We start from the raw sequence: 72,089 nt of genomic DNA on the forward strand, positions 1-72,089 counted from the left end.
AGATGACCTGGGAGAAGGGGGAAATTGGCTAGGGCTCTCTTGAAAGACTTAGTGGCCGAAAATCCTTGGTAGAGGGTTCCTTATATAGCTATGCTTGTTAGGGTTTTCAGGTGGAAACCCTAACACCTGACTTAGGCAACAAGCAGTCTATGAACTCCTTTCCTCAGAGCCTATGGACGAATTCTATATGGCTTCCTTATAGAAATTCGTCCACTCCACTCTCTGGAGTCCATCAGCCCATTTAAGCAACTATAAATGATTTGCATAACAGTCCCTCAATTATTTAATTAGTCTCTTTTGATCACCAAATTAATTCCAAACTAATTTCTGATCAATACTAATTAAATAATATGATTTCCAAATATTATATTAATAAAACCATTTAGAGTACCAATTTATTATTCACATAATAAATTCTACTTTCTCTCCTTTTGTCATCCTATCAAGTTGCATGAGTGAAGGCAACCCAAAAGGACCATGCTCATAATCAAATCAAGCACATACCAAAAATAGTTATGGGCTTAGATACCTAATCCAACAGTCTCCCACTTGGATAATTTTAATAACTATTATTACATATGACTTCAGAATCTGATTAGCAATCGTAGCTTTCAAAATTCGTTGTCGAACTCTAACCTTATCAGCAACGTGTCCTTTAGATAAGGGATCATATATTCCTCCATTCTAGATATCATATGAACTGAGACATGGATTATAATCATTCTATTTGTTCATGTGTTGTTTCCCAATTTTTGATTTATGACAACTGACAACAGACTACAATTAAACACATCAACTTAGTCCAAGCTTGGCCAAGTGCTTAGGGTGTCATCACTAAATCATCGAGGGGCCCACATATATCACTTTTATCCCACATTGGGTAAAAGTAAGGGATAAACTTCGACTCATATTCTTGTAATATTTATTCATCAAATCACACACAACAATACGTTTTATAACATCAAGTTACTAATGTGTTTACATATTATCAATGTGCAACCGACTCGCAAACAACAACTCATATCTCTCCGTTTCAAGAATATAAGATAATATGATATTATCGTCTCACAATCACTCGTGATAAAATCCATGAAGTGATTGAAGTGAGCGTGGGTTTAATCCAATACTCAAATCTTATTTCAGGAGCACTCGTGAATACTGCAGCAAACTTGTGCTATGTCTAAACACTTAGACAATGTACAGTCAGATTCACGACAGTCTTTCCTCATTACCTACTTCCAAAGTATGACTGTCTGTGGATGTTTGACTAACCTAGTTATTCTAGAATTCAAAACATGTGAAGTGAAACACAAGAATAATTGAATCTAATATGGCCTCAACACTTTGAGTATAAATAAAACACCTTTTATTTAATCACCATATCGATTATACATTAATCATTGTATAATGTTTCGGATAATCAAATTAATACTTGAATTGAAAAACAATAGTTATCCTATGCTCCAAGCATTCACACTATGTTTACCTATGTTCCTTACTTTTTGAAGTAGATCAATTGAACACATTTCCAATGATGTTCATTTCACAATTCCTAATCCTTATTACTAGTGTAAGAATACCTAATTCTTGCAACTAGTAGAATGTGTTAGATTCTAAACTATCATGCAATGATCCTTTTGTAATCTCGAGGCACTAAAGTCACAAAAACTTGTTCAAAGATAGTACAAATCCCATTATGGAAACATTTCCATAATTGCCATATGACAACTCATTCTTAATAGAATCCTCTCTATTCATAATAATGTCAATATGGTCCATCCATTACTATACTTGCAACTGGCCACAAGCGAAAAATTCTCAGCAACCTTAGATTGTCCTTGACAATTGTTTAACTTAATTTAGTCATATCCCGTTCTAGTCCTTTTCCCTCTCAATGCCTTAGGCATTTGGAATAGACATAACGTTCGAATATTACAACATATGTGATCGATCCTATACCCAAAGTGTATGGGATACAATACATAATGTCTTACATAAAGACATGATACTTTACCAGTCTCTTGCTATAATATATAGAATTTCCTTATGTTGAACCTTTTCAACATAACATTAATATATGTCCATTAACTAAATTTGATTAAAATTTCTCGATCTAAGCTTTTAGATTTGAAATGATGTATAAATTTCTCTCCCTTAATTATAGCAAAACAACTTTTCAACCTCTGCAACTTTGCAAATTGAAACATTTGTTTTCTATAATTAATATTGCTAACTTGCAACACTTAACATAATAATCATTCTCCTACTTGTGTCACACCCCCAAACCGGAATGGCGGAAATGTTCGGGGGCGGAGGACGACATGCTCAGTATCACAACACATGCATCATAGTAATCAAAGTAACAACAACCATTGCATTAAATATTAAAGTGTTTACATTGTATTTGATTCACAAAAGATTGACTCCAAAAGTAATTAACAAAACAAAGACATGAAGCTACTATGCTCCATCTTCTGAATCCCTGAGTGCGTATCTGTCTACTAGTTTCCTGAGAATACAAGTTATTTTGAAAGAGTAGATCAACATTTAAGCTGGTGAATTCATAAGTATTTTTGTTATAAAAAGGTATACTCTAAGTTCTTTAGAAAAGTTCGCCTGTTCTTCCAATAAATACTATAGTTCCTTATGTGATGAATGATAAGTAAAAATGACTCTTTCAATTCCTTCTATGAGTACTTAATGGATACAAGTTATATACAATCTAGATCAAACAGACAATCGATTGTGTGAATCTGCCCTAAGCCTACAACCAAACAAAGAACAGGAAATGAGACGGAAGTCACACATCCCATTGTTTGTTAGATCTTCATTGTATATAACCCTGGCGTATTCATCAGGTGCTTACGGAGTTAGCTGTAATAGTTCTTTGGTATTTGATGAAAATATTCCTTAAGAAAATCATATATTTTCTTTAGTAAACTGGTGACCACCATAGTTCCTTCTATAATCACTTAGTTTATACTAGCTATATATAACCTAATATCGAGCAGACATTTAAATGTATGAATCTACCCTAAGTCCACAACCAAACAAGGAACAGGAAGTAAGGCGGAAGTCACACATTCCACTGCCTATCGGATATTAATTATATATAACTCTGATGTATAAACTAAGGAATTATAGAATTAACCACTTAAGGTCCTTTATGTTATACTAGTTTAATAATACGTATTAAACCTTTTATATATAAGTTTCTAGTTTCACTAACTCTATTGTGAAATATTGTTTTCGGTAATAAATGTTATTGTTTTCAGATAGTTCTATCGGAAACTGTTTATCTTAAAAGAATGATGTTTACCATAGAAAATCCTATATTTTCTATAAAAACCGATTGGTTGTCTATGTTGTTCCAAGATTGAAAACCACAAGTATAATCAATATACTTACTTCAATGATATCTAGTTTTGTTGATATGTTAAACTGAATAAATACTTGTTTACCCTGAAAACCTGATACGGCGATACTAACCTCCTATGATCACTTAATACATACGAGTTGTATATAACCAAGATCAAACAGACAGTTGAATAGGTGAATCTGCCCTAAGCCCACAACCAAACAAGGAACAGGAAATGAGGCGGAAGTCACACATTCCACTATCTATCGGATTTCAGTTTTATCTAACCCTATGGTATATACTGAGTAATCACATAGTTAATCTCCCTTGAGACTGTTTAAGGAAAGTATATTACTAAGTAAATATATCGTTGGTATCTATTGTGAGTATTACTACCATACTAATTTGACTAGTGTAAAACACGACGTATTGTAGGCGTCGAAAAGAATATGACATTTGTCACCCGTAGACCTGTCGGTCCTACTGTAGCTAATAGCAAGGTGCGGGATTGTCAATCCCGTATAGATCTATACACAAACTCATGCTCTCCCTCCAGGAGACTCTAGTCATAAGAGTAGACTTTCACCGGTACTTATGTAAGTACACGAAGACGTGTCTCACAAACTAGATTAACGACTTTACAAGTAATAATGCGAAAACCCTTTTTATAATTAACATATAAGTTTATAAAAGATCGTTTTGTTCCTTAAGCTATACTTATTAAAGTTTATAAGTTTATTTCCATGTTCCAAAAAGTTTCATGTTTTAAATACAGTTTATTGGTAAAAAGACATGATAAGCAATTTATATTTTAAAACACAACACTCCTTGTGTTTTTACTTGCATTCTCCCCCTAAAACAATTAAAAGTTTGGAAAGATATGGGGGTATGAACTCACCTTATGTGAGTGATTCGATTGAAGACTGGAATAAGGATGTTATACTCACGAACGAAGTCCAGGAGCACAAAAGAGTCCTAAATAGCATATTGTGACATATATATATATATATATATATATATATATATATATATATGTATGTATGTATGTATGTATGTATATAGTTAGTGAATATAACTACAAAGGGGTTTAGGAAACAACCTAGGATGCAAGAATAACTCACCAAAAGGGTGCTAGAAGCAAGTTAGGAGACTAAAATGGAGTTTACGGCCCTATGGAGTGATCATGGCCCAAGAACACTTGAGTGTTCACAGCCCAAACATGAAGGGTTCACGCCCCATGATGGGTTCACGGCCCATAAGAGTGGTTCACAACCCAACTTCAGGGAAGAACACTTGAAGATCTTGTTGTTTGGAAAGTGTTTGAAGATCGTGCATTGTATTCTAAAGGAGATACAAGGGAAAAAGGATGAAAAGAAATGAAAATTGTGTTCTTGGTTTATGATACTTGAGAGAGAATGGGTTGTTTGCGGCCAAGAGAAGAAGAAGTGAAGGAAAAATGAACCAAAGTCATATATATACATAGAGTTCACGACCTAAGGAGGGTTCACGGCTGTGAACATGGTTTGCGGCCGTGAACCTCATTTTTTGAGGTTTATGGCTCGAATGAAGTTCTTGGCTCTCGTTTCTTACGTGGTTCACTTCCTAACACACAACCCTTACGTATACTAGGTCTAGAAACCTATTTAGTTGATGTGTTTGACCTCACAAGATAGAATATTTCGGGTTGTGACAACTTAGATTTTATGGTACATTTGTTCCTATCCATGTGAATTTGTCATAACCATAATCAGAAGACAAGGTTGTGACAAATCCAAACTCATATAGACTGAACTTGTTCAATCTTAATTTCTTGCCACTTGGCAGCACAATGGCCTACCATGTCTTCCAAGTTGTGAAGCAGCTCACCTATATAGATCAATGAACTTTCAACAATCAAGGTGTTTTGCATTATGCAATCAATTAAGAACTCTTAGGACTCACATGCATAGTTGACTTAACTGGAATGGCACAGAAAACAAGAATATGTCTACACGATAGGTTATAAGCCTCAAGTCGTGTGTTAGTGATAAACAATAGGTTTACTCTTCATAAGTTCTTGAAATATCTTTTTAAGATCTTTAAGACTCCCACTGACCACTTGACATATAAGATTCCATTGGCAAGCAACATTTCTTGACAACCAAATATTCAAGAGTTAGTGCGGGTTCTTATCAAGACAAAACACTTCACACAATTGGTCTTAGTTGGTCTTTGTCTTATCCAAGACATCATAACTTACCAATTTTAAATGTATAAGAGTAAGAAACTTTTCTACTCCACATTTGATGAGTGTTATAAACCTTCATAAGATGATGTCACTCAAGTCACAATCTTGGAGTACGACTCTAAGACTCGATTTTGGAACGAAGTATGATTCACCTTTTGATTTAACCATTTCAACAATTCACAATTCCTCTTCTTAGCCATACTAATGCACTAAGGTGTCCTTAGAGGATCAATTATGACACGGTTTCATAATCACTAAGTTACTCATAAAATATACTGAAGTACTCTCCCTTCTTTTCAGATTGGAGAAACTTTTATCTTTCTGCCTAATTGATTCTTCTTATTCGTTCTGTTATACATTGAAATTTTTTCAATGATTCAAAATTACACTTAATCTTGTAAGTATAACCATATTTACTAAACTTTTAGCAAATCATGACGAATATTGTTATCGTTCTTTGTGATGGACTTGACCTAGTGCACAACAATGCGTACTAGATCTCCTAGTCCTTCACTTAACTCACATACTTATGTGAACAAGGAATTAGCCTTAATTTCCAAATACGAAGGTTCTCATTCATCACACAATTCAAGTCGCATGATTCCAAGTTTCTGTCCAATTGAACCTTGGATGATGAGAATCGTTCCTTATTTGGTAAAATTTTTACACTACCACAAATAACATAACTAAGAATCACATCATTTTCAACATTGCTAACAATAGAAACATACAAACATCAATTTTCACAAAAGTCATTGCAAGGATATATATATATATATATAAGACAAAAATCAAAATATATTTTATTTATAAAAACGTGGAAAAACTTGTCCTTACAACGCAAGTACAAATGAAAACTATGTTACTAAATATTTCTAAACAATCTATCCTAACTCTTAAACAATAGCTCAAAAATCCAATCTTCGAACCATGCGATCGAAATCCATTTCTTCGTGATTAGACTCAGCTCACTCTTCCTTTAAGCTTCCTTTCTTTTCTTCGATCCAAAAAACATCAAAATGCAATCTTATCACATCATGTATTAAGAATCTACAAATAGGAACTTAACATAGTTAGATAGTGAATTTTACCTAAAGCAGAGTCATACATCTTGACTCTCCCATCCTCGCGATCTTTCAGGTAAGTATGGCAGCTTCGTAACTAATGCCCCTTCTCTTGGCAGTAGAAACAAATGGACTCTTTTGGAACAGAACATGGGACAATCTCAGATTCAGCCTTTCTCTTTACCATTCGGTCAAACGGTTTGACTTTGGCCGATCCCTTTCCATTGAGAAGAGAAGACTTTTCTTGACTGTAACGCTCGTAGATCCGGGCTAGTCAATTTAGAGGCAATAAGTGTCGAAAACGACTTTTCGGCAAAATATTAATTATAATAAATAGTCTTAACCAAGTTGTAGAATATCTCTCAAGGTTTCCATACATATAAAGAACGCCAAAATCCGAGTTATAACGAAGGAGTTATGGCCCGTCGAAGTTTTACGGCAAAACCGGTACGACACCGGAAAGCGTAAATACTGAATTTACGATAGAGCGAGATTTAGCCTTAGCGACCTAAACAAAATTCGTAGAATATGTTAAACCGAGAAAATCCATAAAAAGAATGCCCAAATCTGACTTCGTATGAAGAAGTTATGATTTTTCTAAGATTCGGCTTAGCAGTGCACGGCCCGAAACTCGAATTTTAGTTTGAGCGGTTTTTGGCTTACGCGACCTAAATGAGAGTTTAAGATCTCATTAATAGGAACTCAACGGTAAGACTCTGAGCCCCAATGAGCCCCTGCAACTAACATGGGCAAAATTTCTGGTGCAGTTCAAACGTAGGTACTGCTCAGCCCAAAATCTGCTCGAGCTAGAAAACCAATTCCTTACCTTGAAGAAAGGAAGCATGTTTGTTGATGAATACACCAATAACTTCACAAAGAAGATGGAGTTCGCCTTACGTCTTGTTCCGGATGAGCTGACGAAAGTCGACAAGTATACAAAAGGACTTCCATGGGAGTACGCGGTGCCAGTGCGTCAGGCACCTACTTTGGAGGCAGCTATCTGGGCTGCCAAGTCAGTTGAGGAGATGATCAAGGGAAGAGCCGCCAACAAGACCGAGGTTGGCGTAAAGAGGAAGTTTGAGGGGTCTGCGAAGCCCAATGAGAGAAGCAAGTCCAATACAAGGAAGTTTAGAGGAGGAGGGAGTGAAGAAAGATGGTGCGAGAAGTGCAAAAAGAAACACTCTGGAAAATGCGGTGAGGAGGTGACTTGTTTCAAGTGTGGGAAGCATGGGCATTATGCCAACGAGTGTAAATTCAACAAAAGGGTGTGTTACGAATGTAATGAGGAAGGGCACTTCAAGTAAGACTGCCCAAAGAAAGAGGGGGCTACAAAGCCAAATGTGCCGCCAAAGCCAAAGGCGAGAGCATTTCAAATGATCCTTGACGAAGCAGATGACAATGCAAGGATTCAGGAGTGAAGGCTTGACATCCGAAGATCGAGTTATGAAGTAGCCATAGAATCATATGATGTAGCATGTTAGAGGCATAGTCTAGGGTGAACTTGAACACCTATGTAATAGTTTCAAGGAATAATAAAAACCTTCGTTTTAATGTTTGATGTGTTAAGCTATTATGTGATTTTCTTGTGTGGTGACTTGGAAAACTACCGGACAATACTTGGGACGAGTATGAGTAGGTGTGAATGGTAGTAGAGGCCTATGCTACCGGAAGCACAGGACTCACACTTGGATCAGGGAAAGTCACAAGGTTACCAAGAAGCTAGTAATTGATTTTGTTTTATTCAAGTATGTCGTTATCATTGTTTCGGTAATAACTAAGAAGATTGTTGTTATCCCGACCCTAGTGGTCATGTCACATTGAGTCCGACTACGATGAGTAGGTTACGTGGTTCAGAGAACCAAGTTTGATGTAGCGTCCGACTTAACCCAAACGATTGAAATCAAAGCGATCAATAGAAGTATTGCGCTCGTTATTAAAGAAGTTGGTAGCTAGAAATGCTACATGTGATTACATCACATTAGACCATGAAGGAAGGCATATTCCATTCCGGAATTTGACGCTAAGAGACCTGAGTCTAAGCGTTGCTACATACGATGATAGGTCATTAGAATATGACACATCGGTCAATTGTAGTAATCAAATTAACTTGTCCTAAGTTTGTTAAGAAGAAGAAGGAGTCTCTAATAAAGAATGAGGTTGTGACATGAAGGTCATGATTGGAAGTCTAACATGAGATAGAGAGCGGGTCCTAGATCGGGCACCGCCTGTGGTCAGGAAGTCTTAGAGTTAGATACTCATTTGAAGAAACATTAAAGTTACGGTTATTAATTAGGATGAAGAGATAACGTATGGGGTCATCATATGAGCCATGTTTCGTTGATGATTCCGAGACGTAATCATCCTAAGGGGGAGATAATTGTAATGCCCGTAGATCCGGGCTAGTCAATTTAGAGGCAATAAGTGTCGAAAACGACTTTTCGGAAAAAGATTATTTATAATAAATAATCTTAACCAAGTTGTAGAATATCTCTCAAGGTTTCCGTACATATAAAGAACGCCGAAATCCGAGTTATAACGAAGGAGTTATGGCCCGTCGAAGTTTTACGGCAAAACCTGTACGACACCGGGAAGCGTAAATAGTGAATTTACGATAGAGAGAGATTTAGCCTTAGCGACCTAAACAAAAGTCGTAGAATATGTTAAACCGAGAAAATCCATAAAAAGAATGCCCAAATCTGACTTTGTATGAAGAAGTTATGATTTTTCTAAGATTCGGCTTAGCAGTGCACGACCCGAAACTCGAATTTTAGTTCGAGCGGTTTTTGGCTTACGCGACCTAAATGAGAGTTTAAGATCTCATTAATAGGAACTCAACAGTAAAAAGATGGACGAAAACGGAGTTCGTATGAAGGAGTTACGAATTCTTCGCGGTCATTTAACAGTCTAAACGCCTCCTACTGTTAAATTTGAGATCGGTCGAGAATTAGCTGACGGAGTCTAAATGAAAGTTGCAGATCTTGTTTTTACCTACGCGTTGAAAAAAAGAACGTCAAAAACGGAGCTCGTATGCGAAAGTTACGGGGTTTAGAAGTCAGCAGAGTGCTGCTGCAAAAAGGATGACGTGGCCGAATATGGGCCAAGGCTTTCTCCCCAAGGAAAGCCATCAGGTGATGACACGTGGCACTGACTCGGCGAGTCCGTCAGGATTTCACACTATAAATAGAGGTGTCGGGTTCCATTCATTCTCACACCTTTCCAAACCATTCTTTCTCTCTCTAGACTCTCTCTTTAGCCCCTTAACCCTCCCTAAAGCCTAGGTAAACCCCCTAGCACCCGAAGGAAGCCCCGAGGCTCCTAAAGTCCCGAGAAAAAGGTTCTTTCGGCTCGGAAACGCTGCTCCAGCGAAGCCCGGTTTTCGAGAAAAACCCGCTGTAAGTGAGTTATGCCTACCCTATCTTTAGTATAGCTTATGTTTTAATATAGTAACATTATTAGGAACTTATAATGAGTATTTGGGCTATTATTATGAGTTATATTGAGTGTTATTTAACACTTATATAATAATAATAATAGTCAGACTATTAGTTTGTCGCGGTTATCGTTAGACTAAACCCTAATGGTATTGATACTAGGTTTTATCGAAGGAAATTGTTTTGAGAGTATCGAAGCGCTGTCCGAGTGCTGAGTCACCACCTTTCAGGTGAGTGCATGGTCCCTTTCATCTTACACATAGATATGAAATATTTTATTATAAATTATGTGTTATGTGTGCATATTGTCTGAATACTTGCTGTCTATGCTGATGAAAGATTTTTATACATGTTTTAAATGATGTAAACTGTGTAAAGTATTTTATATCTACAAAATATGTTGGGTAAAACATGGGTAGATGAATGATGAGGGATAAAAGCTGAAATAGAGGAACATTAGTAGCATGGACCTAGTGCCCTATAGGTATACATTGGCAGCAGTGGACCTAGTACCCTATAGATGAGCACTGGCAGCTGCGCCACAACCCGTAGATGTTTTAGATCTACGGTAAACGTCCTAGCAGTTGCGCTCTAAGGACAGTATCGGCAGCTGCGCCTAATAGGGGGCCTTATGACCATGACAGTAGCGTTTAAAGGTCAATACCGGCAGAAGCGCCTCATATGAAATGTCCCAATTCTGGCAGTTGCGCCTAAGTGACAAGATTAGCAGCTGCGCTTAACCAATGTGTCATTGGCAACAATGGACTTCATGTTGTTTCCTTAGGATGATCCTTAGGAATGAATGAATGAGAAATAGCTGATTCTTAGGGTAGATCCTTAAGAATAAAGAAGATAATGGGGATGGAGAATTGGGTTGATTGTTTAAACATAATAATTATATTATTGTGGGTTGAAAACCCTATGTACTCACCAGGTTTCCCAACCTGACCCACTCAGTTTATTTATATCACAGGTGTTGATGTGAAGTCACATTACACTAAGAGATTTAAAAGAGATGTAGATCACTAGAGTAAATGAATGTAAGTTCTGTTTATGCTTATGTTTCTGTATTGACGATGACATCCCAAATGTTTTAAAAGTGAATAAAAATATATTTCTTTAGAAATGCTTTGATAACGCGATTATCATGTTTTTCTCGGAACAAATTCCGCAACATTTTTATTAAAAGAGATACTCTGATTAGTGTTTCGGTTAACCACACACACTCCACTAACGACCAACAAGGTGCAATGTGTAATTTCATGGATTAGCACCAAATTCACATTTTTCCAAAAGTAACTAAGATTTGGGGATTTATAAAAGTGTTTAGTTACTTCATATTTCATTATACTTATAATGGAAGGATGTGTCTTATCCTACCCGTTCGGCTAACGACCCTCCACTAGTCAAGGGTGCGGTGTGTAAGAGTGGATACCCAATGGCGGTCATTTTACAGGTCGCTTCCTTAAACACCCCTTATAAACTAGCTTCGTGAATGAGACCTACTAACGGTAAGACCGACATTTACTTATACGTATATAATATTAAACTTTTAATTCTATATAGTATAAGAGTGTATTTTATACATTTAAAATACTAAGTGGTTTAATCTATTAATAAATTAAACTTTTAATTTGATTAATCTTAAACCATATTATTATGGATTTATTAATTCTCTCTTTTAATTAAACTCTCAATTAATTTAACAAAATCCATAAGGGTGTAATTTGAACTTTTCAAAACACTAGGTTTTAGAATTTAATATTTCAAAATTAATACCTTTAAATTAAATTTTAAATTCCAAAACTTGAGAACAAATTTTGAAACCTTTCAAAATATTAGGGTTTAACTATTTAAATTTCAAAAACTAAAACTTTTAAGTTTAAATTTAAACTATAAAACTTAAAGGGTGTAATTTGAAACTTTTCAAACTTACTAGGTTAAATATTTGAATCAAAATAATCCTATATTATCCATATTTAACCAAATCCACCAATTTTGATAAGGATATCCATACCTCATAAAAGATCGAATTTAGGCAAGAAAAACAAGTTTTGGTAAATATCCTAATCAAAATCTGGCCAGAAAATCGAAAATCCCAGCACCAGGACACTCAACTCGTTGAGTCCACTATGGAACTCGCCGAGTTCATGCAACTCGTCGAGTCCATACATGGACTCGACGAGTCATCCTGTCAGACAACAAAAAATTTGATTTTCTGATCTTTGGCAATTCACTTTTGCATTTGTTCAATAGAAAAACAACATAGGCTCTGATACCACTGTTGGCTTATGAGCATAACATAATTCCTATGGTGTACATGCAACCCCAATTGCTTTGATCTAGGTTTTTCTAATTTGAACATACAACTATGAATACCAAAGCAATAAACCCTAATCTAGCATACTTATTTCGAAATTGACAAAATAAACAAGTTAGAATGATTACCTCAACTTGTTATGTAGTAATAACAAGAACTCCATGAAATTTGAAAGTTTAGTACCCCAAGTGTTGCACCTCTAATGGAGTCACAAACACTCTTGCAACAAGATGACTTAGGAGAGGGGGGGAAATCAGCTAGGGCTCTTTTGAAAGACTTAGTGGCTGAAAATCCTTTGTAGAGGGTTCCTTATATAGCTATGGCTGCTAGGGTTTTCAAGTGGAAACCCTAATACCTGACTTAGGCAACAAGCAGCCCATAAACTCCTTTCCTTAGAGCCCACGGACGAATTATATAAGGCTTCCTTATAGAAATTTGTCCACTCCACTCTATGGAGTCCATCAGCCCATTTATGTAACTATCAATGATTTGCATAACTCTCCCTCAATTATTTAATTAGTCTCTTTTGATCACCAAATTAATTCCAAACTAATTTATGATCTATACTAATTAAATAATATGATTTCCCAATAATATATTAATCTTGTAATATATTAATAAAACCATTGAGAGTACCAATTTATTATTCACATAATAAATTCTACTCTCTCCTCTTGTCATCCTATCAAGTTGCATGATTGAAGGCAACCCAAAAGGACCATGCTCATAATCATATCAAGCACATATCAAAAATAGTAATGGGCTTAGACACATAATCCAACAGTTGCTGGGTTGACTTTGTTGTATCTGATAGCACGTGGATTTTAGTGGATCTATAGTTAGAGATTATTCATGGGATCAGCTGTTGATGGGGTGTTGTCTTGATGTTAGCGGTTCGGGGATCTGTCAGCCAACAGCCATGGATCGTCTATATGATTCGGCATTGCGAGGTGAGTTTTCCTCACTATACTTACGGGTCGAAGGCACCAAGTTCGACCCTCTAGATTCGACATCCTGTTATGCATGCTATTGTTCAGTAGTGATCTGTTAAATTGGTATCCTGGTTTATAGGATGATGCTATGTTCAGTGATATGTAGATCTACCTGTCTTCCTGTAGACTGTTTATATGATTATCTGTTATGTGTCAACATTTTGTGTTGGGTTGAGGTTGTACTGCTCCGTGTTGTAGCCAACAAACCAAAGAGCATTCCAGATATGAGCTGAGGACCGGATGATATGTCAGACTCGTACGGAGGGCTTGAGGGTATTCCATCCCGAGGATGATTGGACCCATTGTGTATTTTCATTCAAACCCGAGGATTGATTGGGCCTGGGATATTCCAACCTGATGGGTGATTGGACCCAATATGATAATATGGATTGTGGTGACACTGGACCGCTTTATGCATCAGTCAATAGGTCTGGGGTATTCCAACCTGATGGTTGAATGGACCCAAAACGTTTGGTATTCCAACCCGATGGTTGATTGGACCAAACCGCTTGTGATACGAGGGTATTCCATCATAGGGATGATTGGGACCATCGTAGACATGCTTGGTATTCCAGCCCGATGTTGATTGGACCATGTATAAGTATTCAAGCATGCTTGTTGTATATGTTGTCTGTTTGTTTGGTGGTATTTTGGGGGAACTCACTAATCTGTGTGCTTATAGTTTTGTTTATAGTTTCAGGTTCTTCAGATGATTCGTGGCAAGGTGAAGGTGTGATCGTACACATCCTTGGTTTTACAACGGATCGGATCTTGGGAGACTTTGATTTTAAATCATGTTTTGGAGATCATGCTTTTGTAAACACTTATGTAAATAAATTGGTTGTTTTGAAAAGTTTAAAATTTGTTGAAATTTTAGGAATGCTACAGACTTGTATATATATCCTAAATGAATGACAAATGTGGCAAGCAAATTATCAAACTATTTATATAGATTATTCGAATAGGTCAATGCAAAAATTTCATGTTTGCAAATTAGCTACTAAATTAGTAGAGTTTTTTATACACCATTGATAGTTTATTTTATTTACTTCTTTTATGTAGTTTATTTTAACATTTTTAGATTTTTTGTTGTTTTTTTGTTGCTATAACATCTCAAAAATCACAACAAATTTAAACTTTTCAAAACAACTCATTTACTAAAAAGAAGTGTTTACAAAATCATTGTTTCCAAAACAGTATTTAAAATCAGAGTCCCCCAAGATCAACAACACCAAACCAAGGATGTGTACGGACATGCCTTCGCCTTGCTAAGGTCCTCTGAAGTACCTGAAACAAAACTAAAACTGTAAGCCAACGCTTAGTGAGTTCCCCCAAAGTACCACTACATCAACATAACAAACAACAACATGCGTATAGAGCCTTCAACATGAATCTACCGCCTCACCAGGCCTTCAACATATCTAGACCGTTCTCTGGGCCTTCGGCCTGACTGGTCCGCCTCGCAGGCCTTCAGTCTATCCGAACTACCCTAGGTATCTTGGCCTTCAGCACAAAGCAGGACCGCCTCAACCCAATATACCATCACATATTAACATATACAACATACACCATAACAATCAATAGCTAGCATATACATGTAGTCATACAGATCTAACATATCACTACAACATAGCAACATACGGTAAACCATGATATCAATCCAATGGGTCGGCATTGGTGCCTTCGACGCGTAAGTACAGTGAGGAAAAGTCACCTCACAATCTGAATGTAGTCTGAATAACTCCCAGCTCCGACAACCGACTCAACCCAAATCCTAAATATCCAAACATTTCCCATTCTAAATTAATAACATTTTCCCAAAATACCCTTTGTTAAACTTGGTCAACGGTCAACGGTCAAAAGTCAAGTTAACACTCAGCCGAGTCAACCCAACCGAACCAACTCATCCGAGTCGACCCAGCCAAGTATGTTGTGTATACTCTTCTGTACGTGGGGCATACTCGATGGTTGGCCAGATTACGGGGTTCTGACCACGTACACACAACGTACAACTTAGTACACCCAGCGTATGCACCTGTTCATCCCTTTCCCCATTAAGAGCTTAATACTCCAAAGTTCCACGTCTAAAGTCGGATCCAAGTCTCAAATAACGTTTTTAACCATAAATTTTCCAACTTTATGGTATTGCATGTCTAATAAGGTCTTAACATCAAAAACCTCAACCACCTAACCCATTAAGACCTCAAAACACATGCATGGAAATAAAGATATGACAAAGACTACATTTTTATGCTTCTAGACACCTCGAAGTGACTGAAAGGACAACTTAAATGGATTGGGATAGCTTATACTCAAAATACCCAAATGATGGGACCAAAAGGACACAAATTCCATGGCTAACTTAGATTTATGCATAGAATCATCAAGTTCATAACTTTATACCTCAAAATGGATCTTAAAGGTGAGGTGTTCCTAGATCTAGAAGGTCTTGATCTTCCAAGATGATGCTTCTTTCTTCACCCAGCTTCAAAGGCACCAAAAACACACACTTTTGAGCTCAAAGGATTATAAACAAGGGTTTAGGGTTGCAAATGACAAAATGAAGGTTATAGGTTGGATTTGGAATGAGTAAGGAGAGATAATGATGCTTATATATGGATAAAACCCTAAAATTTAGGGATTGAAGTTTCCCCACGTACGCTATGTGTACGTAGTGTACGTCCAGCATACTAGGGTCCACCCCAGTACACCTAGTATACACAACATACGCTCAGCATACTAACTTCCTTGCCAAAATTACCAAAATGCCACTATGGTCCATTCTTGCAACCTTCCTCAAAACCAAGGGTCAAAATGCAATATTCTTTCATACTTAGGGTTGAAATTGAAAATATCTCATCATCGGGATGTTACAGTTGCATATTTTATCTTTTCTTTATCTTGGATCGTATTGGGTGTTTTCTCTTTTGCGTAAGGTATTTTGTAGGTTTGTGGAGCCTCGTTGCGGTTATAGATTATCGTATTGTTGAGTTGCTAGGCTTTGTGGACTTTTAAGGAGCTATTGGGCTTTATCATATCCATTTTTAGTGTTTGGGCTTGATATGTTGAAGACTTTGATGGGTCATGGATTCTTGAAGATGGCTTTGGACTATCTATTTGGGTGCTAGAAGATGATTGGTCCATATTCGAATCATGTGAGGTGTGAAGGGGACAAAGGGAATCTAATGTAGTGGAGTGGATTAGTGAATGAATCAACCAAAAATAAGTCAACATCATATGTGTGGGTGAGGTCTCCACCCGCGTAGTTGTGCATAGGTACTCGTGCAACTGCCTTCTCGGGGGCATTTTGGTCATTTTGCCCATCATTTACCTTGGGTTTAGGTCTTACATCCCCCAAATTTAAAAATAGCACCATTGGAGTAGCTTCAGATGATTTTGGAGAGTAAAAAGCATTTACCATCTCATTCTTCTAGTATTTATTAAATCATTGATGTTAAAACACATTGTTGATCATTGTCTTGTTGCCATGGGTGGCTAGGTACTTTATTTTGGTTGACTTGGGCTAAAATACCCTTGAATATTTGTTAGTTTTGTAGGATTCAAGTTTGTTTGTTATTTAGGTCATGTTTATGATTCACGGTTCTTCATTCTGATGTTTATTCAATACTTTTGATTGTGCGCTTGGTATTTGTTGAGTAATTGATAGTCTTTTTATTTCATTAAGTAAATGATCATTGAATTAATATAGAACAAGAGTTTTATGATGGTAGAAGTCATATCGAGATTATGGGTCATGACTCATTTATGGTTGTGTAAGCATTGACATCCTTTTGGAATTGAGAATTCCTTTATTCTTAAGGATAGTCAATTTTTTGGATTCAATTGCTTCAATTGGATCCTTGACCTTGATTAAAGAGTGTTGTGGGTTTCCCCAAACTCCATACTACCTTTGAGGAATTTTGGTATATCATGTTTCATGATTGCTAGAACAAATTTTGGTTGAATGATAAACTTACATATTGAATCCAAATGATAAACACACAAATATTCATGGACATGAATTATCTTAGTTGACCAATTCTTTTTCATATTTGAGCATCTCACCATCTTGCCTAATTATAAGCATTTAGTGTTTTCAAGTCTTTTAGTTTTCAAAAAAATCACAACAACCCCCCCCCCCCCCCCCTTTTTTTTTTGAGTTTAAATTAGTTTTATTTCAGATGTTAATGTGGACTGCATTGGTAATTAAATACAATCATTTGCCCATGAACTCGATCTCCTTTTATAATTATATTACATTTTAATTGCAAGCAAAATGGTGTAATTTGTTTGGTGGCTTGACATCCCACTAATCATCATACATAGCCACCTTCTACGCCAATATCCAAAGTCAAAACCCTAGTCAAATAGCCACCTTTCTACGCCAATGAGGGTTTGTGTATTGAATTGCAGCAAATCCCAATAATAACACAACAAATGTCGAACTAAAACTTGCATAGAAGGATGTCACATCAATTTTGTTTCCTAAATTACTTACAAGAACACTTCAAATTAGCAGAATTTATTATACATCATCATACATACATCAAAAAAGAAGTATATACAAATATAGTTTCATTTATTCTATCACACGTTCTCAAGGATGTCTTGTTTATGGAAGAGCATGGACATTATGAATCATATATAAATAAAGTAATAACATGACATACAATCTTCAACCCAATCTAGCCACCTTCTAGGCCAATGAGGATTGATATACAGAAACAAATCCCAATGATAATACAACAAATGTCAAACTAGAACTTGCATAAAAGGATGTCACATCAACTTTTTTTCCTAAATAACTTATGAAAACACTTAAAATTAGTAGAGTTTTTTATACATCATCATACATACATTAAAAAAGAAGTACATAAGTACATACAAAATCTAGTTTCATTAATTCTATCACACATTCTTAAGGAGGTGTTGTTTATGGAAGAGCGTGGACAACTTTCTTATGAATCATAAATGAAGTAATAACATGCAAACATACAATCTTCAACTCGATCTAGCCACCTTCTACGCCATTGAGGATTGGTGTATAGAACTGCAGCAAATCCCAATAACAAAACAAAAAATGTCGAACTAGAACTTGCATAGAAGGATGTCATATCGATGTTATACCATTTCTCAGTGTCTTCTTCAACCAATGGATTGGTAAACAGTGAATTAGTCTTGCATCTATTCGCAAGTGGCGGTCCACAAAGAAGTGGGTTCTCTTCATAGCTCGTCTCTGTGAAAGTACCAAATTGAGATTTCATTTCTGGGAGTCTTCCTGATAAATTGTTGCGAGAAACATTAAAAATAGATAAAGAAGTCAACTTAATCAGTTCTGATGGAACTTTTCCAGTCAAACCATTTGAAGAAAGATCTAAGCTTTCAATATTTGCAAGATTTGAAAAAGTCACCGGAATGGGTCCAGTCAGATGATTGTGAGACAGGTTCAGAGCACGAATCTGGATCAAAAACCCTAGTTCTTCTGGGATTTCACCTGTTAATTTGTTAGACGATAGATCCAATCCTGACATGATATCTAGAACATCGCCCTTGTAGGGGAGAGAGAGGCCTTTTGTTGTAAACTGAACTTCATCTTGTATTTCAAACATTTCACTGCGGTCGTTACTAGTAAATTGTCTATCTAGAACACCCTTATAATAGTAATATGAACTTATAGGGTATGCTGAAACAGTTTCTTTCATGAAAGCAAGGTATTTTGGACCCGTGATATTTCGTAGGCAACTAGGTATCGAACCAGAGAGGGTGTTACCCGATAAATCTATCAAACTCGCATCACTTAACTGACACAAATGATTCGGCAAAGAACCAGTAAACTTATTTTTTCTCAAAAGAAGAATCCTTAGTGTAGATAAGTCACCAAGAAATTCAGGAATGATTCCCGACAAGTTGTTGTTGCCGATGTCCAAAGTCAAAACCCTAGTCAAATTACGGAAGAAGCTCGGTATTGGTCCGATGAATCTATTAGAACCCAAATGAAGATGCTCGACATCTCGCAGGTTTAAGCAAGAAGGTATCGAACCAGAGAAAGAATTATGTGAGATATCAAAAAACGAGAATGAAGCTGTTCCACATGGAAACCGACCTTTAAAACTGTTGTTTCTTATCACAAGTTGAGAAAAGTCACCGATTGTACCCATGTTGCTTATCCAAGAAGGGATGACACCTGTAAAAAAGTTATTGCTAATATCGAGAACAGTCATGAATTCAAACTTGTTCTTACTCTTGATTCCAATCTTCCCTGTGAAATTATTGCTATCTAAATGAACCCTTTCGATGTTACCCAAGCTCAAGTTTCCTGAGAGTATCTCGCCGTGAAATTTGTTGTTTGATAGTTTTAATATACTTAAAAGAGCTCTATTTGTAAGCAGCCCCTTTGGTACTTCTCCTGATAACTCATTATCGGATAAATCCAGTATCTGTAATTCACTCAAATCACCTATAGAAGATGGGATAACACCATTGAAAGCATTTCTTGAAAAATTTAAGTGTGTTATATTGGGAAGAAACTCTGGTATATCGCTAGGAATAGAGTTTATTATGTGATTTCCCGATATATCCAACCACCGCATGTAAGAATTTCTATGAAAAGGCATAGAAATAATACCACCAAATGAGTTGTTCCTTAGATTGAGAACTTCCAGATTTGTGTTATTTTCAATCAACCAAGTTGGAAAATTTCCCTCCAATGAGTTGTGAGGTATGTGTAGTTCTTGTAACTTGTGCTGGTGAAGTAGAAAGGTAGGAACGACACTTCCTTTATGTCTATTTATATTGCAGCTTGAGAGCACAAGAACTTTCAATTGGAACATTGGAATCCAACCTATAGGATCTTCTGTTTCCATCTCGAATTTGTCATCTGCACTTATGAATTGAACTGCCTGAAGGTTTGTAAGATTGGAGAATGAGCTAAACGGGAATGAACCTTGGAATTTGTTATAACTAAAATCAATGTACTCGAGAGATGTGAGATTAGCAATCAGTGATGGTGGAAGTTTTCCCGTGAATCGATTGGAAGAAATGTCGAGCAGTTTAAGAGATGATAGATTGTTGAAACATTGAGGCAGGATTCCATCGAGCATGTTGTGACTAAGATCCATTTCTTGGAGGTTCTTCAACTCACATAATCCTGCCAGATGACAAATTAAGTGGTTGGGCTATTACAAGTAGTTACAAAACGGTTGACTTCAACTCACATAATCCCTTTTAAATTCATAAAAGTTTACATGCATGATTGAGGTAACTTAATTACGTACCATGATCAGATAATGAGCCATTAAGCTCATTGTTAGTGAATGAGACAACTCGAAGAGAAGATAATGCTTGTATTGATGACGGGATGCTCCCAGCAAAGTTGTTGTCACTCAAATCTAAGACCTCCAGATAGTGGAAAGATGACAAAGCTAGATGACAAGAGATGATTACATGTATAGGTTACAGAATATAAACTATGAAACCAATTATATATGTACTAATCATTTACCCTTCATTGGTAGTGTGCCATTGAAACCATTATTTGTCATGAGGAGGACTTCCAAATCGTGCAAATTAGGGAGTTCTGAAGCAGATAAAGCAATTTAATAAAATGATTAGCCAAAAATATATAATATGAAGATGATATTTAATTAGTATTTTTAGTTTATTTAATGATGACTCTTTTAAGATAAAACATGCCTTGGTCAGGAAAGGATTCTCCCAATGAAACGGAATATGAAAGATCGAGAATCTTGAGGGATGGGAGGGAACTTAAGCATGATATGATGCTCTTGTTGAAATTATTATTTGAAATAACTATACTCTCTAGCTTTTTCAATCTTGATAACCTCTTACAAACTGTATAAAAAAAATAAATAAATAAAAATTGTTACTAAAAACCATGGACTTTTAGCTATGAAAGAGATTAGGATTTATTAGTGTTCAAGAACTTTATGTATTCTGAACTATTTACAATTAAGTAAATCACCATGAATAGCTAGGAGAAGCTAATTATTCATTTACCTTGGATATTTGGTGTACCATCAAGCCCAGTATAACTTAAATCCAACTTCTCCATGTTCATTAACTTAGCTAATCCTGTCACACGAAAAAAAAAAACATATATTATTTATTATGTATGTTATTTTTAGATGTACATTTACAAATATTTTAATGGCTTTATAAAAACAATATATAAGTATAAGGAAAGATGTTCTAGGTAAACTGTAGTCATAGCCCGTACCTTGAGCTGGAAATAATCCAGATAATGGATTGTTGCTAAGATCCAAGTTTCTAAGCGATGAAAGGTTATTTAAAAATGTCATAACACTTGCATTAAATTCGTTGGATCCAAGATTTAAAGTTTTCAACTTGCTCAATATGGGAACCCTCTCAAAACCTATATATATTTAAGAATAGAAACAGTCATCATTCATATAACAGTACGCTCAAGTCTGATATATTGATAAAGTAATTTAGAAGAAGGTATACTTATATCAGTTTTTAATATGATTATCCATTAATTTAAAAAATTTAAGTTTATAGCTAACTAAATGACTCGATTGTACATCTCTACAACAAAAAATTAGTCTTTACTACCAATATTTCGAATTTCAACACATGAAATAGTGGTTCTTGAAAGAAGGAATATTAATTTTTGCATGAATCCAAAATGACTATATATATTGGCATGATGGTTATAATTAAGATGATATTGACTACCTTGAATCTCAACGGTACCATTAAATTCACATTGGGTTAGATCCAACATCTCCAAGTTTTCTAAAGCTGCGAATTCTGCAATTCATATAACAAGGGTATAACTATCTTATGCATTTATTGCAAACAAAATTCTGTCCATTTCTTTTTTCTATGGATCAACAATAGAAAGAAATATTGTAGCCGGCTGAATTGGTAAGATTAATGTTGTAAAGGTAATCTTAAATGAGCCTACATCTCACTCACATAGTAGTGGACCCCACATACACATAATTAAATATCCCGTCCATGGGGTCCATTTAGCACCACACATGTTGTAATTATATATGTACCGTAACCTTTGTAATCTCTATATTCTCGCTATCTTTTACTTAAATGTTTTCTTTTGTTGAAAAAGAAGAAATGAAAAGACAAAAACCTACCATTGCTAGGGAAGTATCCATTCAATCCAGTGTAGCTAAGATCCAAAACTATGAGTGAAGTGAGTGCTGTCAATGATGGAAGTATGTCATTGTCAAGATCAAAATTCTTACTAAGGTCGAGTGTCTCTAACTTATTCAAACTCGATAGCCTTCCAAGTCCTGAAATAACGAAAAGGTTTTAACTTTGAAAAATGTCACTCGGTTATATTATTCAAGAATATGATCTCATTATATGCCAAAGGAAATAGTACCAAGTAACACTTAAGGCAATTAAGCATAAGGTTACCTGTCTTCATAATCATCTCTTTATCAAGAAAATCATATGACAGATTGAGACTTTTCAACTCTTTAAAATGAAGAAACAAGGAAACATTCAATGGCCATAACTTGTTCCCTTGGTATTTGGATTGAAGCTCCATATCAACATCATTCATCCCTCTCAAATTGTACAAGAAAAGATCTGTCACATGTCCACTGATTATGTTGCAGTTGACCCTCTCCCAATCACAACAGTCGCCACCATGATCAACCCAAGTGGGCAGAAAATGGTCCATTTTAGAATCGTATGTGGATGCTTTGATTTCGAGCAGTGCATTTCTCTCCTCTTCTATACAATCTCCTTGTGTTTGCCAGACCACAAGAATATGTATCATCAACGACCAATATAACCATGATTCACACTTACTCAAACCCCAACACTCCATTTTTTAACTTCCGGTTTGCTTTGTGTGTGTGTGAATATATATATATATATATATATATATATATATATATATATATATATATATATATATGTGAGAGAGAGAGAGAGAGATAAGAAGAGACGTGATTATAATATATCATAATTCATCAGTCAATAATGGTACATTTTCAAACCAACCACCTTCGACGTACGTGTCCCTTTCGGATTATGACACTCCTAAAGTTTTGTATGACACCGACATTGATTGACTTTTCAACAAACTTTCATGGTTTTTTTTTTATTGCATTAAATATCATTCATTGTATTTTTAAATTCTTTTTGGTTGTTTATATAAACAAAATACTATTTATTAATTTACTAGTATATAAAGTTTAAGCAACCGCACATGTAACAAACCATCCTGTTCACTGTATTTAAATTTTCAATACTCAACCAAAACTACCTTCCGTCGACAACATTTTTATAAACAAATAAAGAGTTTGATATATATAAGAAAGGTAGGTCGCATTTGGAAGAATCCTAGACGATGATGACTTGACTTTAGCCGCCTGCAATGTCCCACTTTGACTTGACTTTGGCTTAACGATAAACAAACAAGTCTAGTATATGCAGTGCTGTTAAAAATATATAAATTAAGTAAATACGTACAGTAGTAACATATTTTATATATTTATGTAAGCAAATATTACATAAAAGTTTTCACCAATTAAAAACTTCCATGTTGTAATGAGCATTAATGAGGTAAAGTCTGATTCAGTAAGTAGATTCAGACTCTTTGATTCATGTTTTTGTTGCCTCTAATTCGGTAAGTTATGTATGATTCGGTCAAAACATGTTGCTGGATAACAAAATTCCCACATTTGCTCTGACACCCCCCACCCCTTTTTCATGTCCTTTTTCCACATATCATAACTTCCTCAATCGCAAGCACTTGCACTAGCCGTTGCTTTAACTCCCACCGCCATCCCTCCAGCTCTTCCTCCTCCGGCACCGGTCAGGTTTTTTCTGTTCTGACAAAGTTGATGGGTTTGATCATTCATGTCTCTCTATAAAAATCGATTTTTCCTATGCTTCAAATCGATTCTTCAATGTTCACCGGACCTTAATTCTTAACATGTGTTGGTTTATATACTACAGTTGCTTTTGATAATGTTGATGAAAGTTCAATTTTATCATGGGTTTGTTGTGATTGTTGCACATAGACCCTTGTGATTTTAACCCAACATGTATGAAATTTGATGTTTGTGTACATTTGTGTGTTCTAAACAATGAATTGTTCAAAATGACATGTTTCGACTTTTAAACTCAAATTGGTTTTTGTGAAATTGTAGATTAGTGAAAGATGAAATTGAGTTCCTGATCCCTATGATGACAAAGTTTTTTTGACCAAGCTTTTTCACCCAAATCCTAAGAGCATTAGGTATGGGTCACATTATAACACCAAGTTCATATGCCACTTCATCTATAACACCAAGGGAGAAATGGTGTTCCCCATGTTATAACATGTTAAGAAGTAGAGAGAGAAATAAAGAAAATGATTTGATTGGTTGATAAAGGCCACAACCAATTAAACTTCCCGTTGCATCTTGTGCTCCTCACAACAAGATATGCCATAACATCCTCTTAACAAGGAGGGGTGGTGTTCATCTTGTTATGACTAGGTTATAAGGTGCCACATCAGTAAAAATAACACTTCTCGTTGCCCATACCGTATGCTCTAAGTTGTTGATAATCATCAAAAGTCCTAATGGCTACAGATACTACACCAAGGTTATTTTTGTCAGTTTAACTTGATTTTCCACAAATGTTTGATGGTGTTAAGGTGAATTGTGTTGATACAATGGGTTGTGCAGGTGATTCACTTTTATAGGACGAGTCCACAAAACTTCAAGATTCTTCATTCGATGTTATAATAGTAACCTGTTTTGGTAGTGCGTTTAGTAGTGCAAAATAGATAAAGGATGGTAGCTTGTTTTGATGGTTTTTTGGTATATATTATTATCATTTTAAGCAGAATAATAAAATGGACATTTTCATCATATGGTTTCATTCATAAGCATAGTCATTCAGATATGAATGATCAGCAACTATCAAACACCCCCAACTTAAAGCCATTAGACAAGACAAAACAGACCAACTTATCAAATCAATGATTTCATAAATAACATCTTTAATAAAATTGTAGGCATTAAAATACATTTAAGGGTTTGCCATAATTTAGGAAGGAAGTGAATCATCTTTTTGTTAATTTCAATGTTTGAAATGGTAGCCAACAACCAAAGCTTTTCAAAATGTATACTTATAACAGGTGTGATTTGGTTTGTTGTGTCTCCACATGATGGGATCGATGTGGCAATCCTATTCAATAAATAATTATGTTGTATGTGACGAAGAGGAACTCAACAGAACTGTGGGTTTAGGCATGTTCTTCATCCCTTCAAGAAATAATGCATGCATGCTGAAGGGGGCCCGGCCTATGGTTGCTCCATTTTTATTAGTTTATAGATCTAAATATTATTAATGATCCTTGATTAGATTTAAACATAAAGAAAGCAACATTCAATGCACTTAACTTAGTTAGCTTTGTTTCTTATGTGGCTGGGGTTTTAATTTTAATTATCAGGGTTTAGTATAATAAGATATACAGTACCTGCTTCTCCCAAACCATTGCAACATTGTCTACCTGCAAAACCAAAACAACCAAAAGCAAAAATTTAATACCGGACTTAAATACATTGCTTCAATCAAAGATTTATGCAACCTAAAAGATTGATCAAACATATATAAATTTGTACCCAATCCAATTATAGCAATGTCATCCAAACATAAAAGCAACTTTCATTGCAATAATTGGATAGATGCTTCAAAGTAGAATATCTTCATAAGAATAGAGAAAAAAAATACTGAAAGTACAATGTTATAATTGGGTAGCTTTCTCAATAAGGAAAAAGAGTAAATTACACGAATGGTCCCTATGGTTTAGGGTAATTTACGCGTTTGGTCCCTAACTTATTTTTTTAACTCGGAAGGTCCCTATTGTTTGTTTTTGTTACACGCTTGGTCCCTATCTTACCTAAAAAAACTATTTTGCCCTTGATTTTTTTAAAATATTTAAATAAACACACCCCAACCCCAACCCCCCTCACCTTACCTTACTTATCCCAAAAAAAAATTCTATTTAAATAATAGTATTTTTAGGTAAGACATTGACCAATCGCATAACAAAAACAAACAATAGGGACTTTCCGAGTTAAAAAAAATTAGTTAGGGACCAAACGCGCAAATCACCCCAAACCATAGGGACCATTCATGTAATTTACTCAAGAAAAAAAAGAAATGAAAGTAGTGCTATAAGGAAAAAAAAAATAAAGGAAAGTCTTGCATTTAGCCCTTAAAGTCGCTACTAAAGGGTTATATGAGGAGCCTAGGTGAAGAAGGGGCAGAAAGTAACCAAATTTTATGCAGTAAAGGAATTGTTTTAACAAATAAAATTATCAACTGACACAATATTCTATAGCAGAAGACGATAAAAGTCAACCTAATGAAAGCATGTACTCTTCACACTAAGCAAAACAATGTTGATTGTAAGAGCTCCCCTACTCTGTTTTATAAGAACAAAGGCCAAAGACATAGCTATCTATTCTATAGGAAAAATATATGTAGCACTCCCTAATAAACTAAAAGCTGTTTAACAAAGGAAACCTCCAAATTCCAATAGGATTAGGACATGGAGAACTTGATCCTTTGACTTAAATGAAATCATATTCAAAGTTATTGCTTTCAAATGAAAAACCATAGCACATGTTTGGTTCGTGGATTTTGCAATTGCAGGGATTCAATTCCATCAGATTCCTTCAAATTCCATCTTTGATTGATTTCACCATTCCTAGGGCTGGGTGGAAGGAGTTCAAATTCATTTATTCTTCCTTTTTTATTAAAAGACGGAAATTCCCCTACATATTCCGTAACTATTAAGCCTAATTATAAATAAAAATCTATTTTTATTACTATTAAGTTTCACTCCATTTCCTACCAACTGACCACTTGAAATATTACAATTCCTTCAGATTCCAATTCCCTTCCTTCCAAAACCAAACACCCTCTTAAATCTTAGAAGCTAACCTTGCAACTCATACAGATTACCTTTGGCTGTATAACCAGAAGTGTTTTCATTATTTCCTCCAGTGGCGATTGGAGATAAGCTGACCACATCCAAAAGCAACAACCTTACTCCATCTCTCATGTGCTTTAAACTTGTCAGAATGTTATCCAAACATCAGAATCATTTGTGTCATCTAATATAATATCACAAGTGAAGTGATGAAGCATCACACTTCCAGATAATATAGGGACCTAATGTAGAAACCATGACATTGTCCAAGTGTATCTAAAAGGCCAAATCTTTGCCAGATAACTCCACTGGCATGAGCAAATTAGGCATATTATTTCATTTTCAAAAAAACCACCAAACTGCAGCAACAAGGTAATCAACAGGTGGGGTGGGGGGTTGATGATGGGAACTCTAGTAAGATCGGAAAGACGATTTTCTTGTAATGTGATAGAAAATAAAGCATATAAAAATTAGCAACCTAATCAGCTCTAAAAGATTCTAAAGATGCATATAAAATTAACAACCCAATCAACCCTAAGAGATTTAAAATGAGCGCATACCTAACAGAGCAAATCATCCAAATAAACAAATAATATATAAATAGGGTAGCTAAAAAATTATGTACACATAAATGAGAACCTATTTTACCCACAAAACTGAGACAGAGTACTTGCCTATATGAGAACTCACCCCATGTGAGATGCCCAGTCCACCTCCCTTCCTCCAGATGTGCATGCTGATGAGAAGAAGATCCCCTGAGCTCTGAAGCATTACATTCAGGTGAAATAAGAACCAAAACAAGATACACAAGATTCTTCAATGTTCACTCCCTTCTGCTTCAGAGTGTTTTCCAAAGTCTCTTCAAATTGCTTCACTTCACATGATTTATAACTCAAGAAACCAACCAACCTCAACATGCCAATAAACAAATTTTGGAGACATATACACCAACAATCCTCCTCTCCTAGTTTCAAACACTTGACATACACAGTGGAAACCTAAAAGTGACTCGTTGCACCATACTTCTACAAAGCTTCTCCACTAACTTGAAAAACACTGATGCCATTCAGCACCTAATGAGTAATGACACACCTCACAATACCACTCATATGGCCTCTCAATGTTCATGGGATGTCAAATCACTATTAACAGAACATGAATCCAATTAATTTACTAAAAAAGATCAAAACAGCCAAACTATCAAGTCCCTTATTACCACACTCATCATCCTTAAATGGATATCACCACATCTGTCTCAAAAAGATGCGCGTATAGGTCAAATCATGCATTATGAAACTACATCTTACCTCTACAGTGATGTCCTAAAGAGCTATCTTAAAGAAGGTAGACTGTAAAGTGGCAGTCTTCCAGACTTCTACCACCTCAAAAAAATACAAAACTCGTAATGCCTTCAAGTTGCTATGCATTGCTTCGATACTTAGACCTCTATCTTCTAAGGTATATGATATTAAATGTTTATATTCCAATTTCCAACTCAACACAAAGCTTTTGTCTAGTCAGTATGCAGAGATGATAACTTTCATCCAATACAAGTAATTCTCTTCTTCTGCACCACCAAACTGATACTTACTACACTCAGAGCTGAAACAGTTAACTTTGGATATGTAACAACGATGAACCATTCAGTCCAGTTAGCTTTAACTATGTGGTGATGCAATTTAAAATAAGAGGATCACAAATGGAAGGGAGAAATTTTGAATATAAATAAAAACAGACACAGCTTAATAATTTCTAAATTATAATACTTTACTATGAGTCTATGATGTAAATGATAGCCACAAGAGAGACCCATTGTTGCATTTTGTGGTTAAATTAAGCAACTCAAGATTCCTATTTCACATAACAAAGATGGCTAATGAGATCAAACAAAGGATTACCGATGTAAACACAAACTGAGAAGAACCATACACTTCTACCCTCTCCATAACAGATAGCCATGATAACTGAGGGCAGATGGGACATTTGTCACATTTCAACTTGTAAAATAAACCATTTGCATTTCAGCGACGTGTCATTCGGGATTTTTCCACCTCTGCCCATGGTGTAGAGCTTGAGCCATACAATGGAACATTGTCACCAGCACCCTGAGGGCATTGAGTAAACTTAATCAAGCAAATGAAAGTTGAAATTTGAAATTACATGTGTGGTGATCAGATGGATATGTAAGACTTTGAATGATGTAGCAAACCTACCATTGGACGCCCATATCCATCACCATAAGCACGAGAATAATTGCCTTCAGAATTGCCATAATTCATCCTGTATGATCCACCTAAACAACCAAGTATCAGATAATAGTGAGAAACACTATAAGAAAGTAGAGATAACTAAGTATATACCAGCACCCCATGATCTAGAATCAGAATTTGTAAGTTCTGCCCGAAGCTTTTCAACCTCACGAGCCATGGAAACCAAATTCTTTTCCATTGATTGTTTTTGATCCATCAACTCAGCACTTGCCTTCTTCTCATAATCAATAGCAACTCTACAGGAGGGATCACAATAGTTAAAAAGATCCCATCTTTTAATACATACAAGACATTTACAACAATAACAGGGATGTCAATTGTCAATTGTCAATTGCCAAACCTAGCATGCATAAGCTCCTTGTGTAGTCCCTCAACCTCTGCTCTTAAAGCTGGAAGTTGCTTGTTTTCAGCTTGCAGTTTTGCAAGGTCTTTTGAGAGAGTCTGAACTTGACCAGATAGATCATGCCTAATGGAATTAAGTCTCTCTACTTCACCACGGAGTTGTGCAGCTTCTTTTTTCAGAGGTTCAGTGGCACGAAGATCAGCTTCAAGCTTCAGCCCCCTCTCAATTAGCTGTCTTGAATGCATTTCATTTTCTGCTTGAATGTCAGAAATTGCAATGTTCATTCGCCTAAGTTCTTCTCTTGCAGCACCTAACTCTTGTTGCAGAGCAATGCGATCATCAACTAATCTTCGATTTTCACCCAAAAGTCTACGGATTTCATGGTGTTGTATTTCAAGTTCTTCTTCCAACATAATGGGATGAGGTGGCATGGGTCGAGACATAGGAACACGAGAAGGAGGCCCTTCTGGGGGATACCCACGATGATTCTCACGAGGATATCGGTTTCTCCCAGCCATTTATGCTGACCATGATGGAGGGAAAAAACGCATAACTCAATACAAGTCGTGAAGTATAAAAGGTATTGATAGAATATACACCAACTAAGAGATATAAATGCAACGATGTAAATGATTCAAGAATATCAGCTGGTGGATGTTCTAGCAGTCAATGTTAATAAGGAACTTCTTTCCAGAATCAGCAACAAGTAATCAGTTTAAGGGGAAAACTTATCTATACTGTGTTACAAAACGAAAATGCATCTCAAATTCAATTTATATATCCACTGCATAACGAAAACACGGCTATGATATTTCCCAATTAAAACCAATGAATAAATCAGATGATGAACCAAACTATTATAAAATCCAACACAGCTACAACTACATAATAGATCTGTTTATGTCCTCCAGAACAGAGGTAAATCGACATTTACCGCAAAGAAAACCAATAAATACAGTTACTTTGCCCAAGCTAGCACGAAAATCGATCGTTTACAGATATCGAATGTAAAACCCTAGTACGAATGAAAAGAACATGTGATACGTAGCAAGATGAATTATCTATGGGACAAAATCTGAAAACAGTAATAAGACTGTGAATCAAACCTTCTTGAAGGTGATGGAAGCGCCGATCGGCGTTTAGATATTTACTGAGATATTTGCGTTGCGGTTTCTAGCTTCTGCTTGCGAAGAAGGCTCGTAAGTCGTAGGTTCCAAAAGGCCGTGATGCGAGTTCGACAAAAAAAATATCTATTTTTCTCAAAAAAAGAAAAGAAAAATATGTTGGACTTACCTACAAAGATTTTCTTTAAGAAAAAAAGATGATGACAAAGAGGGCACAATTGTTATTGTTAACTAAATAATAAAATAAAAGAGCAAATTATATTTTACTGTTATGTAATTTTTTTAACCAAACGTTTGTAGCGGAGTCAGTAGAAATGTGTCATTCAGCCATAAAGCTATACGAATGCATAGTAATATCATTTACGTAAAGGTGTGTTAACATTTTCCAAAAAATCAAGTCACTAGCTTCTTATAAGACATAGAAAATGGTGTTCAATGGTAATTTGCTTGTGAGTTTGGGAAGAAAAAGAGAGATAGAAGGGAGAAGAAAAGTGAGAAATAGAGATGAAGAAAAGTGAGAGATTGTGAGTGTCCATAGTTGGAGTTACAAGCATTTAAATCTTACTAAAAACAAAATATGTAATTTAATAGTAAAATATAGTGTATGTTTACCGTTGAAAAAAAAATAATTATATCCAAATTTTTTTCAATTTTAACATTGATCAAAAATATTGTTTTCACTCATTTCATCATTAAGTCATCTAAATGATTAATTTGTCATTTTTATATTTTTATTCTCTTACTTCTTTGAGATAATATTAACTGAAATTGGTCCTTCTACTCTATCCACCACCTCCACCCAAATCTCTAACGATGTTATTTAGTTCTTAAGGATCAAAAATCATTATATAAGCATTATTTTACAAAGACGGAATATGACTAAATATTGTCAATCAATTACACATAGTTACATACTATTAATGATGTTATTATCATTATTTTGTGTCATATCAAACACGTTGCTAGACTTAGCACTATACATGCATTATACACTTATATGACATACAATTATTATATATGACATATTAATATTACATATGACTTATTCCACTACATTATTGTTTTTGACATACAGTGGTAATACACATGTGGTGAATGTTTCCCCACTTCCACTCAAATGTCTGACACGAAACGTCTCTTTAATAGGGGCAACACATATTCCGCTTGAAAACCACAAACAAGATAATAATATATAGAGATACACAAACATTTACCTTTTTCTATAGTTTTACAACTTTCTCTTACTCTTTTATTGCAAAGTTGCACACAATCATCGAGCTCCTATCATGGAGATAGTTTCAAATTGTGAACCATAACCAATGGCGAATCCACCATGGAGCCTGGGTATTCCAGGAGTCCGCTAAAAAAAATTTAGTACTATTTATTTTTCAGAAATTTTTTTTTATATTGACGTTAAACCCCAAAAAATAATTTAGGTTACCCTAAATTTTTTCATGTTTTTTCTAAATGGTAAATCCATATACAAACTAGTCCATGAAGTATTGCCAAGTGTCCACGTAAAATTAGTTTAATTATCAATTAACACAAATTTTAGCCCAATACACAATTAAACTCGGAAATAAGAAATCTATCGACACTGACGCGCGACTTCGCTTCTCCCCTGCGACGCATGTTCTCGGTGTTGCTGCCCTTCCTTCTTCTGCCGGCGATTGGTCATCGGCGATGGGTGTTTTCCGGCGAAATCCCACGGTGTCCGGTGGTGAGTGATTATTGATCAAAGTAGTGCTACAGTGAAGCAAGTAAGTAGAAATTTTGTGATTAGTTAATTGAAATTCAATTTCTTGTCATCATGTTGAAAAAAAATTAAAATCACTGATTAGGATTGTTAAATTATGGACTTAGGGTTAATAATTAGTGATTATTTGTTGTGGAAGAAGTGAAGATGTGAACTTTAAAATGTAACTTTGTTATGAAACTTTAACTTTTTATCTAATGAAATTGCGGGGTTTTTTTTCTTATTGTATATTACACAATTTTTTTTCCGAGATACCCCTTTACTAAAACTCTTGCTCATGGCTTATGCACCAGCCTTGTATGTACACTCGTAAAAGTAAGTCAAGTCATCATTTAATGGAATATACTATTATCAAAATTAGATTGTATTTTTTTTTAACGGGAGCTAGCAGGTGACGGTAAAGGTACCTCTACATTTCGAACCTCGGGAGAGAAGGACGTTGATCGAGCTTTTCCATGCCTAGTCCCAGTTTCGGTTAAAGACCCAAAACGGGCTACAGATCTATACTAATGAAGTTTTTATGTGAGAAAGTCAAGTCAGGAAGTCCTTCTCTCATTTTGGTGCTTGTAAGATAAGACCAGTAGATATAGAATTGAATATATTATTATATAGAATAATATCTAGAAAAATGAAGTGAAGCAAGCGGCCCTTTCGCGACTCAAACTGCCGGTACGCTTTCCGGCTCGCAACCGATCAAACGGGCGGAGGCTCTCTATTTGCTTGCAATGCCGGCTCTTCGCCTTTAGTTAGAAGTAGAAGTAGAGGGCGCCGTTTGCCCCACATTTCAGAAAAAGTAAAAAAGTACGGGAAAGCTTTCAGGCTTACTGCTCTACTGGTTTCAAGCAAGACCTGGCCTCTCCAGCTTATTCATTAGGGCGAAGAGGACTAACTAGCTGTTGACAGGAGATGCAGGCAAGGAAGTCACTAGAGAGGTGAAAAAGACATACATAATGTAAAGACATTCCTGGTAGTTCTTGACTGACTGCTATTAGTATGAATGATCTTTCTTTATCTCCATAAATGGAAGATTCATGAATGAAATCATAGATTAACCAAGACGATTTAAAGAAAATTGTGGCCTAGTCAACAAGCTTCTCAACTTCCTTTCATCTGCTTATACAAGAAAGGCCTAAACAGAGCCCTGGAAGAGGCATCTACTTCTGATCTAAAGACGGATTTAGAATCTGAGGTAGTTGTTGTGAGGCATAGAACTAACCTTAAGAGGCAGTATGAGACCTATCTCTCACTCTATCGACGAATATATTAAAAAACACAAAATGAAAAGAACTAGCAAGAAGCTAGTCAACAAGCTTCTCAACTTCCTTTCATCTGCTTATACGAGAAAGGCCTAAACAGAGCCCTGGAAGAGGCATCTACTTCTGATCTAAAGACGGATTTAGAATCTGAGGTAGTTGTTGTGAGGCATAGAACTAACCTTAAGAGGCAGTATGAGACCTATCTCTCACTCTATCGACGAATATATTAAAAAACACAAAATGAAAAAGAACTAGCAAGAAGCTAGCAACAAAAACAAATTAAGGCATGATTGGGTTTTGTAACCATGAAACCCAAAATCTTAGCCTTAGAGTTTTGAAATGTAAACTAACCAAAAGAAGCTTCTACAATAGAATCAAATAATAAATCCTTTTTTGGCTTTAGGATGAGAAAAAATTAAGTCATTCTGATAGGTCCATAGCACCCAAATATTGACCAAAAAAATAGAGTTAATAATCACTCGTTTCATTCTCGCAACCGGTCTAGAATCCACCCACTCCATCATTTCCCCCAAAGAAGTAAAGAAGGGAATATCCACGTCAACCCATAAGACAATACATCTCCATGACTGTTTGGCAACCTTGTAATGAAGAAAAATATGATTGATATTCTCTTGAGCGGTAAGGCACATCGAACAAAGGACGGAGTCCAAATCAACTCCCCTTTCCACCAACTTCAACCTAACAGGAATCATGTCTAGCAAAACACGCCAAAAGAAAATATTTTTTTTTTTTGGAGAAACCGATTCCACCTAGTCGGCCTTAAACCCAAAGGCAACCTCTCATTATCAATTTTTCTTCTAGTCGACCTCACTAAAAACAAGCCTGAGGCGTCCATATCCCATTCCCATTTTCAGGAGAGGAATGAATGTGAACATCCGAGAAAACATCCAACAAATCACAAAATTATATTGTTTTAACAACCGATCAATCATTCTCCGCTATTACCACCACCCTTGACAACACAGTGTTATCATTTGCGGCGGTATATAACAAACAATATCTATAGAAGGTTTTACATCCTCGTTGTCAAGTAGCTAAATATGATTTGATAATCAACTCGACATAACTTTCTAGCCACCAAATAATCTAACCTATAAATGTTTATACTTGACGCCAACATATCTAATAAATATCCAATAATTCTAATGTTATATGGTCCAAATCATCTTTAACTTTCACTCATGTCCCTCCACTACCAAGAAATATCAATGCATGTCTCGTCTTGTGAAAAAACAAACGATTATAAGAACAATATAATATAATATTGAAATACCATCAATCAAAACATAATGCAAAATCTACCCTAATAAATGAAAATGTTATTGTCACTTGTCATTCTCTCATTTAATTGGTCACATGTCATTTTGTCATAATTTTGAGATATATTAATTTTCCACTTGTCATTACTTCATTATTCATTTCCAATATATCAATAATTAGTTTTCATAAATTAAACCTACCATAATGACTATTAATTTCAAATTTCAAATTTGAAATTTCAATTTCAATTTCAAATAAATATACACTTTTAACCTTTGTATTTAACATTTTGTTATAATAACATGTTTAGTACACAGGTCTGACAATTAAACACATAATTTTAGTTAATTTATTTTTTGCATGTTTTTTTTGTCATAATTTTCACTTATATTTCAAATTCAAATAAACTTCTCATTTAATCACTCCTATTTAACATTATGTTTTAATCAACCCGTATAATATACGGGTCTCACAACTAGTGATAATCAAAACATAATGCAAAATGGTAAAAGATTGAAAGATTGCTACAAATTTCTCAAGATATCGTTCGCATGGTATTCTCGAAACCTAAATAGGTAGTATTCTAGGTAGTATTTGTTGGCTTTGATGGAAAACTAACTTCGCAAAATTAGTAAATATTGCAAAGATATGTTTTGATGAGAGAAAAAAATAACAATAAAAACTTACATAACATGCTAAATAAAAACTCACATTCAACCTACTATGGATCAAACTCAAACACTCTTCCTCCAAACACAAACACATCTCATCCTATCGGTTTTGCACAATATAAGGCGTACACGAACATCCTCAACTCGCAAAGCTCACTACAAGTACCATTTTCCGACAAGTTTGTTAATCTCACTACAATTTCCTATACAAAACATTTTCAACACATTTTCTTTCATGCCACAAACACCACCCACTCAACAAACGTTTCCCGAGACGCAAGCCGGGGGTAGTCGGAAACCAACGACCAAGAAATAGAGAGCAAGAAGGAAAGGGAAAGAGGTCGCGGTGGAGCAATCGGAAGAAAAACCTCCAACATGGTGGACACCGGAGAAAGAGTATGCGTTGGCAGTGTCATGGTGCGAGACATCAAAAAACTCAACTAAGGGAAACAATATAAGAAAAGTTGTTTTTTGGGAAGTTGTGATCGGCAAATTTCGCGCAATTTTGAAGAAGGATGACACATATCGCAATCGCGATATGTTGAGTGGCAAGTGGACTCAAATCAGTAAGAAATGCAGCAAGTTCAATTCCATCTACAACAAACTTTCCTCGCACAAGCAAAGTTTTTGATGTTTTTAAAGCGGCGAGGGAGCAGTATCATGTCGAGACGAGTCACGTTTTCGAGCATGAAAAAATTTGGGAGATTATTAAGGACGGCCCAAAATGGTTTAAAACACCAATATCATCGGAACAACAATCCAAGAGGTCTCGTGGCTCGGGTTCGGTCGATGCTTCCGACGCATGCACAAATATCGACCTCAATGCCGACACTGATGAGCTCCCGGGCGACTTCAACGACATCGAAGAGATCTCCCGCCTCAACGACCAATAGGGCGCGACAAGGCAAAGCGGGCTCAACGATATGCGGTGGAAAGCAAAAGTAGACTTCGAGAACATGCGGAACTGAAACAAAGATTTGACGTCCACAACGACATCGCAATTAAAATATATGACATGCAACGTGAGCATTTTGAGTTCCTACATCAACAAGCCGAGGAAGATTAGGCAATTCTTCAAACTAGCAAAGATAATATGTCAGGACTATCGTTTTTTTTTTTTTTTTTTGCTTTGTAACATCATTTTTAGTTATTTAATGTTATTTTTAATTTAGGATTTAACTAAATTATATGTGTTTTTAATTTATATGTTTTTTGTAAATATTATGACAAATAAAAAAACAAATTGGAAAAATATTTGGTGTTGCACATTTTCATAGACTATGATAACGAGTTGGATATTTTAGATCTGATAGCATATAATAACATACTCCACACTAACCTTAGCACCAAACATTAAATGACTTAATAATTACTTTGTTGAAATAAGCCTCCCCTTTTCGTCATTTTTTGTTATCAAACCAATTTGAAAGTCCATATTTGTATAACCATCCTTCATTTCTTACTCGTTCATACAAAATTCTACATTCATATTTCAAATGCATGAAAAACCACTTTGTTACACAAACGGGTAAAAATGTGAAACAACCTCCATTTAACCCTTTCTGACTCGTCAATAAAAAAATTACTGACGCTTATATATGTTATTTGGTCATGTTTACTTTAATAACTTTGTTGTTATTAATGTTTTTTTATCGATAAACGGTCGTAGTTGGGATATCTAGATTCTAGAGCATTTGACCAACTGTCAGGTACTCCAACCAAAGAAAAACAAATTACAATTAGAATTTTCATAAAATGGATTAAGTGCCTAATAAGCTACAAATACCAGGAATGAAAAAGACAAACAAGCATATAATCAAAAAGTTCCACACGCCAAGTTCAACTGTACTCCTAATAGAGTTCAAATAACTGCAAGATAAAAAAAATAAAAAATAAAAAAAAAAAAAGGACGATAACACCCACCCGGTTACAATGAAAAGACAAGAATACCCATTGTGTGATTTTTCTTGCTCCTCAGTTCCAAGACGAGCGACCACCGCCATAACCCCGCCCACGATCACGGTCACGAAAACCACCATGGCCTATATAAATCAAACATCAAAGCTTCAAAAACAAAACCAAAGGGCAAATCAGTCATTTTTTGGAAAAATAAAACCCAGACAAACCAACCTGATGGTGGAGGAGGTGCACCCCGCCCCATTGCCGCTAAATCAGGGTTGACTTTCTGACCGGCCTCCTGAAGTATGGCAATTAGTTCCTTAGCAAACCGAGCATTTGCTGCTGTAAAAAAAGTGTATGCTGTCCCTTTAGCCCCGGCTCTTCCTGTTCTTCCAATCCTATGAACATAATCTTCCAAAGAACCCGGGAAATCATAATTTATCACATATTTCACGTCCTTCACATCTGCATTTTCATTTTTATAAATATTAAACAATCAACAATATGAATCATTAATTATATAATAATTAGTTGAGAAATTAAACGTACCTAAGCCACGAGCTGCAACGTCTGTAGCTGTCATTATTGGACTTTTACCAGCTTTGAATTCGGATAAAACCCAATCTCTTTCTGCTTGACTTTTATCTCCATGAATTGATAAAGCGGGCCACCCATCCATTCTGAGCTGGCGGGTGATTTGGTCACACCCTTTTTTCGTGTCCATAAAAATTAGAATTCTACTCCCATCCATGATATCATCCAGCAGTTTCACCAATCTGAAAAGATTGATCAAATTTTATTATTTAAAAGCATCTAAAAAGTTGAAAATAAAAAATCATCCATAAAAATGATCTGCTTACTTGTTATACTTTTGATTCTCGGTAACAATATCCACATGTTGTTGAATCGAATGGTTAGCTTTTAAGTCTTGTGAACCAATCACCACCTGTACAAATTTCAAATGTCCATAAAATTTTTAAAAAAAAATGGATTAAATATGAACATATGGTGAAAATAGAAAAAAAGTAATTACTTTGTATGGGTTGTAAAGAAACTGTCTTGCAAGTTGCTCAACTTCCTTTGGCCATGTAGCACTCCAATACAAGGTTTGACGATCTGGTCGAATCTGCATATATACAAAAACCCATAAGAAATTAAAAATATATATATATTTTAGTTTTCTCTTAATATAAAAGGAAGATTAAAAACTAATAATCACAATTCACAAACCTGTGAAACAATTTTTTTCATTTGAGGTTCAAAACCCATGTCAAGCATCCTATCTGCCTCATCCAACACAAGGTAAGTCACCCTCCTCAGGTTTGTATGATGAGACTCCAACATATCAATCAATCTTCCAGGTGTAGCAATGATAATCTCAACACCTAAAAGAAAAGATTTTTAAAAAAAAATGATGATGAAACATGTGATTTAGGCACAACAAAGATAGATAGATATAATGCTGGAAAATGTTGAATAAGCTGAAGAAGCATTAGGATATACCCGATCCATAGTAGTAAAGTCATCTTTGAGCTTATCACCACCTACCTTTCTGTAAATCACGAACTTGAGGACCCTTTGGAACCCCACCATAAATGCAGGTATTCTTAATCTTTGAAGATGCGCCAAATTTAGTTGCTTCTTGTTGTATTTGAACAGCAAGTTCACGAGTTGGAGCTAAAACTAACACAATCGGTCCATCTCCTGGAGCTGAAAAAGAGTAAATATATTAGACTGATGAAATGGATTGGATGCTGAAAAAACTTGAATTTAAAAGGTTGAAAAGAAGAGAAAACTGCATACATAAGATTGGTTGAGCATTAACATGCACAATAGCAGGCAATAGATAAGCAAGAGTCTTTCCAGATCCTGTTTCAGCAATTCCAATGAGATCACGACCCTTTAAAGCCATTGGCCATCCTTGAGCTTGAATTGCAGTAGGCTCTGTGAAGCCTGCTTTCACGATTTCTTGCATAACATAATCTGTGATATACAAAGGATCATTGAAACTAATTAACAATTATAATTTATAAACCCTCTGAGAATGCAATAACGATTCACCATGCATTCAAGCATCTTCGGTTTTTACCTGGAAATCTTGCATCGCTGAATGTTTTAACAGGCTTAGGAACATCACGACCTTCAACAGTGATTTCTCTTCGTGTCCTGTATTCTTCTACCTCGCTTTCAGACATTTTAGCAACAGCTGGAGACTCCACGTAGAAGTTCTTTTCGAAAGGAGTCAACCCTTCCAAATCCACCTTGCGCTGAGTGTCAGAACTTTCATGGTCCCTTTTGCTAGATGAAGAATTATACCCGCCAAGACCAGAACCTCCGCTGAACCCTGAATCACTGAACAAACCAAGAAGAACTTGGGTCAGGAGCATTTTGCTTCACCAATAGAAACCCCAAGCTAATAAAATTCAACCTCAATATGAAACCCTAGATACGGGGTTCAAACCCTAAATAACATAAATCAACCTATGGCATAATACTCGGAATTCAGAAACCCTAGATGTATAAACCACGCTTCGTGAACCCCATAGGAACAGATAAGGAACTAATAATCCATGTGCACTGAAAGACGAATATGAAACAAGGGTTTACCTTCTGCGGTCGCGATATGAAGCGGGATCGCCGGAACGGCTGTCATAACGACTCATTTTGTGTTTGTGCACGCTGCGAGGAGGTGATGATGGAGATTGGTTGTATCAAGGCCAACAGAAAGTTTTGAAACTTCAGTTAACGTGAAAATTTTGTGAAATAATGGCGGAATTGTAGCTAGCCGCGGTAAAAAAATCTTCGCTCTCAACCTCACCGCCTGGTTTTGTTGTTGGTCTGCTCGATTGTTGTGGCTGCTCGTGTATTTCTGGTGGTGAATAGGCTGAATGCAATCCCTACGCCGGGCTAGGGTACATTCACGCAATCACGCTTTTGATATTATATTACCACAAAATGTGAAGTTAATTTTAGAGTAAGTTGGACTTTTTGTTCTCTGTGGTTTAACATCGATGTGTATTTTTAGTTCAATTCCTCAATTTTGATATGGCTTGATTTTATTGTTTTTAAATGTATTCGTGATCTTTGTGGCACTTATGTCTATGAATGACTAGAATGCTTATGTTTTGTCTTTGGTTTTATTTTTGTTGGTTTTATGGTTTATTTTAGAGGTGGCAAATCGGGTCATCATGTTGTAAGTCTTTATGTAACACGAACACGACACGATCTCGGTTCTTTTTAACTAACACGAAAACGAACCGATTAAAAAACAATAAACACAACACGACACGACAAAGATAACATGAAATAACAATTAATGTATTTAATTAATATTTATTCATACATAACACGACATACACGAAAAACATGACAAAAAATGTTAAATTTTGTCAATTTCGTGTCAAATTTTGAACACAAACACAACACGACGTCGTGTTTTTTGCACTTGACACGAACACGAATTCGAATTTCAATTTCATCTCAATTTCGTTTCGTGTCGTGACATCAATTGTCACTTTTAGTTTATTTCATTGTTTTAAATACTAAGTATAAGGTATAAAAGATTAACAATATTGACTAACACTCCCCATCACTTGAGCGAGAGGTTCACAAGTATTTAAACTATTTCGAAAATCAATAAATAACTTCATAGGAAGTCATTTTGTGAACATATCAACAAGTCAGTGAGTATAAGGAACATGTAACACGCATATCTTGGTTGAAGTTACCGATGATCGGAAGTTTTTTTTCTTCATTGAATGACTCTATATATAGAAAGTTGGATCTTAATAAAGTCTTTACTTCTCGAAGCCTTTTCATTATGTTTATTGTCAACTTTGCTATTTCTAACGTCTATTAATTTATCTATCTAATAAAAGATCACATCTAATTCTTGTGTCATATGATCAGCCTCGTCCCCAGTTTATTTTACCGCTTAAACTTTCTAAGTGAAATTCTTAAACTACCCTTTCATACTTATTTCGATGCTCAATATCCTCTAATTTCCGTCTTCTCTCTTTTGGAAACCAAATCACCATCTGATTCAAATTTCAAATACCCAATCCATAAGGTTAAATCCTAATGTGTTTCGTCCTCAACGATCTACAAAATTCTTCTGCCATGTTTTCTCAATCCAAAGCCTCAATTGAAGCTTAAAGGAAACTGTAACATCCAGAAAATCAAAGTATTTTTTTTTCAAAAACATCCCAATAACCATAGATGCTTACAAAACCATTGTCCAAAAGTGTTAATCAATAATTAGAGTGTCCCAAAATCCAAATAACATAAATCTGAAGGACGTGCATGATCACGCATTCGCCTTGCCACGGTCATCTGAAGTACCTGAAACAATAAACTAAAATTGTAAGCCAAAGCTTTGTGAGTTCCCCCAAAGTACCATCACACAAACATATAACTAAACATATAACGGGTCCACAACCTGTCGGTTGGATTACCCCCGGCCCACAACCTTTCAGTTGGAATGCCCCGGCCTACAATCTTTCGGTTGGATTGCCAATACATATTGGGTTCACAACCTCTTGGTTGGATTACTGATCGATGTCGTTGTATCAATCAATAATAAACCAACTAACCTACATAGATAAGGTAAGTCAGGTCAAATCCACAAGGAGGATGATGTCGACTTCTCTAAAGCTGAAAGGTATGGTGCGGTATTAACCTCCCTCCTCTCTCTCTCTCTTACATTCTTCCAGTTGCCTTGGTGATTGTGATCGATTAGAGGTATTACATTTGTGATACTAAGCTCTCAAGGTCAAGGATCTTCAAGCTTCAATTGATGCCTAGGGTCCCTTTATATAGGTGGGGAGTTAGGGTTTCAGTCAAACACTTATCCAGTTGCTTAGGCTCTAAGCAGCCCATAAGATCCTTTTGGAATCCCTTCATTGGAAGAATTCTTAAGGCCTTTGTACCTTCTCGCATCTTTCTTGATTTTATCTCTCTGTGACCTCGTGAGGTCGGGTGGGAACTTTCCCGTGACCATGAAGTTGCATATATCAACATACCAAGGTGGTGTTTGGATAGCAAACAAGTGCTCGTCCGAGAATGTGTCATGGATGGGAGTCGCATCTTCGGGTGGAACTATTCGGCTCAAATGATCGGCGACTAGGTTCTCTTTCCCGCTCTTATCTTTGATCTCAATATCGAACTCTTGCAAAAGCGGCATCCACCGTATTAACCTCGGATTCGAATCTTTCTTGGTAAGTAAGTGCTTTATGGCTGCATGGTCCGAATATATGATCACTTTAGTTCCAAGGAGGTATTGTCGGAACTTCTCTAGCGCAAAAACAATAGCGAGCAACTCTTTTTCTGTTGTGGTGTAGTTGCATTGTGCACCATCAAGGGTCTTTGATGCATAATAGATGACATGGTGTGCTCGATCCACCTTTTGACCCAATACTGCCCCTACAGTCGTGTTGCTCGCGTCACACATGATCTCAAACGGGAGATCCCAATTAGGTGGTTGGATGATTGGAGCAGAGGTGAGTAAATCCTTCAAACGATCGAAGGTATCCTTGCATGGCTAAGTGAACTCAAATTCAGCATCTTTTTGGAGTAGTTAACACATCGGCACTATAGTCTTTGAAAAATCTTTAATGAGCCGCCGATAGAAACCTGCATAGCCAAGAAACGAACGAACTTCCCGAACATTTGTCGGGTAAGGAAGACTTTTGATAACATCTATCTTGGCTTTGTCAACTTCCAAGCCTTTTCGGGACACAATATGTCCTAGAATCAATCCTTTGTCCACCATGAAATGACATTTTTCATAGTTAAGCACAAGATCTGTGTCAATGCACCTTTGCAAAATTTTTGTTAGATTGCTCAAACATTCATCAAAGGAGTTTCCATAGACTGTGAAGTCATCCACGAAAACTTCAATGATGTTTTCAACATATTCAGAAAAAATGGTCACCATGCATCTCTGAAATGTTGCGGGTGCATTTCATAGACCAAAAGGCATACACCTATAAGCAAATGTGCCAAAGGGACAAGTGAATGTGGTTTTCTCTTGGTCTTCCGGGCCTACCAAAATTTGATGAAAACCCGAGAAACCATCCAAGCAACAGTAATGAGATTTACCCGCCAATCTCTCTAGCATTTGGTCAATAAATGGCAAGGGAAAATGGTATTTTCTCGTTGAGGCATTCAATTTTCTATAGTCAATACAAACCCTCCACCCGTTTTGCACACGGGTTGGCACCAAATCTCCCTCTAAATTCTTGACAACTGTGACCCCGACTTTTTTCGGGACTACCTGAATGGAGCTCACCCATTTACTATCTGAGATAGGGTAAATCATACCTACATCCAAAAGCTTCATGATTTCTTTCTTTATCACCTCCATCATGGGTGGATTCAGTCTTCTCTGTGCCTCTCGAGTTGGTTTGAAGTCCTCCTCCATGAGGATCTTATGCATGCACAGGGAAGGGCTCAACCCTTTTATGTCAGCAATTGTCCACCCAATGGCTTTCTTATACTTTTTCAGCAAAGTCACCAACTCATCTTCTTCTGCAATGGACAGCTTGTTGGAGATAATGACAGGCAAATTCTTCTCTTCCCCAAGGTACGCATACTTCGAATGATCTGGAAGAGTCTTCAATTCTAGCTTAGGTGCCTGCACAACGGAAGGAAGAAGTTTTGTGTTAGAAATGGGTAATTTCACATTGCTATTATCATACCTCATTTTCTTCTTTTCTTCCATGCTCTCCACAATTTCCAGCAACTCTTCATCTAACTTGAAATTTTCTGCAATCTCTTTGACTGAATTGTTATCAAAATTCATGCTCAAAACTAACTCCAACAAATCATGGTTAGTCAACTCAAAACACTTTTCAGTCAAAGGTTGGATTATATCAACAAAATTTATGCAATGAACATCACTTGGGTACCTCGTTACTTCATAGATATTGAAGTTGATGACCTCCCCATCGAATTCCATGGACAATGTACCATTGTAGACATCAAATTTTGTTCTTGCTGTTTTCAAGAATGGTCTACCTAAAAGTATGGAACTAGAGGATGGATGGTCATCATCTCCCATATCAAGCACATAAAAATCTGTAGGAAAGACAAGCTCATTAACTTGCACCAAAACATCCTCTAATACATCTTTTAGGTGTACTATAGAACGGTTTGCAAGTTGGATGATTACCCCTGTTTTTGTTAAAGTGGCTATGCCAATAGATTTATAAACAGAATATGGTAAAACATTAATTGAAGCTCCTAAATCTAGCATAGCACGGGGGACATACAAGTTTCCCAATTTGCAAGGAACGGTGAAAACACCTGGATCCTTACACTTTGGGGGCATCCTTTTCTGCAAAACTGCAAAAACATTTTCACTCACTTTCACTGTCTCATTACCTCGTAGCTTCTTTTTAGATGTGCAAAGTTCCTTAAGGAACTTAGCATATCTAGGTACCTGTCTGATCGCATCTAAGAGAGGGATGTTGACTTCAACTTTCTGGAACATTGCCATGATTTCACTATCTTCTCTCTCTTTTTTGTTGTTGCTCAATCTTGATGGAAAAGGTGGTAGTGTGATCTTTGCTTCTTTCTCTTCAGGCTTCTTTTTCTCCACCATTTCTTCTTTCTTTTCATCCTTCTTTGGTGGTTCTTCTATCACCAACTCCTCTCTTTCTTCTTCGGGCATCTTTGGGCCGTCATATTTCTTTCCACTCCTCAAGTTAATTGCACAAGCATTGTGCTTTGGGTTCTTTTCAGTTTGAGGAGGTAGCTTTCCTTGATTCTCCATTTTGCTCACTGATTGAGCAAGTTGTGCCATTTGTTGCTCAAGATTCTTGATGCTTGCCTTGGTCTCTTGCTGAAAACTTTGGGTGCTGGTGGCAAGGCTTTTGACTGTGTCTTCTAAGGACATACTTAAGGATCTGGCTTGTAGAGGAAGAGGTTGTAGTTGCCTCGGTTGGTAATTTTGTTGTGGGAATGGAGGCCTTGCTTGGTAATGGGGTGGTGGTCTTTGTTGATAGCCCATGCTTTGGTTGTTGTTCCACCCTTGATTGCCTCGGGGCTGATCATAAGTTCTTTGATTATGACCGGAATAGCCTCCTATAACATTTGCTTCTTCATATTCTTCTTCTTGCAATTGAGGACACATATCAGTCGGGTGTCCCACTTGAGTGCAAATGCCACAGGGACGGGGTGTGGATTGCACACCTTTGTCCTTAGCAAAAATCGTTACCACCTTAGTCAACTCAGATAGTTGAGCTTTAATTTGAGGAGTGTGCACCTCTTTTACACCTCGAGGTGCATCTGTGTACCGATCTTCATCTTGACTAGTATGCTTTGAATCCTCTACAATGTTTTTTATGAGATCCCGAATCTCCATTGGGGTCTTCATTAAAAGATCCTCCACTTGAAGCATTAAGAAGTCTTCTTTCCTAAGGAGTCATGCCTTCAATGAAGTATTGAAGGATTTGATACTCACTAATACCATGCTTTGGGCAACGGGCACAAAGCTTTTTAAACCTCTCCCAATATGTATGAAAGGCTTCTCTCTTGTGTTGTTTGATCCCAATTATCTCTCTTATTAGGGCTGAGACTTTCATTTCTGGGAAATATTTGTCTAGGAAGAGGCGTTCAAGATCTACCCATGTGTTGACCATCCCCGGTGGAAGGTCATAAAGCCAATCTTTTGCTGAGTCTTGCACTACGAAGGGGAATGCCCTAAGCTTGATTTGGTCTTCAGTGACATTGTGTGGTTTCATGCCAACACACACAACATGGAACTCCGTGAGGAACTTTTGGGTATCTTCATTTTCTAAGCCTCTAAAGGTTGGGAGTAAGTGAATGAGACCGGATTTCAATTCAAGGTTTGTGGCTGCCGGATAGGTGATGCAAAGAGGTTGTTGAGTGACCTCTTGCCTCGCCCATTGGCGAAGGGTTTGTTCGGGTGGTGGATCTGGAGGTGGATTCCCTCCATGGTTATCTCCCATGGTATGAGTAGTGGTTGAAGTTTATGTGGGTGTAGTGTTTGGGTTGTGATGAGTAGGTGAAGAGGGTGGGGTGGTATTCCTGGATGAGGATGGTTGAGGTGCAGGTGATGGACTTTCTGTTTTGGATGCGGACACACTTGAGAGGGGAATATCATCCCAAATGTTAATGACCGGGGGATTGGATGATGAAGAAGTACCGGAAACCGGTTGCCTCTTACGAAGCTTGGCTTGCTTCCTTAACTTCTTTGCAGTCTTCTCTATCTCCGAGTCAATTGGCGGTGGTGTACCTGTACGAAAAGATCTAGGCATAAACAATTAGTAACACTGTGTCCCCGGCAACGGTGCCAATTTGTTAGGGGTGTCAAACCCAACAAATGAAGGGGTACAATAGACTCCAAATACACTGCTTTAATGCGCTGAAAAGTAGTACAAGGCAAGCAGGGTCGAACCACAGAGACACGGGACAAAAGTCTATACCTTTTTGCACAAGGTACTTTGGTCACAAATGGGGGTTTTGTTTGCAAAAGTCAAATAATGAAAATAACAATCTACTTTAAAAACATGCACAAAATAAAACAGATTTGTAAACAAATTATAAAAGTGCTTCCAGTTCTAGTTCTCAATGTTGTTGTTCAACTTGATTATGACTTGATGTAATTCATGATTGCTATTCTAAGTTGGTACTGAAAGATATTAACACGCTCTAACACCTCTCGCTTGCCAAATTATCTAACCAAAACACGCTCTTTGACTAGACCTAGCTTTACTAATTCAACCTAAACACGCTCTTAGATTGTATTGAAAAACTGCATTAAGTTTTGTACAAGCTTCCCAACAATGTTCATTTCTTTTCATACGCTCGAAAGTGTGAAAACATGTGATATATGTTTTACAATAAGAAAACTTATTGTTTGTTACCAATTATTAACTTAATAGAACGATTAGGTGCCCTAAAAGTTAATTAACTGCACAAAAATTCAATTCATGAAAGTGGCCAATCAAGCACAAATCAAATTCAAGGATTCTAGTTTAAAAAAAAAACATAATCACTAGAATAGAATCACAAATCCAACATCAAATCATATGCTTCAAGTCAAGCAATCAACATGTTTTGAATAAGAACTAGAAACTAGGGTATCTTAGCCACACATGGCTAAGAACAAATCAAACAAGAAAAATGATGGAATTGAAATGTTTAATGCTTACAAAAATGAAATCAAAATGTTTGCAATGATTAAGTCTTCTCAAAAGCTCCAAGAATTCTCCCAAAATTGCCCTAGATCGCCAGAAACTGCTCCCCAAAAACCGTTCTCTTTTCAAATGACGTTCTTCTGCTCTTTTAATTAAAGTTCACGTGCATACCAGATGGCCATGCGTTTTTGGCATGGCCATGCCTTTTGCCCATGTGTTTTTGGCATGGCCATTTGTCATGACCATGTGTTTTTGGCATGGCCCATGCTTTTTGCTAAAAATCAAATACATCTTCACTGTTGGCTCCATCTTCAGTCTAGCTTCACCACGCGTCATATTGCTCAAATATGAGATGATAAAGGACAAACACGACCCGTGTCAATGTGACAAGAACCGCATTTCAAACATAGTCCTTTTCTACGATGATAATGCAGCAATGACTCGGGTTATGTCTTCATGCTTTCCTCCATGGAATGACCGGTTCATCTTCTCTGCATGCTCCAAAGCTCCAGGAATCCAAGCTCCATGCATCCATGCATCCAAGCTCCATTTTCCATGCTCCATAATTCCTGCAAAATAAATCAAAAATAGTGAAGTACCAGACATTCTTATTAAAATATGCAACTACCCTAATAATCAACTAAATGCAAGAATTATGAAGTATAATGCTATAAAAAGACGGAAATAAACATGCAAAATAGGTGCATAAAATGCACCTATCAGCCTTATCCACAAGAATTCGTCCACCCTATCTTTAGGGTTTCCTCAACCTACTTTGCAACTATCCAATAATTAAAATATCAGTCCCCCAGGTTTAATCAATATCTTTTGATCACAAAATTAATTCCTAATTAATTCTTGACCAATATTAATTAAACAATATGATTTCTATTTTGATATAGTATTCATATAATATACTAATAAACCACATTTATCCTCTTTATCTATAATTCATCCAGTCAAGTTGCTTTGATGAAGGCAACCCAAAAGGACCATGCTACAACCGGGTCAAGTACATGTCAAATATAGTTATGGGCTTAGACAACTAATCCAACACCACCTTGGTTGTAGTTCCGATTGAATGATCATGGATTATTTGGGAATTGACCATAGTCGTGCACTTGATTGATTTCCTCTTGACTTTTCATGCACTCATCAACAATGTGTCCTGAATTTCCACAGCTTACACATATCTTCTATCCCTGCGAAAAAAACACACCTTTCTCTTTGCCTAGACTAGAGAGCAGTAAGTCAAATTATTTATTTAAAGAATTAATATCAGATTTGACTTCATTTTTCCAGTTTTTGTTTAGTCCAACTGAAGCAGCATATGAAACTGGGGTGTCTCGTTTCTTAGCTGAGTAATTGGTTTTTGAACCATGACTCAGCAGCTCCAAGAATCTTCAAACGTCTTCACTATCTTGCATCATAATAGTGCCGCTAGACGAGGCATTAATCATGGTTTGATTGGCAGTGTCGACTCCATCATAAAAGAAACATACAAATTGCCAACGAGGAAATTCATGATGGGGACATGAACGCAACAATTTCTTGAGGCATTCAAATGCATCATGAAATTCTTCATTGGGTTTTTGTGCAAAATCTTTTATCGCTTTTCTTATTTCCGTTGTTTTACTAGCAGGGTAAAACTATTGTAAATATTTAGTTTGTAATTGCTCCCAAGTAGTAATACTATGGGGGGCAAGAGAAGTGAACCAATACTTAGCTTTTTCTTTTAAAGTGAACATAAATAAGTGAAGTCTAAAGGAATCTCTATTAGTTCCTCGCGGAGTATTCGCGTTAGCAATTGCAAGGAACTCATAGAGGTGATTGTATGGATCATCAGTTCTATGGCCTCTAAAGACGGGTAAGACACTAATTAGATGTGGTCTTACTTCCGCATGATGCTCATTTCCTTCCACGAAGAGTATAGGTGAAGCATCATCATACTCTCCAGGCTGAAAATGAGATGTCACGGATTGTCTATTAGGTTGCTGAAAGTAAAGATGAAGGAATTGGTTACCTTCGTTGTAGTATCCTCCATTTGCATTGTTAAATCCATCATTTGGATTCCTTCGGTATTGATTCCCAAAGCCTTGATTTCCGAACCCATCATTGTAGTCATTTTTGCCACCATTGGGGAAATTATGGTTGTTCCAGTTATTGTTGTAGTTCCCGTTTCCACCCTGATTGCCTTGATTCCACCTATTACCACTGTTTTGGTTTTGATTCCAACCAAGTCCATTGTCACTTCCATCATCCAAATCCCAGTCATCCTCGTTACCACCATTACCGAATTGAGGACCAACATTTTTAGGATTTTGGTTATGGTTTCTAACATTACCATCGTTGTGGTTTCCTACATTGCCTCCCATATTTTGTTCCCAATTTCCTCCGTTCCCACCGTTTTGTCCACGGTTGTTTCTGTTCGGTTGCGGTTGTACTGATTGGATGATTGGTTCACCGACATTGTTGTTGTTTGGGAATTGAGGAGTTAGTGGTGGAACTAGTGGTGGAGGATTGTTGACTGCATCCTCATGCCCCTCGACCACATCTTCCACAACAACATTATCCACACTCATAGTGTTGATTTTCCTTCTGGCGATCTGATTTAAGCGAGTTGTTCGTTCGATTTCTGGATCAAATGCAAGCGGTGAAGAGCGTCCGCTATGTCTTGTATGCATGCACCGGTGTGACTCACAGGTGTTCGTTTGGATGGATCGGTTTGATCCGATCCAATCAAGTAAATCCAAATTGATTTCGGTTTTCAAAGCATGGATCCGAATTGTCCAAACTAAATTCAAATCCAATCCGATCCGATCCAATTACAATTCGGTTGGATTGGTTTTATAATTCGGTTTTCAAAACCGAAACATTTTAAAACAACATATAATTATAATATTACCCAACTTTACACAAGAAGCAAAAAGAAATAATTTTGTTGTGATTTGAAATTTATAAACAACTAATAAGAAGATATATTATAGTTAAATATTTTATAAATACAAAACTTTTGAGAGAAAATGCATATTAATGTTTTTTTTATCGGATGAAACATTTTGAACTTATTTGAAAAAATAAATTACAAAATTGATAAATAACTATCTTACTATAGATATATATTATAAATAGACAAATAGTAAATGTTAATTCGTTTTTTTTGGATTATTCGGTTTTTATTTTATAAACCAAAACCAATCCGAAATCTAAAATAATAATTCGGTTCTATTAAAAACCAATCCAAAAATCCGAATATCCGAACCAAATAGTCCAATCCAAATTGTCTAATCGGATAATTCGGTTTTATATGAATAGTGAACAGCCTTATCACAAATAAAACAAAACGTGAACTGCAAGCGAGAATTCTAAATGAAAGTAAAAGACGATAACTACTTAAACACAATAGTTCAAGCGCACAATCTCCCCGACAACGGTGCCAAATTTTGATCGATGTCATTGTATCAAACAAAAATAAACCAACTAACCTACATAGATAGGGTAAGTCGGGTCGAATCCACAAGGAGTTCGTGATCAAACTATGTGTCAAAATAGTCAATGGAAAATAAATTACTTGTAATCGTGACAAAAAGGTTTAAACAAAGATTAACCAAAAAACACTTGAAACTTTATTAGTTAAAACAAAACTTTAAATGAGAAAAGTAAGGTACTCCCAATTTAGTTGTCGGACAATTCAGATCCACACACTTCCTTCCCTAAAATCCTAGTTCAATTACTTAGATGTAATTGAGGTTTATGATCTTGCAACACATAATTTTGGGTACACAATATGTTCATTCAACTAGTTGTCTTACTCCCTATGTCTATTTAGATTAAGAATAATGAGTGAATTGACAATAAAGTGTCTTGTAACTACCTATCACAATATTAAGATTTAATATCACAAGTTGGAATAACACATGTGGATTCAACCAATTGTCTTTGTTCTTAAACTACTTGAACTTGGAACAATCGGTGAATTGACAATGCACTGTTTTAGTTACGAAATCAAACAAATTCATACAACACAATTTCAATCGTTATTACCAAAACATTATCATATAAAACATAAAAGAACAATTAAAATTAACTAGAACTAAGTAATAATCAAGTGTGTTCATCCAAAGTCCTAAACATCCCCGGAAGTAACCCTAATGTTTTAGCCTTCCATTGAGTTCAAAAAAAAATTTAACTTGGATGAAATAAATGAAATGCATAATAGAATTCATAATCAAACTTAGAATCATCAAACAAATATAACCTAATGATTATCAAAGTACAAAACAAATAAACCTTGGGAAGAAATAATCGTTTCTGGAAATTACTAGAATTGATGAAAATCACCGGTTGAATGATCTTCAAATGTTGCTTGATGATGAACTGAATCGAATCTTGGCTCGAATCCGGATTAAAATGGAATGGATTCATTTTTCCAAATGTTTCCAAGGGTTTTAGAGACCTCAAAAACGCAGGAAAAACAATGAAATTCTGTAACAACCCGAAATTGTCCATCGCTGAAAACCCGTTCTACCCGTAAAAATTCGTCATTTATCAATTCGTTCCGATTTCGTTTTGGGTTAAATTATTTAAACTTATATGTTTATTATAATCTAATGAGTGTCCAAACCCCTTAGGAACTCATGAAAATAGCCCAAAATGTTTATTTCATAAATTATAGAGACGTCCCCGCCGGGTTACGGAAACTTAATCGGGTGCGACCAAAAGCCCCGTTTAATGTCGGTATCGGGTAGAATTCCTCCGTGTCCAAGTTTTGGGACCTATTTAAACGCGTTCAAGATTTCATTTGAAGCTTTTGCTTCATCTCTCTACTCTCTCTCTAACTTGTCTCCTCAACCAAGTTTAAGGGTCCAAAATCATCAAAATTTAAGCTCCAAATCACCAAGGTAACTACCCTAACTCCTAGTATAACATCTTAGGCATTCAAATTCAAGTTCGAATCATGGAATAGGACCATATTCATGAGTTTACGGCCCTAGAACAGTCATAGGCCGTGAACTCACATAAAATGGGTTTTGGAGCCCAAAAACCCTTCCAATCGACCTTTGGAGCTTAGATATGGCTTAATGGCTTAATGGAATGGACTTAGAATGCCTTAAACATGGAATTTGAAGAGTAAACATGAGTTTACTGCCCAAGAACATACTTGGGTCGTAAACTCATATAAATGGGGTTTTTATGCCCTTAAACCCTTCCAAAATACCAATAAGGCTTAGATACGACTTGTAGAATTATGGAATTGGCCTTGGAACACCTTGAACATCAATTTAGAGGAGTAAACATGATTTTACTGCCCAAGAACATGCTTGGGCCGTAAACTCATTATCATGGGGAGTAAACTCCTTTTTAGTGTGTTAAAATGCCATCTACACACACCATAAGCCTTGGGATAAATTCTAGAAGTGACCACAAACAAGATTTGGACCTTAAAACGTATTAAATCCCCCATCTAAGGATTTCATGGCCATGAGGGGGTTCATGGGCCGTAGACTCCTAAAAACATGCCAAAAGACCCCTAAAATTCATTAAAGGCTTGGAAAAATTGATTGGAATCACATGTGATTGATTAAGGACCAAAACATTAAAGTTTGGTATGAGGGGGAGTTTACGGCCGTAAACTCCATGTTTACTGCCGTAAACTCCAATAAATGGTCCATAATTATGTTTAATCCATTCCAAGGCCCTAGAATTGATCCTAGCAAATTTTCCCAAGTGGTATAAGACCATTTTGCATCATAAAACACCCCAACATGAGTTTACGGCCGTAAACTCATGGGGAGGGGGTCATTAGGGCTGAAATCTCTTGTGTGAGTTTACTCTTGAAGAGTAAACTCCATATCCAAGCCTTATGTGACTTCAAACGCCATCCGGGTCCTTCCAAACACTTGTAAGGGAGTGTTTCCGCAACTAGAAGTGTTTGTCTCTACCAAATAAATAATCTAAGTCCTAATTAGATACAAATATGTATCTTTTCATAATTCATAGGAACCTCGTGCGTTTGCAAACCCAGAAACGACGTTTAGGATCCGAGCAGACACGTTCCTCGTCCGGTGAGTTCATACCCCTACCCTTTTTAAATGGGTTTTCAATGTTTTCAGGGGGGGGGGGGGGGGAATACAAGCAAATTACAAATGTTTTCAAAACATAACATTGATGAATTTCAATAAATATTTGGCAAATTATAAATATTTTTTACCCCTTATGTATTATGCTGGGCATAAGGAATGATTTATCAATCACAACTATATGAATTTCAGTTAAGGAAATAACCAAACTAATCAAATTATTATGGGAATAATTTGGGGTTCTTTAGTTCTTGTTTCATCGCATATTGATATATATAAAGTTATTAGATAAAATATGTCTGATTCAGTTTATCTCCATTTCACTTGGTATATATTGCCAAATAATTTCATTGTATATAACTGTTTTCACTGTATTATGTTTCACATCGTTTAGTATGTTTGATATCGTTTGAGAATTCCGTGAATGCTTAGTACTAGTTTGTGAGATTTGTCATTACCCTTTTGGGTTATTAGTAAATCCTCCCGAGAAGTGTAACCAGAGTCTCCAGGAGGGAGAGCGTGGAATTTGTGAATAGATCTATTTGGGACTGACAATCCCACACCTTAACTGCTAGCTACAGTTAGGCGGGCACGCCTGAGGTGACAGATTCTGGATATCGTCCGACGTCTGACAAGCGTCAAGGAGGTCTCGTTGGCGTATCAGCATGGTTACCCGACTCACAATATGTATTAATATAAGTTTATTCACGGCTTTGGTTTTGGATTTGATTTTATATCAATCTTCTATCTTTAGATCTTATATCTAGTACGGGATGGTAATCCCATGGTTTTTAATCTATAGGTTTCATATCTATTGCAGGATGTTATTCCTATGGTTAGAATCTATATCTAGTTAGGGATAGTAATCCCATGATTTTATCAAACTATCTTATATCTAGTTCAGGATAGTAATCCCATGGTTTTGAAACTATATCTTGTACAGGATGATAATCCCATGGTTTTGAATCTATGTCTAGTCCGGGATGGTAGTCCCATGGTTTTCAATCTATATTTTCATATACATCAAACTATCTTGTATCTAGTCCAGGATGGTAGTCCCATGGTATTAAATCTATATTTTCATGTATATCAAGTTATCTTATATGTAGTACGGGATGTTAGTCCCAAGGTTTTCAAACTACTTTTCATCTACAGTTCACGTATATTAAAGTATTTTTATATCTAATTCGGGATAGTAATCCCATGATTCTCAATATATAGTTTTGTGTATTAAACTATACTCTGTGATAATCAATCGGTATTGTATTTAGGAAAATATGGGATTTTCCTGGGGTAACATATAACGCGTAATTGAACTAGTAATGAAGGATAACTAAACTGTTTTACATAAGAAAATATGGGATTTTCTTGGATAACAAACCTTTTCGGAAAACTAAAGGAAACTGGTACATTTTTCAGAAAACAAACATCTTATGAACTCACCAGCTTTATGCTGATTTTCAAACTGCTTGTATTCTTAGGTCCGCATTAGACAGGTACCCGATGATCTCTTTTGGTGAAGACGGGGTGTGTAGAAGACTCGTCTCATTTTGTTCATATCTATATTATGTATCACACTTGTACAATTTACTTTTGAAACAAATGTAAACTTTCAAATATATGTAATGTAATGGTTGTTTACTTTGATTACTATGTGCATTGGATTTGATACTCAACGTGGAGTCAACCCCGGAAATGTTTCCGCCTTTGGTTTTCGGGGTGTGACAGATTGGTATCAGAGTCCTTGTTTATAGTGAACGGAGTATACCAAACCTTACATGGTATAAAACTATAAACACTAAAGGGCCTAAGCGCTCTGAACTAAAAGTATCCTTTAAAATATAAGTATTTTCAAAAGTATACAGGTATACCGAGCCGTCGAGATCCGTAACTACAAGTAGAACAAAACATAAGTAAATGGGTGTTGTACGCTGCGGTTAAACCTGGGCAGTTATGTAGTCTTGTCTAGGGTCAATATAGCCTGGCCAACTATATTCATTCGAGACACGACCAACATGTGCTTGGAAGTGACTGTGGTATGAGGCATACCTAAAACTTACCCAATACCCCAAACAACGAGTCGTCGTTGCAGTGAATCATGAAATACTATGGGAGTATTTCTCGAGTCAATCCTTTGTAGAAAATCCTCGTATACGCGTTGTTCCTTGATCATTCCTCTAGCGATAAAATTTTCTGCCTTGATAACTTTTTCCTGCTTTATCGCTTAATATGATGCTATATCTGTCTTGATGAGATATCCCCTGTTCCATATCTCTTGATTCAATTCAGAGGACTTATGATCCTCTCTTTCTTGATCTTTTTAGATCACGATGCCTCCAAGAAAGAGACCCAGCTCAAAGAACACCAACAACCCTCTGCCACCACCTCCTCCTGAAATCGATCCGTGGTATTTCAGGCAGCTGTTACCGCCGCGGTGGCAGCTGCTATGTCCCAATTGAACACCGGTGGTTCCGGTGGTTCGGGAGGTGATACTCAAACCCAAAACCCAGAGAACAGTCAGGGACACCGAAAAGAGGGTTCCTATAAAGACTTCATGAACGCGAAGCCCACGTCCTTTGATGGCACCGGAGGTTTCATTTCCCTCACTCGATGGTTCGAGAAAATCGAATCAATCTTTGAAATATGCGCCTGTTCGGAGTCTGACAAAGTAAAGTTCGCCGCCTGCACCTTCCTTGACAAAGCCCTGACTTGGTGGAACGGCCGAGTCAAATCCTTAACTCTACCTATAGCAAATGCTATGGGTTGGGAAGCTATCAAGGAGCTTCTGCTCGCTGAGTATTGCCCTCGGGGCGAAATACAGAAACTAGAACACGAACTCTGGAACCTTAAGATGAAGGGTTCCGACATAGCCGCTTATACTTCAAGATTCGATGACCTGGCATTACTCTGCCCGGGAATGGTTACCCCAGAGAGTAAAAAGTTTGAGAAATTCATCTGGGGGTTGACCCAGCCAACAAAAGGGAATGTCTTGGCTGCAAAGCCAGACACCTATGATAGCGCTAAATGTCTTGCGCAAACCCTAATCGATCACGAAGACAACTCTGATGAGGAGGCTACCACTCCCGAGCCAGTCACAAGTGGAGGTGGAAGTAAAAAGAAATTCTGGAACAAGCGGAAGGCCCAAAGTACGCAAGGTTCTTCTAAGAAACAGCAAACGGTAGCAGTCCATGCTGCTACTGCCCCTGTTGTTGTTTCAGCTGTCGAGTCCATGACCCAAACTCCTACCAGTGGATACACTGGTACCCTTCCTTGGTGCGGTAAGTGCAACTACCATCACCGTATTCTGGGTCCATGCCGCGAAAGAATCTGTGACAATTGTGGCAAGAAGGGCCACCTTGCTCGAACCTACAGAAAACTAGGCAAATCAACAAACCAATCATCCGGAACGGGAATCAATCCAGCCTGCTACAGTTGTGGCGAAGTAGGGCACTTCAAAAGAAATTGCCCCAAAGCAGCAACAACTGGCAACACCGGAAGAGTCCTAGCAATAGGACGAGAGGAGACAACCGCTGATCCTACTATCGCCGCAGGTATACTTCTCTTTGACGACTCTTATGCCTGCAACTCTTTTCGATTCTAGTACCAGAAGGGAAACCGGTTATCTATCTATTCGAACACCTTTCTAAACTTAATCCTTCATTTGTAATCGAAATTGTGTACCGTCGAGAAGGCTAACTAATGAAATAAGAGAACGCTAACTTCGTACCTATAGATTGTATTCTCAGTCCGGAGGATTATTCTGTTCCATTCGATTTAATGGAAAAACTTTTCACGAAATACTTTGATGCTATGTTTGACATGTAATGACCGAGTCTCATTCATGTCGTTATTCTTGGTTTCGAAAGGGTCGCCCGTCTAGATCTTTCCCCCGACCCAACTCTCATGATCTTCGGCATCAAACCTTCGCATCATTTCGTGCATTAAAGCTCAAGAAGTTTTCCCTATAGGAATTGTCGCGCATCCCTCGTTCCTGTGATCATCGGGAAACGAGAAGTCTGCAGCTCTTTTCCCTAAGCGTCTTTCCCGAAGGATTCTCGAGAACTCTTTCCGAACGTCTAGTCTAGTCTCACACCGGCCTAATTCCCCGAACTACCTCGTCACCAAACCTCAGTGAGAGTAACATGTCCAAGACGGTGACCAATAATTGATATGATCACTACGAGTCAGTAGTGGTACCCTTCGGTCAAATCATTTTTTCCTTAATCATGTAGCTAAGCAAAGCAGTCATACCCATGAACCTTTTCAACAACTAAGGCGATAGGGAATTAGTTGGCACCAAAGATACCCATAGAAACATGTCGATTCTTAAATCCCATCGACTATTATCGCAGACCTACCCATAATTTTCTTCTAGAACCATCAGACCCTTAGCTACTCGGTGCCATGAAGATGTGCCTTCCTGTTGGAGCATCTGTCATGTTGAAGGCTTTATCCCAGAAAAGCATGATATTCTTTGATAAATGCGAAATACTTCACTCGTGATACATTAGACCCTTCGTGATCCTCGTAGAATCGATTTCGCAACCTTCAAATTTCGACTATCCTCAGAACTTAGTAGCATCCATCTGGTACTTCACGTCTCTGTCCTTAAGAAGTATCTACCCAACGAAACCCTAAGGATTCTTCTGAGGAGACCGAAGTCATCAAGGGTTGGAACCCCCATAGGAGAACCAATTGAGATCATGGATTGAGAGAGTCAATGTACGAAACAAAGACGCATCCTAATAGTGAGGATGCGCGGGAACGTCAAGCGGAGACCCGATTCCACTTGGGAGTGTGAAGATCCGAGGCAAAAAATCCACTCGTATCTCATTCCAATTCATGATCTATATCTTAATTTTTGAATTTCGGGACGAAATTCCCTCTAACGGGGGATAATGTAACAACCCGAAATTGTCCATCGCCGAAAACCCGTTCAGCCCGTAAAAATTCGTCGTTTATCAATTCGTTCCGATTTTGTTTTGGGTTAAATTATATAAACTTATATGTTTATTATAATCTAATGAGTGTCCAAACCCCTTAGGAACTCATGAAAATAGCCCAAAATGTTTATTTCATAAATTATAGAGACGTCCCCGCCGGGTTACGAAAACTTAATCGGGTGCGACCAAATGCCCCGTTTAATGCCGGTATCAGGTAGAATTCCTCCGTGTCCAAGTTTTGGGAACTATTTAAACGTGTTCAAGATTTCATTTGAAGCTTTTGCTTCATCTCTCTACTCTCTCTCTAACCTCTCTCCTCAACCAAGTTTAAGGGTCCAAAATCATCAAAATTTAAGCTCCAAATCACCAAGGTAACTACCCTAACTCCTAGTATAACATCTTAGGCCTTCAAATTCGAGTTCAAATCATGGAATAGGACCATATTCATGAGTTTACGGCCCTAGAACAGTCCTAGGCTGTGAACTCACATAAAATGGGTTTTGGAGCCCAAAAACCCTTCCAATCGACCTTTGGAGCTTAGATATGGCTTAATGGCTTAATGGAATGGACTTATAATGCCTTAAACATGTAATTTGAAGAGTAAACATGAGTTTACTGCCCAAGAACATACTTGGGCCGTAAACTCATATAAATGGGGTTTTTATGCCCTTAAACCCTTCCAAAACACCAATAAGACTTAGATACGACTTGTAGGATTATGGAATTGGCCTTGGAACACCTTGAACATCAATTTAGATGAGTAAAAATGCGTTTACTGCCCAAGAACATGCTTGGGCCGTAAACTCATTATCATGGGGAGTAAACTCCTTTTTAGTGTGTTAAAATGCCATTTACACACACCATAAGCCTTGGGATAAATTCTAGAAGTGACCACAAACAAGATTTGGACCTTAAAACATATTAAATCCCCCATCTAAGGATTTCACGGCCATGAGGGGGTTCATGGGCCGTAAACTCCTAAAAACATGCCAAAAGATCCCTAAAAATTCATTAAAGGCTTGGAAAAATTGATTGGAATCACATGTGATTGATTAAGGACCAAAACATTAAAGTTTGGTATGAGGGGGAGTTTACGGCCGTAAACTCCATGTTTACTGCCGTAAACTCCAATAAATGGTCCATAATTATGCTTAATCCATTCCAAGGCCCTAGAATTGATCCTAGCAAATTTTCCCAAGTGGTATAAGACCATTTTGCATCATAAAACACCCCACCATGAGTTTACGGCCGTAAACTCATGGGGAGGGGGTCATTAGGGCCAAAATCTCTTGTGTGAGTTTACTCTTGAAGAGTAAACTCCATATCCAAGCCTTATGTGACTTCAAACGCTACCCGGGTCCTTCCAAACACTTGTAAGGGAGTGTTTCCGCAACTAGAAGTGTTTGTCTCTACCAAATAAATAATCTAAGTCCTAATTAGATACAAATATGTATCTTTTCATAATTCATAGGAACCTCGTGCGTTTGCAAACCCAGAAACGACGTTTAGGATCCGAGCAGACACGTTCCTCGTCCGGTGAGTTCATACCCCTACCCTTTTTAAATGTTTTTTCAATGTTTTCAGGGGGGAAACATAACATTGATGAATTTCAATAAATATCTGGCAAATTATAAATATTTTTACCCCTTATGTATTATGCTGGGCATAAGGGATGATTTATCAATCACAACTATATGAATTTCAGTTAAGGAAATAACCAAACTAATCAAATTATTATGGGAATAATTTGGGGTTCTTTAGTTCTTGTTTCATTGCATATTGATATATATAAAGTTATTAGATAAACTATGTTTGATTCAGTTTATCTCCATTTCACTTGGTATATATATCCAAATAATTTCATTGTATATAAATGTTTTCACTGTATTATGTTTCATATCGTTTAGTATGTTTGATATCGTTTGAGAATTCCATGAATGCTTAGTACTAGTTTCTGAGATTTGTCATTACCCTTTTGGGTTATTAGTAAATCCTCCCGAGAAGTGTAACCAGAGTCTCCAGGAGGGAGAGCGTGGAATTTGTGAATAGATCTATTCGGGACTGACAATCCCACACCTTAACTGCTAGGTAGAGTTAGGCGGGCACGCCTGGGGTGACAGATTCTGGATATCATCCGACGTCTGACAAGCGTCAAGGAGGTCTCGTTGTCGTATTAGCATGGTTACCCGACTCACAATATGTATTAATATAAGTTTATTCACGGCTTTGGTTTTGGATTTGATTTTATATCAATCTTCTATCTTTAGATATTATATCTAGTATGGGATGGTAATCCCATGGTTTTTAATCTATAGGTTTCATATCTATTGCAGGATGTTATTCCTATGGTTAGAATCTATATCTAGTTCGGGATAGTAATCCCATGATTTTATCAAACTATCTTATATCTAGTTCGGGATAGTAATCCCATGGTTTTGAAACTATATCTTGTACGGGATGATAATCCCATGGTTTTGAATCTATGTCTAGTCCGGGATGGTAGTCCCATGGTTTTCAATCTATATTTTCATATACATCAAACTATCTTGTATCTAGTCCGGGATGGTAGTCCCATGGTATTAAATCTATATTTTCATGTATATCAAGCTATCTTATATGTAGTACGGGATGTTAGTCCCAAGGTTTTCAAACTACTTTTCATCTACAGTTCACGTATATTAAAGTATTTTTATATCTAATTCGGGATAGTAATCCCATGATTCTCAATATATAGTTTTGTGTATTAAACTATACTCTGTGATAATCAATCGGTATTGTATTTAGGAAAATATAGGATTTTCCTGGGGTAACATATAACGCGTAATTGAACTAGTAATGAAGGATAACTAAACTGTTTTACATAAGAAAATATGGGATTTTCTTGGATAACAAACCTTTTTGGAAAACTAAAGGAAACTGGTACATTTTTCAGAAAACAAACATCTTATGAACTCACCAACTTTATGCTGATTTTCAAACTGCTTGTATTATTAGGTCCGCATTAGACAGGTACCCGGTGATCTCTTTTGGTGAAGACGGAGTGTGTAGAAGACTCGTCTCATTTTGTTCCTACCTATATTATGTATCACACTTGTACAATTTACTTTTGAAACAAATGTAAACTTTCAAATATATGTAATGTAATGGTTGTTTACTTTGATTACTATGTGCATTGGATTTGATACTCAACGTGGAGTCAACCCCATAAATGTTTCCGCCTTTGGTTTTCGGGGTGTGACAAATTCAGAGATGGTAACCCTAAAAATGAATGCATGGGTTCCTATTTATAGTGTGTGACAAAAATTAATGAAATCGGGCGATGTGGGACGTTGGACGTTCCAAGAGACGTCTTAGATGTCGTATATAACGCCCAGACGTTCTATGTACGTCTTTGCATGCCTTTTGTCGTTCTTGAATTACACTAAAAATTGGCCAAAAATGCTTGACGTCTTAACATACGTCATAGACGCGTTCTAGGATGTCCTTCCTTGATTTCTAAACTTTCTGAAACACGCCGTTCCAACACGGGATGCCCCTAAACCGCCTGGATGTCCTAGGGACGTCTTAGACGCCGTGTAAGACGCTGATGGGGTCCTCCTCTTCATTTTCTGCTCCGAAATTCGCCCAGATGTTGACTGTTTGGCCGGGACGTCCTATGGGACATCTTAGACGTCTAGAGGCGTCCTTCATCTTCAGTGCAAGTTTTGGTGGTCAAAACGACATAACTAGCAGAAACACAAAACACGAAAATTATAGCAAATATTGTCTAGTTTTCAGAACTTCTTTACTCATGTCAATCAGAGCTCCATAACATGAGATATGACCAAAATATTGAAGCATGGTCAATTTTCCCAGCAACGTTTCTTCATTCCTTTAGCAATTCGTTTTACTTGCAGGTTCCGCCCACTTTTAGTACAATATATTGACCTGCATATGAAGTCCAACAACTCATCAAAGTAGCATCATTCTTGGACAATTATACATCAATTCAACAAATTTATGACAATTTAGTACATTCATAAAATAGACTTATCAAACCTCCCTAACTTTATTTCAAACTCGTCCCGAGATTGGCCTGAAATAATCAGTGTAGTCTTACTCTCTCATCCTAATAAAAACTCAATGGAATCACAAATTCCATACATTTTATCACAATATTTTCGATAGCACATTATATTGATTTTGGGAATTATTAGTTGCTTATCCGACGTTTTAAACTCAAAAGACATGCTATTCTTATTTTACTTTGTTGTTTGAAACCCTTCACTTTTTGAACCCTTCCTAATAATCAACCTCATGAGTAATCAGTTGAACTCATTACTAAAGTTCCGTTTTCAAGGTTCACTAACATAGTTAGCGCGGTCGGTAACACTTAATGGACCAACCCATACACTCTCACTATCAAGGGGTCACATATTGTTTCACACGATGTCTTCAACTTGAACTTTTCTTCATAATTATCTTGATTGTGCATTCTTCAAGTTCTTTTATGGCTTCATTGGATTTGATTATCTTTGTATTTGTGTAGCACTTGGTTCCCGGTACGTACTTCTTGTAATTTTAAATTCTTAATTCTTGCATTTTTGCCTTGGACTCGGCGAGTTGAAGGACCAACTCGCCGAGTAGGAGCGGGATGGGATATGGGGTCCGAGTTGTGGACTTGGTGAGTCGGTCTCCCGACTCGGCGAGTAGGCCCTGTTTGGGCAAAAACCCTAACCCGAGCATTGTCACCCTATTTAAGCACATTAACTCAGCCCCTTGTCCTTAACACTTCCAGAGAGTTGTAGTGAGAGTCCCTAGTCCCCCTCATTGTGCTTGTGAGTGAGTTCTTGCTTGGTGAAGGGAATTGGAGCTTAGAAGAAGAAAAGAAGAGTTTGAAGAGTGCAAGAGAGGGAGTAGATCCGAAATCTACTTTGGGAGAAGTTTACATTCAGGTAGTAAAGTCTCTACCTTGATCTTTAGTTCATTAGATCCCATTTTGTCCCAATTTGGTGGTTTTCAAGCCCTAAAAACACCAAACCCCATGTGTTTGTGCTTAATAATCCGAAAGGACTTCAGATCTAGACTTTATGGACGTGTTAAAAGCATAAAGTTGTTGTGGTTGAAGTGATTGAGGACCCCATGGAGTGTATGACCTCTTTAAGAGCTTGGAATTGCATTTTTGAGCTTATAGGGCCATGCATGCACGTAAAGTTTGCAACTTTACGTGTTAGGCATGCCCTAGGAACATAGATATGTGGTTTTGAAGAGCTACATGTCTCAGATTTGGCTCATATGGGAAATGGATCAAGGGACTCGGTGAGTCCCAAAGTGGAACTCGACGTGTTCCATGAAGATGGCCTTAGACTCGGCGAGTTGGATGAACAACTCGGCGAGTCCTATGAAGATTTCCTGGTACTCGACGAGTTGTTCTTCAAACTCGGCGAGTTGCATGAACTGTTATTGAGTACAAAGGGTTTAAGTGTCAGAAGTCCAACCCTGCGTGTTTGCACGTAGGATTAGCAATCTAACGTGTTCCGTTAGTCCCAGAAACCCCAGATCCTCATAAAGGATGTTCGGATAAGGATCTGGATGCGAGTGGGGAGTCTGCTCGCATGGACTCGGCGAGTTGTTCGTGGACTTATCAAATGAAAATAACTTATCAAAACATTTCTCATCGAGAATGTATTTTCATTTAATAATAAAACCTCGGGATGTCATGTTCCGATAGAGACATATAAGCATAAACAAAACTTACATTCAATTACACTAATGATTTATATCTCCTTTAAATCTCTCTATGAAATATGTCTTCGTATCGATACCTATGATACAAAGAAAACTGAGTGGGTCAGGCTTGGGAGCCTGGTGAGCATATAGGGTTTTCATCCCACAATATTATATCATATATTTATAAATATAGAACATTCAAACTTGTACAATTTCACCATATAAAGGCAACTCTTATCCCACCCCATCGATCCTCACAACGACACGATCTAAACTCTCGTATCTAAAATTTACCTCTTTACCTGATCCCTATTCACGGATCTAAAACTATCCTCTTCACCCGATCCATAATCACGGATCTAAAACTAACCTTTTCACCTTATCCATACTCACGGATCTAAAACTAACCTTTTCCCCTGATCCATACTCACGGATCTAAAACTACCTGATCCATACTCACAGATTTAAAACTAACCTCATGATCTTATCCATACTCCCAGATCAATAATTGTACCCAATCCATACTCCCGGAATAGGGACAATTAACTATACCTTAATCATGATCTGATCCATACTCCGGGATCTATAACTGTGCCCAATCCATACTCCCGGACTAGGGACAATTAACTTAATCTTAATCCATATCTGATCCATACTCCCGAATCTATAACTGTGCCCAATCCATACTCCCGGACTAGGGACAATTAACTTAGTCTTAATCCATACTCCCGGACTAATAGCAAGTTTATCTCTTTACCTGATCCATACTCACGGATCTAAAACTAACCTCTTGATCTGATCCATACTCACGGATCTCATCTACCCATGTCCTACCCAACATATTTGTAGATATAAAATACATATACAATTTAACTCATTAAAATTTATATAATTCATCCATTCCACAATCATCTCAAATAAACAACAAAATATTATACACATAGCACATATTTCATAGCAAATACTTAATATTTAGGTGTTAGAAGAAAGTGACCACACACTCACCCAAACATATACTTAATACATTCAAACAATACTTGTATTATACCTGTGTTTATGAAAGGGGACTATACACCCACACATATAAACAACTTTATATTATACACATAGCTCGTATTTCATAGCAAATACTTAATATTTATGCGTCAGAAGATATTAACTACACACTCACACATATAAACAACAATATACTCAATACATTCAAACCATACTTGTATTATTATCGTGTTTATGAAAGGGAGTATACACTCACTTGATCAGAAGATGATCGGACAACACTACGGCTTGTAGAAGTAGTATTCTTCGGTAGATCTTCACAAAAACCGGATTCCTCGCGGGCAGAGCTTTGGCTCGGGAATTTCACTTCTTGGGATCTTCGGGGCTTCGGGACTTGCCTCGGGGCTCGGGAATGATACCGGGGCTTGGGGATAATTCTTGCACAAAAAACGATGCAAAAACGCAAGAGAAAGGGAAGAAATGAGCAAAGAACTCGGCTACCCTCAACACCCTTTTATAGGGGGCTGGAAACCCAATTACGTTGGGCGTAAATTTACATTACGTTGGGCGTAATGTGGATCAGCTCGCTGACTCCCCCCATGGATAATATCGGTTATTTTATAATTAAATTAAATATCGAAAATATTTAATAAATTTCAAAAATTCATATCTTCCTCATACGAACTCCGTTTTCGACGTTCTTTATATCCCCACGTAGGTGAGACTACGCTTTACAACTTTCGTTTAGACTCCGTCGGCTAATTTTGAATTTATTTTTATTATTTATTTTTAGTAGGCCGGGACAGGAAAACTCCGTTATAAAGTCATAACTTCTTCATCCAACGTCCGTTTTCGCCTATCTTTTTATCGTTTTACTATAATTAATGAGATGTTTGATTCTCATTTAGATTGTTTCGGCTAAAAACCGCTCGGTCTCAAATCAAGTATTCGGGTTGCATACCGTTAAGTCAAAACTTCGAAAAATCATAACTTCCTCATACGAAGTCAGATTTGGGCGTTCTTTTTATGCACACTCACGGTTTAACGTATTATATGACTCTCATTTAGATTTCTAAGGCTAAATATCGCTCTAAGGTAAATTCACTTTTTACGTCGCGCTGTGTCGTGTCGGTTCTGTCGCGAAAGTTCGACAGGTCATAACTTCTTCGTTATAACTCAAATTTCGGTGTTCTTTATATGTACGGAATCCTTGTAACATATACTACAACTTAGTTAATATTATTCATTCTAAATATCCTTCTATCAAAAAGTCATTTTTAACGCTTATCGTCTCTAAATTGACTAGCCCTGATCTACGGGCGTGACACCGGTCCTATCGTCCCAAGTAGTGAGTTAAGGACGATTCAGTGAGTGGGAAGAAGGGACTTGTAGAGTGGAACCGGGTTAGTGGAGAAAGACTCAGCGAGTCGGTGCCACGACTCGGCGAGTCCAATCAACTGGAAGTTGACCTTGACTAAGGAGTTAACCTTGGTCGAAGGGAGGGTCAGTCATCTGACCTAAGGGTGTGAATGAGAGGCTAACCTATGTTTATGATTTATAGCCGGAGGATTTCTGATTAAGCAGTCAGGCGCTTAGCAAGCAGACTTCAGCAGTTACTTTCGAGGTGAGTTACATTCCAGTAGCGGTGAGTCTACGCCCACAATGTCGGCCCACCAGTAGGAGTTGTATGTTAGATGATTGTCTTTATGATATCATTTAGGTTTGCTACTACCTGATATGTTTATATGCTGGCATGTTATGTTATATGTGATAGCGGTAGTAGGAGGGGAATAGTCCCCAAGTTCGGTCGTTAGGACCGAAAGGGTAGATTGGACACCCCATATATGTCTGATAATATGTTAGGTTATGATATATGTGATAGTAGCAGTAGGGGTGAAATAGTCCCTGAGGATCGGTTGTTAGGACCGATGGGTAGTCAGCACCCCAGAATGGCTTGACATGGGTAGTCAGCACCCCAGAACGGCTTGACACGGGCAGGTCGGCACCCCAGAATGGCCGTATCGGGTAGGTCGGGCACCCCAGAATGGCCCGACAGTATGTATGATATGTGATTGTATGGTATGTGGTATGTTGGGGGAACTCACTAAGCTTCGTGCTTAGAGTTTTCAGTTTTGGTTTCAGGTACCTCTTCTTCGAAGGGGAAGGAGCTGGCGCGGCAGCGGCCCATCACACACACGCCTTGTATTCCGCATTATGAGATCCTCCTGGGAATTTGTACTCTGACTTTATTATGTTTTTATGAAATGTTTTTCAAGACATGCGATAACCTTTATGAAATGATATGCTCAGTGAACGTTTTATTTTTAAGGTTTACTAAGAATATGTTTTAAAAATGAAATTTTTGGCTCGTATTTTTGGGATGTTACAATTTGGTATCAGAGCCCTGGTTTGAGGGATTCGGACACACCTTCGGGGGTGTCTGTACTCAAATCGAGGGATGAAAAGATTTTAAAGAAGAAAATATTTTCTAGAAAGCTAAGTAAAGAGTTTTAAGAAGGAACAAAGTGTGTGATGTGTGGAACCGGCCGAGCTCAAGTAAGTATTCCCCAAAGTACCCATACAAGCTTATGTTATGTTTATCAATTTCAGTATAACAACATGCTAGACTAGGACTAAGGATCTAGGAGTGATGCCTTATGTGCCTGCTTTATGTGCTTCAACGTATAAAAACTGCATGCTAGGATTGATTAGACAGCAGTAGGATAGCATGTTTAGGTTATGCCTGATAGTATGAGTTTAGCACTATATGCTAGTTCAGTTTCTCGCTATGAAAGCGAATTTGCTTGAGATTGTTCCCTTTTGTCTGGATGCTGCTTGCTTTGTGCTTCGTGGGACTCTGAGTGATGGGAGTTAGACATTAGGTGAATACGTCACGTCACATGTGATCAGGGTTAAATAATCTTAGAGTGCTGGATTTAGCCCTATTGCGCAGCTCTTGTCTGAGTCTAACCGTTGTAGAGTCGAGTCTGTTACTCGAAGGATTATTTGAGCCTCACCACATGTGATGGTATTCAGGTAATGGCTAACTGTCAATACAAGGAGGCCTTCAGCAGTTGAGGATCGGGTAGGGTGGAGTTAGAGATTTCCTAGGGCAAGCCTAGGATGAGTATAGCAGTGATCAGCAGTAGTGAAAGGGACCTGGTGGAGTCAAGGCAGTCCTTAGAGAAGGTACAGATAGATATGGAAGGTAGTATGGGCCCGTACTACTGAAAGCAGAGGATCCGTACCCGAACTGAGGAAGGCCAAGATAAGACCAGGGAACTTGTAGTAGGTGTGATCCCTCCAGAGGTATCAGTATCGCTAACGATTATTATTTATATGTTTCAGAATGGTGGTACTACGCTCGAGGCCAGCAGTTGGCAGTTCAGGAGAGGGATCGGGTTCGGGATCAGGTTCTGAGCCATTAGATGAGGGGCTACGCGAGTTCATCGCGTCAGAGATCACCAGAGGCATCCTTGAATCGACCCCCATCATCTTCGAGTCGATCAAGGAAGGGATATTGGAGTTGATGGAGGATCGCCTCAGGGCATTCAGGAGCGACATGACATCTGGCCAGTCGGGATCTCGCACACTGTCCTTCAAGGACTCCCAGGGCAGTGGTGCGTCGGATTTTCACGGGGCGAAAGACCCCATAGCTGCCAGACGATGGATTGTAGACATTGAGTCTGCACAGATGATTAGCTTCTGCCCTGAGGGGTCGAAGGTGAGGTTTGCACCAAGGTGTTTACGAGATCGAGCTAGGGATTGGTGGGAGTCCGTGGGTGACTCGTTGGGAGCCTCGGCTGTCGAGGCTATGACTTGGTCAGACTTCGCGACCAGGTTCATGGCAGAGTTTGTGCCGACTGTCGAGCTTCAGCAGCTGGCCAGGGAGTTCTTGGATATGAGACAGATGACGGAGACTGTGGCGGAGATCACCGCCAAGTTACGGGAGAGGGCGTTGCTGGTGCCCCAGTACGCGGGTGAGGAGGATATGAGGAAGACCCGCTATCATGACATGCTACGAGCTGATATTCAGGAAAATGTCAGTTTTTCAGCTTGACCTACCCTGGACTCTATGATTTCCAGGGCACGGGAGAGGGAGATAGATCTGGAGCACATCCGGAAGAGGAAGACAGAGGAGGGACAGGCAGGAGGGGCTTCAGGGAAGAAGCCCAAAGGACCAGATGGTAGGCCGAAGGGCCAGTCAGGACCGAGCCGCTGCAAGAAATGTGGCAGGCCTCATGAGGGGGCATGTAGGTTGGGATCGTCGGGCTGCTATAAGTGCGGCAAGACAGGGCATTTCAGCAGGGATTGTACCGCCCCTGCACCTGTGATTCAGACATCGGAGTTGTTGTGTTTCCACTGCAACCAGAGGGGCCACAAGAAGGCCAATTTCCCCCAGTTGACAGCATCAGCGTCGGTTAAGACGCTAGCTCCAGCTACCCTGCGGATTACAGATGGCCGGCAGGTCAAGGCAGAGGCTCCAGTGGTGAGGAGTCGGGTGTTTCAGCTGACTACTGAGGAGGCTCGTGTCGCACCCGATGTGGTGATGGGTATGATTCTTTCCCTCTATCTTTTTTTATGATGTTATGATATTGATATGTGCTCTGTGTGTGTGCGTTGGGATCGTTCCATGTGAACGGTATCCCTGTTCAGGTGTTGTTTGATTCGGGTGCCACCCGATCATTTGATTCCATTGCGCTTAACAAGAGGTTTGCTGAGACTTCAAGCATGTTGGATTTCCCTTTAGAGGTAGAGATCGCGATGATCGATCGGTGCGAGCATCATTAGTATTCAGGGATTGTGTTCTAAGGTTATTTGAGGAACGCTACTTGGTGGATTTGGTTCCCATTCCGTTGCGGGGGAACAAGGTGATTATAGGCATAGATTGGTTGAGCCCTAATGGGGCGGTGATAGATTGTGCACAACAGCTAGTGCGGATCAGGACCCCAAGTGGGGGAGAGTTGGTGATCCACGGCGAGAGGCCACAATATGGACCCACAGTATGTTCAGCAGGGTTGCACGGGATATGTCGCGTACGTTATGGATACCCGGGATGCGGGTAAGGCAACGGTGAGCGAGGTTCTAGTGGTGCGAGACTATGATGATGTGTTCCCGGAGGAGCTTCCTGGAATACCTCTGGAGCGTCAGGTAGAGTTCAGGATCGACCTAGTTCCTGGTGCGGCTCCGATAGCCAAGACACCCTATCGGTTGGCTCCTCCCGAGATGCAGGAGTTGTCTACGCAGCTGCATGAGCTGCTAGACAAGGGATTTATTCGACCGAGCAGTTCACCCTGGGGAGCCCCGATCCTGTTTGTGAAGAAGAAGGACGGGTCGCATCGGATGTGTATAGATTACTGGGAGCTGAATAAGGTAACGGTGAAGAACCGTTACCCACTCCCGAGGATCGATGACCTCTTTGACCAGTTGCGGGGAGCATCTTGGTTCTCCAAGATCGATTTGCTTTCAGGTTATCATCAGATGAGGGTCAGAGAGGAGGATATACAGAAGACCGCGTTTCGGACACGTTATGGCCATTATGAGTTCGTGGTGATGTCGTTTGGGCTCACCAATGCTCCTTCCGCGTTCATGGACCTCATGAACCGCGTGTGTAGACTGATGCTGGATCGGTTTGTGATAGTTTTCATTGATGACATGTTGGTTTATTCCAAGACGTAGGAGGAGCACGAGGAGCATCTGAGAGAGGTTTTGGAGACCTTGAGGAGGGAGAGCTTGTATGCCAAGTTCTCCAAATGTGAGTTTTGGTTGCGCGAGGTGCAGTTTCTTGGGCACCTCGTCAACTAGAACGGGATTTTAGTAGACCCGGTCAAGGTGGAGGTTGTGATGAGATGGGAGGTTCCGAAGTCTCCATCTCAGATTCAGAGTTTCCTAGGATTAGCAGGCTACTATCGGAGATTCATTCAGGATTTCTCCAAGATAGACGTACCCCTGACACGGTTGACTAGGAAAGTCGTGGTCTTTCGATGGGGGCCTGAGCAGCAGGCAGCCTTCTAGATTCTGAGGCAGAGATTGTGTGAGGCGCCAATCTTAGCCCTGCCCGAGGGCGTGGAGGATTTTGTGGTATACTGCGATGCGTCTATCTCAAGTTTAGGCGCAATATTGATGCAGAGGGGACATGTCATTGCTTATGCCTCGAGGCAATTGAAGCCTCACGAGGCGAACTACCCGACGCATGATTTGGAGTTGGGGGCGGTGGTCTTCGCCCTCAAGATTTGGTGGCATTACCTCTACGGGGTT

General features: G+C 37.7%; 4 protein-coding genes and 1 non-coding gene across 13 annotated transcripts; 1 reads left to right on the plus strand and 4 right to left on the minus strand.

The window, feature by feature from the left end:
* Nucleotides 1-18,171: 18,171 nt before the first annotated feature.
* On the minus strand, nucleotides 18,172-23,257 carry LOC111900055 (receptor-like protein 15). 5 transcript variants are annotated; one of them, XM_023895927.3, is made up of 9 exons: nucleotides 22,813-23,257; nucleotides 22,527-22,685; nucleotides 22,108-22,182; nucleotides 21,629-21,784; nucleotides 21,409-21,483; nucleotides 21,085-21,243; nucleotides 20,894-20,968; nucleotides 20,667-20,813; nucleotides 18,172-20,539 (listed from the first exon to the last, which is right to left on the minus strand). In XM_023895927.3, exons 1-9 carry the CDS (start codon nucleotides 23,228-23,230, stop codon nucleotides 18,351-18,353), a joined length of 3,453 nt encoding a protein of 1,150 aa, XP_023751695.1. In that variant the 5' UTR covers nucleotides 23,231-23,257; the 3' UTR covers nucleotides 18,172-18,350. The 5 variants fall into 5 exon arrangements, with proteins under 5 accessions (XP_023751695.1, XP_023751698.1, XP_023751696.1 ...); XM_023895930.3 differs by lacking the exon at nucleotides 22,527-22,685; XM_023895928.3 differs by lacking the exon at nucleotides 22,108-22,182.
* Nucleotides 23,258-25,367: 2,110 nt separating this feature from the next.
* On the minus strand, nucleotides 25,368-31,218 carry LOC111900053 (protein FLX-like 3). 5 transcript variants are annotated; one of them, XR_006189581.2, is made up of 8 exons: nucleotides 31,060-31,218; nucleotides 29,951-30,476; nucleotides 29,701-29,846; nucleotides 29,554-29,633; nucleotides 29,239-29,445; nucleotides 28,031-28,102; nucleotides 25,880-25,912; nucleotides 25,368-25,736 (listed from the first exon to the last, which is right to left on the minus strand). XR_006189581.2 is itself a non-coding variant. In XM_023895926.3 (5 exons), the coding sequence occupies exons 2-5, from the start codon at nucleotides 30,469-30,471 to the stop codon at nucleotides 29,362-29,364; spliced, it is 831 nt and encodes a 276-aa protein (XP_023751694.1). In that variant the 5' UTR covers nucleotides 30,472-30,476; nucleotides 31,060-31,218; the 3' UTR covers nucleotides 29,039-29,361. The 5 variants fall into 5 exon arrangements, 1 of the variants encoding a protein (XP_023751694.1); XR_002853110.3 differs by lacking the exon at nucleotides 28,031-28,102; XR_006189580.2 differs by having other exon boundaries at nucleotides 25,368-25,912.
* A 6,553-nt stretch (nucleotides 31,219-37,771) lies between these two features.
* On the minus strand, nucleotides 37,772-40,891 carry LOC111900052 (DEAD-box ATP-dependent RNA helicase 20). Its single transcript, XM_042900369.2, has 11 exons — nucleotides 40,548-40,891; nucleotides 40,030-40,292; nucleotides 39,744-39,923; nucleotides 39,489-39,650; nucleotides 39,171-39,325; nucleotides 38,974-39,066; nucleotides 38,801-38,886; nucleotides 38,490-38,716; nucleotides 38,172-38,405; nucleotides 37,992-38,083; nucleotides 37,772-37,910 (listed from the first exon to the last, which is right to left on the minus strand). Exons 1-10 carry the CDS (start codon nucleotides 40,601-40,603, stop codon nucleotides 38,016-38,018), a joined length of 1,524 nt encoding a protein of 507 aa, XP_042756303.1. The 5' UTR covers nucleotides 40,604-40,891; the 3' UTR covers nucleotides 37,772-37,910; nucleotides 37,992-38,015.
* A 1,907-nt stretch (nucleotides 40,892-42,798) lies between these two features.
* On the minus strand, nucleotides 42,799-46,305 carry LOC128127127 (uncharacterized). The gene is made up of 3 exons (XM_052765498.1): nucleotides 44,262-46,305; nucleotides 43,597-43,832; nucleotides 42,799-43,479 (listed from the first exon to the last, which is right to left on the minus strand). Exons 1-3 carry the CDS (start codon nucleotides 46,303-46,305, stop codon nucleotides 42,799-42,801), a joined length of 2,961 nt encoding a protein of 986 aa, XP_052621458.1.
* Nucleotides 46,306-49,621: 3,316 nt separating this feature from the next.
* On the plus strand, nucleotides 49,622-49,728 carry LOC111900107 (small nucleolar RNA R71). Its single transcript, XR_002853124.1, has one exon. It is a non-coding gene; the product is annotated as a small nucleolar RNA R71 (small nucleolar RNA).
* The last annotated feature ends 22,361 nt before the right edge of the window (nucleotides 49,729-72,089 follow it).

Source organism: Lactuca sativa, chromosome 1 (genome assembly GCF_002870075.4).
Source record: "Lactuca sativa cultivar Salinas chromosome 1, Lsat_Salinas_v11, whole genome shotgun sequence".
NCBI classification, from domain to species: domain Eukaryota; kingdom Viridiplantae; phylum Streptophyta; class Magnoliopsida; order Asterales; family Asteraceae; genus Lactuca; species Lactuca sativa.

Excerpts from the sequence above, each read along its gene's own strand:
- LOC111900055 (XM_023895927.3), bottom strand. The coding sequence starts at position 23,230 with ATGGAGTGTTGGGGTTTGAGTAAGTGTGAATCATGGTTATATTGGTCG. Across the intron at positions 21,484-21,628 it reads TGGATTATTTCCAGCTCAAG|GATTAGCTAAGTTAATGAAC; the intron begins GTACGGGCTATG and ends TTCGTGTGACAG. Across the intron at positions 20,969-21,084 it reads AGAATCCTTTCCTGACCAAG|AACTCCCTAATTTGCACGAT; the intron begins GCATGTTTTATC and ends TATCTGCTTCAG.
- LOC111900053 (XM_023895926.3), bottom strand. The coding sequence starts at position 30,471 with ATGGCTGGGAGAAACCGATATCCTCGTGAGAATCATCGTGGGTATCCC. Across the intron at positions 29,634-29,700 it reads TTCTAGATCATGGGGTGCTG|GTGGATCATACAGGATGAAT; the intron begins GTATATACTTAG and ends TTGGTTGTTTAG. Across the intron at positions 29,446-29,553 it reads ATGGATATGGGCGTCCAATG|GGTGCTGGTGACAATGTTCC; the intron begins GTAGGTTTGCTA and ends CAATGCCCTCAG.
- LOC111900052 (XM_042900369.2), bottom strand. The coding sequence starts at position 40,603 with ATGAGTCGTTATGACAGCCGTTCCGGCGATCCCGCTTCATATCGCGAC. Across the intron at positions 40,293-40,547 it reads TCATATCGCGACCGCAGAAG|TGATTCAGGGTTCAGCGGAG; the intron begins GTAAACCCTTGT and ends TGGTTTGTTCAG. Across the intron at positions 38,084-38,171 it reads TGCACCTCCTCCACCATCAG|GCCATGGTGGTTTTCGTGAC; the intron begins GTTGGTTTGTCT and ends TGATTTATATAG.
- LOC128127127 (XM_052765498.1), bottom strand. The coding sequence starts at position 46,305 with ATGGAGATTCGGGATCTCATAAAAAACATTGTAGAGGATTCAAAGCAT. Across the intron at positions 43,833-44,261 it reads CATGAAGCTTTTGGATGTAG|TTTTCGTGGATGACTTCACA; the intron begins GTATGATTTACC and ends ACATCATTGAAG. Across the intron at positions 43,480-43,596 it reads ACCCGACAAATGTTCGGGAA|CCATGCAAGGATACCTTCGA; the intron begins GTTCGTTCGTTT and ends GAGTTCACTTAG.